The following is a 60,948-nucleotide window of genomic DNA, read 5'->3' as shown; positions in this document are numbered from 1 at the left end:
CAAAACTCCGTCTCAAAAATAAATAAATAAATAAATAGATAAATAAATAAATAAATAATAAAGACAAGGTCTCCGCCTGTAATCCCAGCAGTTTGGGAGGCTGAGGCAGGCAGATCACCTGAGGTCAGGAGCTCGAGGCCAGCCCGGACAACATGGTGAAACCTCATTTCTACTGAAAATACAAAAATAAGCCGAGCGTGGTGGCGCATGCCTGTAATCTCAGCTACTCAGGAGGCCGAGGCAGGAGAATAACTTGAACCTGGGAGGCAAATGTTGCGGTGAGCCCAGATTGCGCCACTGCACTCCAGCCTGGGCAACTGAGTAAGATCTGTTTCAAAAACAACAACAACAACAACAACAAACAGACAGACATGGCCTCACTCTGTTGCCGAGGCTGGTCTCAAACTCCTGCACTCACAAAAAGAAACGAAAAATAATAACAAACTAGTAGCCTCAAGCGATCCTCCCGCCTCAGCCTCCCAAAGCACTATGATTAAAGGAGTAAGCCGAGCCCTTGGCCTGGGGGTTGGAAATTGAAGCCTCTATTTTATGTATGTGTGTATGTATGTATTCATTTACTTGTTTATTTTCTGAGACAGAGTTTTGCTCTGTTGCCCAGGCTGGAGTGCAGTGGTGTGATCATGGCTCACTGCATCCTCGAACTTCCGGGCTCAGGAGATTCTGCCAACTTAGCCTCCCAAGTAGCTGGGACCACAGGCGCAAGCCACCACGCCCGGCTAGTTTTTTGTATTTTTTGTAGGGACAGGATTTATCCAAGTTGCCCAGGCTGATCTCGAACTCCAGAGCCCAAGCAACCCTCCTGCCTGGGCCTCCCAAAGTGCTGGGATTACAGGTGTGAGCCACCGTGCCTGGCCTAAGCCTCTCATAAGGCCGTGCGCCCTCCCAGAGGCCACCCTTGCAGAAGATTCCCTGAGACTTAAAGACCTGGGGCACCCCGGACTTTCCTAATCATAGCTCCACCCACTCGAGGCGGGTGCCTTTGCGTTTCCCGTTTTTAAATGAGATAGTGGCACACCCGGTGGCATCCTCCCGCCCGGGCTCTTATCGGCGGTCCCAGCCCTGCTTGAGCGCCTCCGGGTGTCACGGGCCTCTGCGAACACCAAAGCTCTCGAACCCCGATGTGGACCCCGGTGCGGCGCGGGGCGGCCTGGCTGGGAACCCTGCTCAGCCCCGGAGAGGGTCCCCACGAGCCGAGGGGCGGAGCGGCGCATGCCCACAAGCCAGCCGCGGGAAGTAGGAAATCGACCCCCCAGGCGGTGCGCTTCGGACCCCGCCAGGGCATGTGCTCCGAGGCCCTCCTGGCTCGCAGGTTGCGGGCGGCGCTGCGGGAGGAGGAGCCGTGGTGAGGGCGGGGCCGGGGGCGGGCCAGGAGTGGGGGTCTTTGACCCGAGTCCACTCTGACCCCGGTGTTTGCAGGGCGGTAGAGGAGCTGCTGCGCTGCGGCGCGGACCCTAATTTGGTGCTGGAGGATGGCGCAGCTGCTGTGCACTTGGCTGCCGGAGCCCGGCACCCGCGCGGCCTGCGTTGCCTCGGGGCCCTACTGCGCCAAGGCGGGGACCCCAACGCTCGGTAAGGTAGAGCCTGGGTCCGGGGCGGGGTCTCCCCAAGCCGAAGTCTGGGAATCCGGGAAGGGGCGCCCCACCATCCCGGGCCAGGGCCTCGGAGCCCGAGGGTGGGGTTTGGGGGAATCTTGGGGAGGGAACTTGGGGGTCCAAGGGCAGGGACTAGAGCTCGAGGGAGGCGCTGGGGCCCCAGACCGAGGGCGGGGAATGGGGCTGCGCTAGGACCAAGGGTTCGGATCTTGTGGTGGAGGCTCCAGGGTCAGACGGCAGAGGTTTGGGTCCTGGCCTGAGGTCATAGCATCTAGGTTCCAAGGGCAGTGTCCCAGGGTGGACAGTGGAGATCAGGGGGCCGAGAACGAAGGCTCCCGGTCCCCAGAGCGGAGATCGGGGTTCCTGCCGGGAGGCTGAGTCCGCAATGACCCCTCTTGCGCTGCCGCCCCAGATCTGTCGAGGCATTGACACCGCTGCATGTGGCCGCTGCCTGGGGCTGCCGCCGCGGCCTGGAGCTGCTGCTGAGCCAAGGAGCAAACCCGGCGCTGCGCGACCAGGTTGGGAGGCACTGCGCGGGCAAAGAAAGGCTGGGCGAGCCCAGAGGGAGGGAGGGAAGGAAGGAAGGTTAGAGGGCCTCGAGCGCCCCCTGCTGACCGCGCCCCTGTAGGACGGACTCCGGCCGCTGGACCTGGCCCTGCAGCAGGGGCACCTGGAGTGTGCGCGAGTCCTGCAGGATCTCGACACGCGGACCAGGACCCGGACCCGGATCGGGGCAGAGACCCAGGAGCCCGAGGCTGCACCTGGCAGTGAGTAGGGCCTGCAGGGCTGCTGGGGCTTGACTTCTGGACCAATCCCTGGCATCCACTGTCTCCCCCACCCCGCCTATTGGTTCTGTCTTATGTCCACTCTCTGTGGCCAGCTTTTTCGGCCTCAGACATTCCTATCTCCTTTTTATGTCTGATCCTATTCCCATCGCTGTCTCATCCTTCCTCCTCTCCTCTCTGACCCCCACTCTCACCTGCAGCTCCAGGCCTCTCTGGATCTCCTGATGAGATGCTGGACTCCATAGCACTCCAAACGCAGCCATGCAGAGGTGACAACAGGGACACGGGCTTGGAGGCTGACCCAGGAACCCCCAGCCTCCCTGTTCCCCTTGAAATTGTGGACAAAGATAGGAGCTCAGCGTCCCCTCCAGGGCACTGGGATTACAGCTCAGATGCCTCTTTCATCACAGCAGTTGAGGTCTCTGGAGCCAAGGACCCAGCCTCGGATACTCCCCCCTGGGCTGGGTCATTGCCACTGACCAGGCAGGGACTTCTGCATGTTGTCCATGCCACACAGAGGGTACCTAGGTCTCAGGGGACGGAGGCAGAACTGAATGCCCGTCTGCAGGCCCTGACTCTGACCCCACCAAATGCTGCTGGCTTCCAGTCCTGCCCTTCCTCCATGCCTCTCCTAGACAGGAGTCCAGCTCACAGCCCCCCACAGACACCACCCCCTGGAGCTTCTGACTGCCACGGCCTGTGGGAGCACCAGACATCCATTGATAGTGACATGGCCACGCTCTGGCTGACAGAGGATGAGGCAAGCTCTACAGGTGGCAGAGACCCTGTCGGCTGTTGCCAGCACCCGCCAGTCTCCATTGTGTCTGACTTGGAGTTGCTGCAGGGGCTGCGAGCGCTTGGTGAGAATCCTGGCCCTGTCACACCCTTCACCCGGCGATTCTACCTCCAGCGGCTGAAAGAAGCCCAGATTGCCCCTGGTTAGTCTCCCCAGGGCACGTGGAATCCAGGGAGCCTCCAGGAATCTCTCGGAGAACCCCAGCTCTCAGCCCCACTTCCCTCCCCATCTCAGAATCATCTCTTCCTCCATCTCCCTTGACTTCCAGGCCCAGAGTTTTCAGGGCACAGCCTAGAACTGGCTGCAGCCCTGCGGACAGGCTGTATTCCAGATGTCCAGGCAGATGAAGACGCGCTGGCCCAGCAGTTTGAGCAGCCAGATCCTGCCAGGAGGTGGCGGGAGGGGGTCGTGAAGTCTAGCTTCACATATCTGCTGCTGGACCCCAGGTACTTAGGGCAGGAAAGCCCCAGAAATGGAAGCTAGAAAATTTGGGGATTGGTTTTTATTCACTGTGTACCCTTAAGAAAGGGACTGGCCCTCTCTAATTATCAGCATCTTCTTTTTCTTTTTCTTTTTTAAGACGGAGTTTCACTCTTGTTGCCAAGGCTAGAGTACAATGGTGCCGTCTCGGCTCACTGCAACCTCCACCTCCTGGGTTCAAATAATCCTCTTGTCTCAGCCTCTCAAGTAGCTGGGATTACAGGCACCCGCCACCACACCTGGCTAATATTTGTATTTTTGGTAGAGATGAGGTTTAAACATGTTGGCCAGGCTGGTCTTGAACTCCTGACCTCAGGTGATCCGCCCACCCTGGCCTCCTAAAATGCTGGGATTACAGGTGTGAGCCACCCCACCAGCCACTTTTTTTTCCTCTTTTTTTTTTGAGGCCGAGTCTCACACTTTCACCCAGGCTGGAATGTAGTGGTGCAATCTTGGCTCACTGCAACCTCTGCCTCCTGGGTTCAAGCGATTCTTGTACCTTAGCCTCCCAAGTAGTTGGGATTACAGGCATGTGCCACCATCTCTAGCTAATTTTTTTTTGTAATTTTAGTAGATATGGGGTTTCACCATGTTGGCCAGGCTGTTCTCAAACTCCCGGCCTCAAGTGATCCTCCTGCCTTGGCCTCCCAAAGTGTTGGTATTACAGACGTGAGCCCCAGCCGGCCATGGTGGCTCATGCCTGTAATACCAGCACTTTGGGAGGCTGAGGTGGGCAGATCACGTGAGGTCAGGAGTTAGAGATGAGTGTGATCAACATGGAGAAACCCCATTTCTACTAAAAATACAAGATCAGCCAGGCGTGTTGGCGCATGCCTGTAATCCCAGCTATTCGGGAGGCTGAGGCAGGAGAATTGCTTGAACCTGGGAGGTGGAGGTTGCAGTGAACTGAGATCGTGCCATTGGACTCCAGCCGGGAGAACAAGAGTGAAACTCTGTCTAAAAAAAAAAAAAAGCAAGCTGCTGAATGTCTTTGGGGAGCCACTGCCTTTCTCTGATCCTGTAATCAGGAGTCACTAGACATGTGACTTTAAGGACTGCCTCTGGGGACCACTGTATCCACTTTTCCCTGTCTGAGCTGCCCCCTTCATCCAGGGAGACTCAGGACCTGCCAGCCCGAGCCTTCTCACTGACCCCAGCTGAGCGCCTTCAGACTTTCGTCCGTGCCATCTTCTACGTGGGCAAAGGGACGAGGGCCCGGCCATATGTCCACCTCTGGGAAGCCCTTGGTCACCATGGGCGGTCAAGAAAACAGGTGTGAGGATGGGGATCAGGGTTCATCGAGGGCAGTCAGGCCACGGGCAGGGGAGGGGATTGGGAGTGCTGACTCCGGACTCTGCCCTAGCCCCCCCAGGCCTGCCCCAAGGTGCGTCAGATCTTGGACATCTGGGCCAGTGGTTGCGGCGTTGTGTCCCTACATTGCTTCCAGCATGTGGTCGCTGTGGAGGCTTATACACGGGAGGCGTGTATTGTGGAAGCCCTAGGTGGGTGCCTGGTACATAGAATGGGGGTCATATGAAAGGCATTTGGCTTTCTAGTTCCCTCATTTTTTTTCCTTCTGAAGGGTGTTCATTTGTTGACTGAGCAATTATTGAGCACCAACTTTGAACCTGAACATGCATGTATTTTGCTCCACTGGTTTATCCCCACTCAAGGGCAATACACATTGGGTTTGCTGTCACATACTTTTTTGTGTGTGTGTGAGACTCTGTCACCCAGGCTGGAGTGTGGTGGCATGATCCCAACTCACTGCAGCCTCTGCCTCCCAGGTTCAAGCGATTCTTGTGCCTCAGCCTCCCAAGTAGCTGGGATTACAGGCATATATCACCATATCATGCCAAGCTAAGTTCTGTATTTTTAGTAGAGATGGAGTTTCACCATGTTGGCCAGGCTGTTCTCAAACTCCTGGCCTCATGTGATCTACCCAAAGTGTTGGGATTACAGGTGTGAGCCACCGTACCCAGCCACCTGCTGTCACACACTTCTGCTGGATGGGGCAGTGTCCCCATGGCTGCCCCTGTGACCTCACATCCAATTTCTCCAGGGATCCAGACGCTCACCAACCAGAAACAAGGGCACTGCTATGGAGTGGTGGCAGGCTGGCCACCTGCTCGTCGCCGGCGCTTGGGGGTGCACCTGCTGCACCGCGCCCTCCTCGTCTTCCTGGCTGAAGGCGAGCGACAGCTTCGTCCCCAGGACATTCAGGCCCGGGGCTGAGTGCTGGGGAGTTGGCCGTCCAGCCTGGGAAGAAATGTTTGAACGTTCCAGCTGCCCTGTGCTGACAGCAGCCCCCATCTCTGGTTTCAGAAGGGGTGTGTGTGTGTGTGTGTGTGTGTGTGTGTGTGTGTGTAGGGAACACCAGGGCAGATCTCCCCCAGTCTGAGAGAGGACTTTGTTACAGATGGTACTGCTGGAGGGGTAGTAAGTAGTGAGCTCCCTGTCATGGGAGGAGGACAAGTAGGGAAGCAGAAGGTGCTTAGGAACAGTCCGGTGCTTCTGTCAGAGGCGTTTGAACCTGGGCAACTCCACCTTGAATAGGAGCTGGGTAAAATGAGGCTGAAACCTACTGGGCTGCATTCCCAGACGGTTAAAGCATTCTAAGTCACAGGATGAGGTAGGAGGTCAGCACAAGATAATGGGTCATAAAGACCTTGCTGATAAAACAGGTTGCAGTAAAGAAGCCGGCCAAAACCCACCAATACCAAGATGGCGACAAGAGTGACCTCTGGTCGTCCTCATTTCTACACTCCCACCAGCGCCATGACAGTTTACAAATGCCATGCCTGGCCAGGCGCGGTGGCTTATGCCTGTAATCCTCGCACTTTGGGCGGCCAAGGCGGGCAGATCACCTGAGGTCAGGAGTTCAAGACCAGCCTGGCCAACATGGTGAAGCCCCGTCTCTACTAAAAATACAAAAATTAGCTGGGCATGGTGGCAAGTGCCTGTAATCCCAGCTACTAGGGGGGCTGAGGCAGGAGGATCACTTGAACCTGGGAGGCAGAGGTTGCAGTGAGCTGAGATTGTGCCACTTCACTCCAACCTGGGCAACAGAGCGAGAGTCCGTCTCAAAGAAGCAAACAAAAAAAACAAATGCCACGTCAACATCAAGATGTTACCCTTTAGACCCTATATGGTCTAAAAAGGGGAGGCATGAATAATCCACCCCTTGTTTAGCATATCATCAAGAAATAACCATAAAAATGGGCAACCAGCAGCCCTGCCCTGTCTATGGAGTAGCCATTCTTTTATTCCTTTCATTTCTTAATAAATTTGCTTTCACTATATGAACTCGCCCTGGATTCTTTCTAGTGTGAGATTGGAGAACCCTCTCTTGGGGTCTGGATCAGGACCCCTTTCTGGTAACACTTTGGCAGTTTGTTCCTGTCAGAATGGATAGAGCCTGCTCTTACCTCCCAGACATGGGACACCCACATGGCGAGATGGACTGGCAAATCTTCAGCTGCACTCAGGGTATCTACCCAGTTTAAGAGCCAAGGTCACTGCTACCCAGCCGTGAGACCTCGGACCAGTATTTTATCTCTCTGAGCCTGGGTTTCCTCGGTTGTACAGTGGGGGCAGTAAAGAGGTCCTACTCCAGGGGATCATTGTAAGGATGAAATGTGGTCATGTCAGGGCTGGGTGTCACGCCTGTAATCTGAGCACTTTGGGAGGCTGAGGCGGGAGGATAGCATGAGCCCAGGAGTTTGAGACCAGCCTGGGCAACATAGCAAGACTCTATCTCTACAAAAAGTAAAAACATTAGGCGGATGTGGTGGGTGGGCCTGTGGTCCCAGCTGCTTGGGAGCCTGAGGTGGGAAGATTGCTTGAGCTTGGGAGTTGGAGGCTGCGAGGAGCTACGATCACAGCACTGCACTCCAGCCTGGGCGATATCAAGATCCTGTCTTTTAAAAAAACGATAAAAATTTTAAAATAAGGTCATGTGAGCAAAGTGTGTGGCTCAGAGCCCAAAGTGTCTAGCAGTGCAGCCCAGGCGAAAACTTTCTGGAGGAAGGGGAGGTGTGGGGGCCCTCAAGAGGCTGCCTGTGCGATGAGGCGTGAGCAGGGCCAGGACCCTCTTCAGGATCACTGTGCAACCCCAGCCTCCCTTGTTGCTTCTGGGAACCTGTTTATTCCACTATAAAATGGGATTATTGGCCGGGCTCGGTGGCTCATGCCTGTAATCCCAGCACTTTGGGAGGCTGAGGCGGGCAGATCACCTGAGGTCAGGAGTTCGAGGCCAGCCTGACCAACATGGAGAAACCCCGTCTTTACTAAAAATACAAAAATTAACCAGGTGTGGTGGCACATGCCTGTAATCCCAGCTACTTGGGAGGCCAAGGCAGGAGAATCGCTTGAACCCCGGAGGCGGTGGTTGTGGTGAGCTGAGATCGGGCCATTGCACTCCAGCCTGGGCAACAAGAGCAAAACTGTGTCTCAAAAAAAAAAGGGGGGGGATTATTATTAATAATAACCCTGCAGGGCGTGGTGACTCATGCCTGTAATCCCAGCACTTTGGGAGGCTGAAGCAGGTAGATCACCTGAGGTCAGGAGTTCAAGACCAGCCTGATCAACATGGTGAAACCCTGTCTCTACTAAATACAAAACATGAGCCGGGTGTGGTGGTGAGCGCCTGTGATTCCAGTTACTTGGGAGGCTGAGGCAGGAGAATCACTTGAACCTGGGAGGCGAGGGTTGCAATAAACCGAGATCGCGCCACTGCACCACAGCCTGGCGAAAGAGTGAGACTCCTTGTCTCTACTGAAAATACAAAAATTAGCCAGGCATGGTGGCGGGTGTCTGTAATCTCAGCTACTCAGGAGGCTGAGGCAAGAGAATCGCTTGATCCCAGGAGGCTGAGGCTGCAGTGAACCAAGATTGTGCCACTGCACTCCAGCTTGGGCAACACAGCAAGACTCTGTCTCAAAAAAAAAGTGTGAAACGGGGATGCCTCCCAGGTGCCAAATCTAATAATAAAGCCACAGGAGTTATGACACTGTGCCATCGCCCCAGAATACACAAACAGGACATTGGTAAAGAATCTAGAGTCCCCAGAAGAGATGGGATTTGTCTAACACAGGGTTTTCCAATCTTGGCCCTAATGACATTTGGGGTTGGCTTATTCTTTGCTGTGGGGTCTGTCCCGTGCATTGCAGGGTGATGAACAGCGTCCCTGGCCTCCATCCACTAGAAGCCAGCAACACCCATGCACCCCCAAACATGGCGATTAAAAATGTCACCAGAAGTTGCCAATGGACACAATTGCCCCCCTGGTCTAAACTAAAGATGGAGCTCCCAAACCAGTGGGGAAAGGATAGAACGGAAGGAAAGATTTCCTCCCTCCTCCTGTAATGCACAGGAACCACAGATAGGCCTAGATATATATGGATCAGAATAAAATGTAGGCGAGGTGCAGGGGCTCACGCCTGTAATCCCAGCACTTTGGGAGGCCCAGGCGGGTGGATCACGAGATCAGGAGTTCAAGACCAGCCTGGCCAAGATGGTGAAACCCCGTCTCTACTAAAAATACAAAAAGTAGCTGGGAGCAGTGGCAAGCGCTTGTAATCCCAGCTAGTCCGGTGGCTGAGGCAGGAGAATCGCTTGAAGGGGGTGGGGGGCGGAGGTTGCAGGGAGCTGACATGGCGCCACTGTACTCCTGCCTGCGCGACAGAGTAAGACTCCATCTCAAAAAACAAACAAACAAACAACAACAATAACAAAAAAACCAAAAAACCACACCAAAAAACTAAAACACAGATTTGGTGGTTTCAAAAGAAAAATCTTCTTGACAAAGGTGACCCTAAACCAAGCTGAAAGATATAACATGGGGATAGTAAAAGATCCTAACTTGCTGGGTGGGGTTGGATGAGTCGAATTCAGTGAACCAGTGGGCGGCAGGCATTCAAAACACAGCCTGGAATACAGTGGGCACTCAATTATGGCAACTCTAACTCCATGCAGCACCTACCCCGATCTTTACCTAAACCTCGGTTGGATCTCTTCCAGCCGGAGAAGGGCTCATCTCGTTTTTTTTGAGACGGAATCTCGCCTTGTTGCCCAGGCTGGAGTGCAGTGGCACAATATCAGCTCCTGCAACCTCCACCTCCTAAGTTCAAGCGATTCTCCGGCCTCAGGGTCCCGGAGTAGCTGGGACTACAGGCGCATGCCACCATTCCTGGCTCGTCTTTGTATTTTTTATTTTTTGACGGAGTCTCGCTCTGTTGCCCAGGCTAGAGTGCAGTGGTGCAATCTCGGCTCACTGCAAGCTCTGCCTCTTGGGTTCACGCCATTCTCCTGCCTCAGCCTCCCGAGTAGCTGGGACTACAGGCGCCCGCCACCACGCCCGACTAATCTTCTGTATTTTTAGTAGAGACGGGGTTTCACCATGTTAGCCAGAATGGTCTCGAGCTCCTGACCTCGTGATCCCCCCGCCTCGGCCTCCTAAAGTGCTGGGGTTACAGGCGTCAGCCACCGCGCCACCACGTCCGGCCGGGCTCACCTCTTGTTAAGTTGCCTCCTGCCCTAGGGAATACTGTCCAAGGAGGCCCAGCCTTCTAAGGTGTGAGGGGAAATTCAGGAAGCTAACGTGGATCCCAGACATTGTCGAAGTCGATCCTGAGCTCGAGGCATCAGCCTGAGCCCAGTCTGCAGATGGGAAAACTGAGGCTCCGGGCGGTGAACACCCTGCCCTGTGGTCACCCAGCACAGGTCCGGAGACTCCGATTGTCACTTCTCTTTATTGAGTTACAGGTTGAGATGTGCAGGTTCTGTGGCGCTAGCCCCCCCATCCCTCCCACCTTGGACAAAAATAGCTCCCAGCGCCGAGGAATGGGGGTAGGGAGGGTCTCGGGCAACGGGATGGGGCCCCGAGGGTCCCCGTGGGGATCGTGGGTCCCAGGATCAAGCACGGCTGACACGGAAGACAGAGAGCGGGGTGGGGGGCCTGCCTCGACCGTGGCGTCGTGGGGAAAGTGAGGGAGAGCTTCTGTACAAGGTCATCTTCCGCGAGGGTCCCGGCTGCAGCCCCGAAACACCGATGGGCCCCGCGGGACCGAAGCAGAGAGCGGAGTGTCCGCTGGGCTCTCTCAGATGCCACGCCCCGCCCAGCCAGCCTGGGGGCGTCTCCCTGACCTGGCCCCGCCCACCGGAGCGAACGGCCTGCCCAGGTGGTCTGCGCTGCAGACCTGGCGCAGGCTCCGGCCTCCTCCTGCTGCGGCTGTGCTCACCAAGCGATGCCCCGCCGGCCCGGCGTTTACTTCTTGTCTTCTGGAGGCGCCGGCAGTGGCTCGGGCAGAGCCTTGGGCGAGGGCTCGGGCTCCCAGAGCAGGAATTCGTGGAGCAGCGTGTTGACTGTCTCGGGGCATTCCAGCATCACCATGTGGCTGCCCTCGTCGATGAGCTTCAGGAATGCCAGGAGCAGAATCTGCAGAAGACGCGGGGCTCAGGGTAGGCGGGGGCAGGAGGGTGGAGCGAGAGGCCAGGCTTCCCTGGGACTCCGCCATCCACACTTGGCCCGCAGCATCTAAAAGTCCCTCCTCCCATCTACCCTGCATCTCTCCACTTCCACTCAAGGGGGAGCTAGAGGATGGCCTGTCGCCCTGCTGGAGCCGAACTAGGCATCCAGCATTCATCCAGAATTCAGGCATTCATCCAGAATTCAGGCATCCAGCATTTGTTAAGTGTGTACAGCACGCCCGGAGAAGGATTTTCTTTTTTCTTTCTTTCTTTTTTTTTTTTTTCTGGAGACGGAGTCCTGCTCTGTCACCCAGGCTGGAGTGCAGTGGCGCAATCTCGGCTTACTCCAACATCTGCCTCCTGGGTTCAAGAGGTTCTCCTGCCTCAGCCTCCCGAGTAGCTGGGATTACAGGCACGCGCCACCACACCCGGCTTATTTTTGTATTTTTAGTAGAGACGGGGTTTCACCATGTTGGCCAGGCTGGTCTCCAACTCCTGACCTCAGGTGATCTGCCCGCCTCGGTCTCCCAAAGTGCTGGGACTACAGGTGCGAGCCACCGCGCCTGACCCGGAGGAGGATCCGACATTAGGAGCTGGATCATTCTTTGCTGGTGGGGGTGGGGGGTAGCTGGTGTGGGGCTGCTATCCTGCGCATTTGTAGGGTATTGAGCAGCATCCCTGGCCTCCATCCACCAGATGCCAGTAGTACCCCCTCCCCCTCAGTCGTGACACCCAAAAATGTCTCCATGCATTTCCACGTGTTCCTTGGGGGCAGAATCTTCCTTAGTTAAGAACCACCAGTACAGACCTATACTTTAATTTTTTTTTTTTTTTTTTTTTTTGAGAAATGGGGTCTTGTTCTGTCGCCCAGGCTGGAGTGCAGTGGTGCGAGTATAGCTCACTGCAGCCTTGAACTCCTGGGTTCAACCGATCCGCCCCACTCAGCCTCCCAAGTTGCAGCAATTATCTGCGTGAACCACCTCGCCAGGCTAGTATCCAAGGCTATTCTAAGTGCTAAGGATCCCCAGACCCTTTCTAATCTGAACTCGCTAATTAGAGTTTCTAATCTAAAGATCCCCTAGTGCCAGTCTCCTAGAATTATATAGTCACGGGTCTCTTATACAAATCCTCCGCTGTGAAGAGAGCCTTCTTACATGCTGTGGGGGACGGTGCATAATTGCTAACACCTGTCCAGGGCAGCCCTGCTTTCTAGATTATACCTTTGATGCTAGACCTAATGCTCCTGTTTGCCTGGGGTCAGAACAAGATGCAGCATCTAGACACCATGCCCACCCGGCGACCACGCCCCCTTGGGAAGAAAGCACGCCCACCAAACACTACCACGCCCCCCGCAGAGGCCACGCCCCTCCTGGGCTGCGCCCTGGGGATTTGTAGCTGTGGCGCCCCCGGTGCCCTCCTCTACCTCGGCCATCCGCTGGTCTTCCTCTACGGGCACAAACTTATCGTGCATGCCGTGGACAAGCAGGACCGGCACGGTGAGCTCGGCGTGGTAGACCTCGTCGCCCTCTGGCCAGTACTGACCGCTCATCATGGCCCGGAGCACGAAGGATGACACGTTGAAAGCGTTGCCCTCCTTTAACAGCTGCTTCTCCTTGGCTCCTTGGCGGGCAAAGCCGGCCCTGGTGGTGATAGAGGCACTGCTAGAGCCCCTCACGCCAGCCCGCCTGCCGCAGGGTGCCCCCGATGCCAGCCCTAGTCCCAGCAGTACAGCCCCCCTCCCATCCAACTCGAGCAGACGCCTGGGTTCGCCAGGGCCAGGATCATGGCCTTTGGGATGGGGGCACTCACTTGAGAAAGCTCCAGGCCAGGCAGGGTGACAAACAGTGCAGGACGCAGGTGGGCATGTTGAAGATTGAGCAGAAGCTGGGCTCCAGCGCCGTAGGGCCTCCGCCATTGATCATGATGACCTTGTGCACTAGGTCTGGGTACTCATGTGCCAGGAATGTGCAGAAAGAGACACTGCCCGGAACGGGTGGGGTGATGGGAGGATTGAAGGGAGGCGGTCAGCAGGATACAAGCAGTGACCATTTTGTTTTGTTTTGTTTTGTTTTTGTTTGAGACAGAGTTTTACTCTGTCGCCCAGGCTGGAGTGCAGTGGCTCGATGTTGGCTCACTTCAACCTCTGCCTCCTGGGTTCAAGCGATTCTCCTGCCTCAGTCTCCCGAGTAGCTGGGATTGCAGCTGCACACCACCACACCCAGATAATTTTTGTATTTTTAGTAGAGATGGGGTTTCACCATGTTGGTCCGGCTGGACTTGAATTCCTGACCTTAGGTGATCCATCCGCCTCAGCCTCCCAAAGTGCTGGGATTACAGACTTGAGCCACTGCACCTGGCCTGGTTTGTTTTTGTTTTTGTTTTTGAGACGGAGTCTCACTCTGTCGCCCAGGTTGGAGTACAATCTCAGCTCACTACAACCTCTGGCTCCCGGGTTCAACTGATTATCCTTCCTCAGCCTCCTGAGTAGCTGGGAGTACAGGTGTTCACCACCACACCTGGCTAATTTTTGTATTTTTTAGTAGACACAGGGTTTCAGCATGTTGCTCAGGCTGGTCGAGAACTCCTGACCTCAAGTGATCTGCCCACCTTGGCTTCCCAAAGTGCTGGGATTACAGACGTGAGCCACTGGGACTGGCCTGTTCTGTTTTTGAGACAAGGTTTTGCTGTCACCTAGGCTGGAGTGGTGCAGTGGCATAATCATAGCTCCCTGCAGCTTTGACTTCCTGGGCTCAAGTGATCCTCCCACCTCAGCCTTCTGAGTAGCTGGGACTACAGGCATGTGCCACCATGCTCAGCTAATTTTTAAAAATTTTTATGGCCGGGTGCGGTGGCTCACATCTGTAATCCCAGCACTTCGGGAGGCTGAGGCAGGCGGATCACGAGGTCAGGAGATCGAGACCATCCTGGCTAACACGGTGAAACCCCGTCCCTGGCCGGGCGTGGTGGCTCAAGCCTGTAATCCCAGCACTTTGGGAGGCTGAGATGGGTGGATCACGAGGTCAGGAGATCGAGACCATCCTGGCTAACACAGTGAAACCCCGTCTCTACTAAAAAAATACAAAACACTAGCCGGGAGAGGTGGCGGGTGCCTGTAGTCCCAGCTACTCGGGAGGCTGAGGCAGCAGAATAGCGTAAACCCGGGAGACGGAGAGTGCAGTGAGCTGAGATCCGGCCACTGCACTCCAGCCTGGGCAACAGAGCGAGACTCCGTCTCAAAAAAAAAAAAAAAAAAAAAAGAAACCCCATCCCTGCTAAAAATACAAAAAATTAGCCGGGCGTGGTGGCAGGCGCCTGTAGTCCCAGCTACTCGGGAGGCTGAGACAGGAGGATGGCGTGAACCTGGGAGGCAGAGCTTGCAGGCGGAGATCGTGCCACTGCACTCCAGCCTGGGCAACGAGCAAGACTCCATCTCAAAAAAAAAAATTTTTTTTATAAAGACAGAATCTCCTTATGTTGGTTAAGCTGGTCTTGAATTCCTGGGCTCAAGTGATCGATCCTCTGGCCTTAGCCTCCCAAAGTGCTGGGATTACAGGTGTGAGCCGTGACACCCATCCTGGTGAGGGGGTTCATGTCCTCTCCTTACCCAGAAGGTCCAAGAAGAACCTTGAAAGCCAAGATTCTTCCCCTGGGGTCCGTGGACACCTGAAGGGGTGAGGGATGGGTACGGCCTCTCAAATACCGTGAAAGTGTGAGATTGAGTGTTGAGGATGGAACTTATTTTGAAGAGAGAATCTGGATCCAGAAGCTTCACCAGACTTTTTATTTTAATTTTTAAAAATTTTTGTAGAGATGGGGGGTCTCACTATGTTGCCCAGGCTGGTCTTGAACTCCTGGGCTCAAGTGATCCTTCCACCTTGGCCTTCCAAAGTGTTGAGATTATAGAGCCACTGTGCCTGGCCCTTGTCAGATTCTGAAAGTCACCATGACCCGAAAGCAGTAAGAATTACTTATCAGCAAGTGTTAGGAAAGCAATCTGATTAAACAAATGCTTCTGGCTGCCCAGAGGAGGTCACGGTTTCCTACTATCCCTTCCCTTTTAGGATGTTCCGCCACCTGCCTCTGGGCAAGACATATCTGTCTTCCTTATACAAGATGGAAGGGCGTGGCCTGAGGAGCCCCCAAAGTTCAGTTCCTCATTCCTACTAAAGCAGGGGTCAGCAAACTACGTACGGTCTCTGGGCTAGTCATTTGCTTTTGTAAATACAGTTAACACTTTTGGAGATTTGAAAAATGTTTTTTAAATAAAGTTTTTGGTTTTTGTTTTTTTTCTTCTGAGACAGAGTCTCACTCTGTCACCCAGGCTGGAGCACAGTGGCATGATCTCAGCTCTCTGCAACCTCCACCTCCCAAGTTCAAATGATTCTCCTGCCTCAGCCTCCCGAGTAGCTGGGATTACAGGCGCCCACCACTATGCCCGGCTAATTTTTGTATTTTTAGTACAGACAGGATTTCACCATGTTAGTTAGGCTGGTCTTGAACTCCCGACCTCGGGCGATCTGCCCACCTTGGCCCCCCAAAGTGCTGGGATTAGAGGCGTGAGCCACCGTGCGTGGCCAAAAAATGTTTCCTAAATAAAGTTTTATCAGAAGTTCCAACAGTGACTGTATGACCTGCAAACCTGAAATATTCGCTATCTGACCCTTTAAGGAAATGTTTGCCAGCCCCTGCCGTAATGAAGAAAGGATACAGACAGGAGTAAGGCAGATGTGATTGTGTCAGGGACTTCCTGTATGTCTTTGGGCAGGTTGCTTCACCTCTGTGAGCTTCAGCCTCCACATTCCTGAAGTTGTAAATGTGCTGACCTCATAGCATTGTTATGGGGTCATGGGAACTATTATAGGTGGGTGTTTTTTGTTTTCTTTTTCTGGAGACAGAGTCTTGCCCTGTTGCCCAGGCTGGAGTGCAATGGTGCAATCTCGGCTCACTGCAGCGTCCGCCTCATGGGTTCAAATGATTATCCTGCCTCAGCCTCCTGAGTAGCTGGGATTACAGGTGCCTGTCAGCACACCCAGCTGATTTTTGTATTTTTAGTAGAGACAGGGTTTCACCATTTTGGCCAGGCTGGTCTTGAACTCTTGACCTCGTGATCCGCCTGCCTCAGCCTCTGAAAGTGCTGGGATTACAGGTGTGAGCCACTGTGCCTGGCAGGTGGATGCTCATTTCATTAGAGGAATACTTTATCATAAGCATCAACTTTTGAGTATGTTATCATATAAACAAATATAAACAAACAAGAGCTGTTACCTCTCAGTCTGGATTCCTTTCTTTTAGATACTTATGTAACTTCCTTGTTTTCTTTTTTTACTTTTTTTTTTTTTTACTTTTTAATTTTTTGTAGAGATAAGATCTTGCTTAGGTTGCCCAGGTTGGTCTTTGGCAACTCCTCAGCTACAGCAGTCCTCCCACCTCAGCCTCCCAAAGTGTTGGGATTACAGGTGTAAGCCACCACACCTGGCCACTTATTTCTTTTTCTTTTTTTCTCTTTTTTCTGTTTTTAATTTTTGAGACAGAGTCTCACTCTGTTGCCCAGGCTGGAGTTCAGTGGCACGTTCTTGGCTCACTGCAAGCTCCGCCTCCTGAGTTCATGCCATTCTCCTGCCTCAGCCTCCCGAGTAGCTGGGACTACAGGAGCCCGCCACCATGCCTGGCTAATTTTTTGTATTTTTAGTAGAGACGGGGTTTCACCATGTTAGCCAGGATGGTCTCGATCTCCTGACCTCGTGATCTGCCCTCCTCGGCCTCCCAAAGGGCTGGGATTACAGGTGTGAGCCACTGTGCCCGGCCTCTTTTTCTTGTCTAATTGCATAGGCTAGAATCTCTAAAACAGTGGTGCTCAACCCACCTGGCTGTTCCTATCTTGCCTTTCTTCTTGGATAAGGGAAAGAATGAGGCCACTTGGTAGTGGTCAAGCCCTGGGGACCAAGCCTTCCATGGAAGGGTTATTGGTAAGTTTTAGGTTGTATTATCTGCCCTTTAAGCAGGAGTGAATTTCAGTAACCCATGCCTTTGTAAATGCCTAGAATTTACAGGATTCCAATGAGCCCTTCCTGAATGCACAGGGATCTCCAGGGCAGCTGACTTTTGAACTTAGTCTAAGGCAGTGGTTCTCAGCCAGGGGTAATTCTGCCCACCAGGGCACATTTGGCAACTTCTGAAGACATTTTTGACTGTCATGATCAACACTAGATTGTGTAGTTGCATCAACTGGGCAGAAGCCAGGGATACTACTAAACATCTAAACATCCTACAGCCCCCCACAGAAAAAAAATAATAACCTGGCCAAAAATGTTAGCGCTGGGATTAAACAACACTACTTTTTTTTTTTTTTTTTTTTTGCGGAGTCTCACCTTGTTGCTCAGGCTGGAGTGCAGTGGTGTGATCTCCGCTCACTGCAACCTCTGCCTCCCAGGTTCAAGTGATTCTCCTGCCTCAGACTCCCGAGTTGCTGGGATTTCAGGCACGCATCATCATGCCTCGCTAATTTTTTGGACCTTTAGTAGAGATGGGGTTTCACCATGTTGGCCAAGCTGGTGTTGAACTCCCGACCTCAAGTTATCTGTCTGCTTTGGCTTCCTAAAGTGCTACGATTACAGGCATGAGCCACTGCACCTGGCCTGAGCAACACTGCTTTAGAACAATGTGAAATAATATCAGTGATGATGGAAATCCCTGTCTGATTACATATGTTAATGGGAGCTTTCAGCCTGGTATAGTGGCTCATGCCTGTTATCCCACCATGTCTGGAGGCCAAGGAGGGAGGATGGCTTAAGCCCAGGAGTTCAAGACCAGCTTGGCCAACATAATGAGACCCCCGCCATCTCTATATTATTTTTTTTAAACTTGAAAATTGGCTGGGCACGGTGGCTCATGCCTGTAATCCCAGCACTTTGGGAGGCTGAGGAGGGAGGATCACGAGGTTGGGAGATTGAGACCATCCTGGCTAACATGATGAAACCCTGTCTCTACTAAAAACACAAAAAATTAGCCAGGTGTGGTGGCGGTGCCTGTAGTCCCAGCTACTCAGGAGGCTGAGGCAGGACAATGTCATGAATCTGGGAGGTGGAGCTTGCAGTGAGCCGAGATCTCGTCACTGCATTCCAGCCTGGGGGACCCAGCGAGACTCCATCTAAGAAAAAAGAAAAAATTAAGGCTGAGCACAATGACTCACACCTGTAATCCCAGCACTTTGGGAGGCTGAGGTGCGAGGACCACTTGAATCCAGGAGTTAAAGAACATCTTGGGTAATATAGTGAGACACCATCTCTATTTAAAAGAAAAAGTAAAACTTAAATAATAAAAAAATGGGATTTTTTTTTTCAAGGGGAAAAATTAGGATTTTTGTTTGTTTTGTTTTGTTTTAAGAGAGAGGGTTTTGCCATGTTGTCCAGGCTCATCTCCAGTGATCCATCTACAAGTGTGCACCACTGTGTCTAGCCTTTTTTTTTTTTTTTTTTTAAAGAGAGACAGGGTCTTGCCATGTTGCCCAGGCTGGAGTGCAGTGGTGTGATCACAGTTCACTGCAGCCTCAACCTCTGGGGCTCAAGTGATCTCCTGCCTCAGCCCCTTAAGTAGCTGGAACTATATGTGTGCACCTCCTCACCTAGCTAATTTTTGTACTTTTAGTAGAGCTAGGGTCTCCCTATGTTGCCCAGGCTGGTCTTGAACTCCTTGCCTCAAGATATCCTCCTGCCTTGGCCCCACAAAGCACTGGGATTACAGGCATCAGCGGCATCTGGGCTGAAGATTCAGTTTTTTGTTTTTTTTTTTTTTTTTGAGACCGAGTCTCACTCTGTCACCCAGGCTGGAGTGCAATGGTGCAATCTTGGCTCACTGCAACCTCTACCTCCCTCGTTCAAGCGATTATCCTGCCTCAGCCTCCCCAGTAACTGGGACTACAGGTGCGTGCCACCATGTCTGGCTAATTTCTGTATTTTTGGTAGAGACGGGGTTTCACCACCTTGGCCAGGCTGTTCTCCAACACCAGACCTCAGGTGATCCGTCCGCCTCGGCTTCCCAAAGTGCTGGGATTACAGGCGTGAGCCACAGGGCCCAGCCAAAAGCTCAGTATTTTGTGACTGTCAGTCCCTGCTGACCCCCATCCCTCACCCCCACCCCACGTGCCAGGGTTCACTTACCCGTAGGAATGGCCGATGAGCACGTTTCGCTTCTTGGCATAGCGCTTGAAGATCGCTCGCATGTCCTCAGCCAGCGCATAGAAGGTGTAGGCTGCGGCCACCTGGGGCGCAGAGCTGGCCCCGTGGCCGGCCAGGTCAGGAGCCACCACCTCATAGCCTAGGCGCACAAAGAAGTCCAGTTGCTCCTTCCAGATGGCCAGGGAACCGCCGACACCATGGATGAAAAACAGCACCACATCGGCCTGGGCGCCTTTGCAGCTAGTGATGCGCTTCTCACAGTCAATATGGATGGTCCTCTTGGGGCGCCGGGCTCGCCGCCGCCGCCCGCCACTGCCACTGCCGCTGCCGCTGCTGCTGCCGGGGGCCGAGCGGCCATCGCTGCCTGCTGGATCTGCCAGCTCCACCTCCAGGGCGGCCGGCGGCTCCCCAGAGCCATTCTGCCCGTGCAGGAGGTCGGCTCGAGGGGCTCGGCCCAGGTTTTCCACCAGCAACCGCCCATTGCGGTACACGGTGATCCGGCGCTGACAGCGGACCAAGCCAGAAAGGTCCCCCTGGGCTGCATCCGAGGATGCGGATAATAGCGGAGGTGGGGCAGCGGCCGGGGCGGGTCCTGCATGCTTCACTCGCAGCACGCGGCCGGGCTTGACCTCTACAAAGGTGTAGCCATCGCTGGACTCGACGCTCTCCAGTGGCCCCACGGCGTTGGGGGGCGTGCCCAGCAGGCAACAGAAGATACCATCGGTCACCCCGGTCAGCATGGTGTGTCCTGTGAGTGGGGACAGCAGCCAGTTCAGGTGCTGTCTCAACGAGAACCCTCTACCCTGCAGCATGCACTCCCTGAGCCTTAGGAGAACCCTTGCAGACTCCAGTCTGGGGAGTGCCAGAGCAAGTGAGCCATGGCACTGAGGGGTGTGTGTGTGTGTGTGTGTGTGTGTGTGTGTGTGTGTGTGTGTTTGAGACAGTCTCACTTTGTCGTCCAGGCTGGAGTGCAGTGGCAGTATCTCGGCTTACTGCAACCTCCCCCGCCTGGGTTCAAGCGATTCTCCTGCCTCAGCTTCCTCAGTAGCTGGGATTACAGGCAGGCGCCACCATGTCTAGCTAATTTTTGTATTTTCTGTAGAGATGGGGTTTCACCATGTTGGCCAGGCTGGTCTTGAATTCCTGACCTCAAATGTTCCGCCTGCCTCGGCCTCCCAAAGTGCTGGGATTACAGGTGTGAGCCATCCTGCCCTGAGATGTTTTGTCTGGGCAGTGCCTTTGTGGTAGTCAGACACCCTCCTGGGCCACCCTAGTCTATCCTCAGAGAGAAAGATGTGGCTTACCCCATAGGGTGTCCACAGGGAAGGTGGTGGGGTCTGGTGGGGGATGTTCCTGGAGAAGGGGACATTGTGGCAAACATGGACCAGCCTGAAGACACCCCCTCCCCACAAGCTGGAGTTTATACCATTTATGGCCTCCTAAGTCATTCATTCAGGTATACACTAACTCATTCATTCAGGTATACACTAATTCATTCAGGTATACACTAACTTATTCATTCAGGTATGCACTAACTCACTAACTCATTCAGGTATACACTCACTAACTCACATATCCCCATGGCCTCCTAAGGCATTTAAAATGTGCAAATCTTTGGTGAGCCCCCAGTGAGACTCCTGGCTCTGAATCTGACTCCTGAAAGATGAGGCCCTGGGAGAGGGGGTTGGGAACTGAGCCACAGAAAGCCTTGCTTAGCTCCCCTAGACCGGGGTGAGCCAGGGCCTGTTTCATAGAGGGCCAAGCTGAGACCCAGATACTCTGAGAGGAAGCTAGACTCTGAACTTCCTCCTTGGCACTCTGGATTCTGGGGGATCTGCTACACAAGTCCCCGGAGGTGGAGAAGAGGATGGGAAAGGCAAGGCCCTGGCTGGGGGCCTCCAAGCCTCCATCCCACTCCTTGGGCCACCCCCGCCCCCGTGTCCATGGCAACCACAGGCGGTTACATAACCTAAGGGGGGATACCCGAGCAGTGCACCCCCATTGTCTAGGTGTCTGGGGCCTGGAGATGGGGCCAACTGCCTGCCTGCCCCCCACCCCAGGTTGGGCGCCGCTAAGGTAACGCACGCCCGAGACTGAGCCCGCAGTGGCCCCAGACATACTGGAGGGGAAGCAGACTGTGCCCCGCACCTCGAGTGGGGCCCTAATCCCGGATTGCAGAGGGCAACGCACAGGCGCCACCCCAGTCCCGCTTCCCCGCCCCTGGCCCCCGCCTTCCAGGTGTTCGTCATTCCTGCAGCGGGGTCGAGCCCACTGGGGCTCCGTGGCTTCCTAGGAGCCCAAACGCGGGGTTGGTGGACACCACTCCTCCGAAGTGGAGGCCCCGGGGCTTCGATCTCTCCTTTTGGGGCCCGCTCCCCGCTCACCTCATCGAGGGCCGCGGGGCCCGGGTCGGGGCGGAGGGGTCCCAGGCGGAGAAGCCAGCGTCCGCCTGCTGGCGCCGTTTACATGGTGGCGCGGAGTCAGGCCGGGAGCGTCTACGCGGGCGGGCACCGGCCCCTGGCGGTCAGCACAGGGGCATCCCGCGGCCGCGGAAAGAGCCGGCCCTTTAAGTTCCTCCCCCGAGTAGGCGAAGCCATGTGCCGACGGGCGGGCACTTCGGCCTATCACAGCTGCGGATTGACCTGGCCTAGTTACAAGCCCAATCAGAGGCGGCAGTTCCGGAGTGGAGGCGGGCTCTGGGAGCAACAACCCCGCCCCTTTGGTGGTGCCCCGAGGTTGCGGGAGGATGGGGCCTGGCTCAAGGCGGAGAAGGGGGTTGCAGTCTAAGGTCTGAGGGACGCCTGGGAGTGCGCGGCCGGGGCCCTCTCTCCGCAAATGGGTCTCCCAAGCCCCTGCCTCCCAGCCCCTGCCTCCGAATTGTCCTGTTCCTCTCCAAACGAGGCTCCCACTCTCTTCTCTCCGTATCGACCTTTCCATTCTAGAAGCAGAGACTCCAAGATCTTTTTCCAGTCTCCAGTGGGGAAACTGAGGCTCATAAAGGGCACAAGAACATAAATCAAGCAAGGGGCAAAGCTGGGACTTGAACCCAAGGCTGTGTAATTCCAAGCCCTGGAAACCATTATTTGCTAACCTCCCTCACCCCACCTCCATCCCCTGCCCCCCCTTTTTTTTTTCGGTAGGGACGAGGTCTCGCTATGTTGCCCAGACTAGTCTCGAACTCCGGGCATTAAGCAATCCGCTCGCCTACGGCTTCACCAAAGGGCTGAGATTACAGGCGTGAGCCATCGTGACGGGCTTCTCTAAAGCTTTCAAGGAAAGTCTTAGAGCTGTGGGTAATTAGAGAGTTTGAATTTCATAATCAGCCGATTTAACCTATGGCTGCCATGGTTCTGAGGAGGGCTGATAGCAAGAGGCAGGCATCCCAGCTCTGTGGTGCCGGCGGGGCTACGGTAGGCCCTCAGGAGAGCTCAGGTCTCAAATCCAGCCTCTGCCCTTTGCTGAGGTGTGACCTTGGGCAAGTTACTTCACGTTCCTGAGCCTCTGTTTATTTCTTTATGAAATTAATCCTCTCATAAGTTTACTATGTAGGTAAAGCACTCATCAGTGTCATGCATATAACAAGTGCTCCATATATTATGGGCGTTATTGTAGTGGTGATGTTTTGCTAAATGATGCTACAGGTAGGATGGGCTTCGGGGGAGGAGGGGTTAAATGCTCCTTGCTGCTTGGCCACTCCCATCCCCTGGAATTTGCTGCCAGAGCTGGATTCCGTCCAGACACCTACTCTTGCTCACTAAGGGCACTTCTGGGAGACTATACAGTTTATTCATTTAGCAAGCACCTCTCTGTATCAACCCCAAGTTGGCACTTGTAGGGATACAGCCCCAGGCCCCTGGCCCTTGAGGAGCCCCTGAACTTGGGAGAGAGTCAAGGGAAGGCAGTTGGGCCAGAAGAATGGACAGCGGTTGAGAGAAGAGGGCTCCTTTTTTTTTTTTTTTTTTTTTTTTGAGAAAGCATCTCACTCCGTTGCCCAGGCTGGAGTGCATTGGCGCTGTCATTGCTCACTATAGCCTGGAACTCCTGGGTTCAGGGAATCCTCCCACCTCACCTTCAGAGTACTTGAGGCTATATGTGGTTGCTACCATGTCCCCAGGCTGGTCTCAAACTCCTGGCCCCAAGGGATCCTCCCTCCTCAGCCTCCCAAAATGCTGGAATGACAGGCATGGGCCACACTTCACTCAGCCCTTGGAGGAGAGGAGAGGATTTTTAAAGGGCGGTTGGGGAACACCAGGCAGAGAGGAGGGCGTGGCTGAAATGTAAGACGGTGTGTGTACAGGGTTTTGCATGCCTGATGGAAGGGCTGAGCAGGTTTTACTTGGGGAAATGGAGAGCCAAGGATAGTGTGTGAGTAGGGGAGGGGTTCAGATCTGAGTATCAGAAAATTTTTCTTCCTTTTTTTTTTTTGGTTCTAACAACAGAGGAAAATTCTTCTAGGGTCCGAAATGGAGGCAAGATTGTCAAAGACAAGCTTGCAATCCATGAGTTTTACAGATCGAGAAAGCCCAGAGAGGCGCAGGGACCATCCCAAGGACACCCGGCGAGCTTGAACTCAGGCCTCCTCGGCTTCCTGCCAAGAGGCGGAGACTTGGCTGCAGCCAGGACAAGCTGCCAGCCAGCTGTGTGCCATCTGCCCAGCTGGAGGTGGTAAGACCAACCAGCCGCTTCTTGCGGCTGCCACCAGCTGCGCCCGGCCACCGCGGGGCACCCTCTGCCGGTCAACAGGAGAGACAACTGCAGCACAGCTCCCAGCTGACCGCGGGAGATAATGCCTTGTACGCATGCGCATGCTGAAAAGGCGCCGTTCGCCGGCTACCTTTTCGTTTGTATGAAGAGCCCTGCTCCGTGGACAGACTGGCGCGCCTCTGTTGCGCAGGCGCAGAACTACAACTTAAGGGTTTTCCCCAACGGCCTGTTTTTGCACGTTAGGAGAAACTACACTTCCCATAATCCTTTGTTCCAGGGTTGGGCGCTTCTGGGCTCCGGAATCGCCGGCGGCCGGGCCTGCCGGACCCACTGAGGACATGGCTCTCTTGGCTGGATCCCTGTTGGGCCCCACGAGTAGGTCGGCAGCGTTACTGGGTGGCAGGTAAGTCCTCAAAGGGGAACCCTTCCCCAAATCTGGGAATAAGGGCGTCGGAGGCTGGCGCTACTGTTCACTGCCCGCATGACCTGCCAGTGACTTGCGCATTTATGGAGCGCATTTTGCAGTCAGGCTCTGTCCCCGGGAGCAGAGGCTTAGAGAGGTTGAGCGCCGAGGTCACCCAGCACCCCGTCTGACCTTTCTCGCCGTCCCTCTACCCACGCAGGTGGCTCCAGCCCCGGGCCTGGCTGGGGTTCCCGGACGCCTGGGGCCTCCCCATCCCACAGCCGGCCCGGGGCAAGACTCGCGGAAACGAGTATCAGCCGAGCAACATCAAACGGAAGAACAAGCACGGCTGGGTCCGGCGCCTGAGCACGCCGGCCGGCGTCCAGGTCATCCTTCGCCGAATGCTCAAGGGCCGCAAGTCGCTGAGCCATTGAGGATCGCGATGCTGTCGGCGGGACCCCCATAGAAGCATCGCCCTCACCTCGCGACCTTGCCTGGCGCTGTTTTTGCAGGGAGCTGGGGAGCAGGAACGCCTCGGACCTGAGTACTCTCCGTATTGTGGGGTTGAAGGCTGCATGGGAGCTTGCCAAGTCCCTTTTTAGACTTTTTAATTAGGAAGCATTTCGAACCTGCGCAACAGACGGAAGAACAGTACAACGAACCTCCTTGTACCCAGTACACAGCCGTGACTACCGACCACCTACAACCCGTCCCTGCCCCATCCTTGGTTCTTTTGAAGCTGATCTCAGGCATCGGATGATTTCTTCTATAAATATTTCTTGTATCTCGGAGAGAATGTATCTCTCCAAGATGAGAGCTCATTAAAATATAATTACAAAGCGTATCACATCCAAAGGAATTATCAATAATTTTGAAATATTGTTAAACGTGTAATAAATGTTAAAAGTTCCAGTTGCCTTACATGTCATAACTCTTTTTTTTTTTTTTTTTTTTTTTTTTTTTTTTGAGACAGAATTTCCCTCTTGTTGCTTAGGCTGGAGTGCAATGGGGCGATCTTGTCTCACCGAAACCTCTGCCTTCCGGGTGCAAGCGGTTCTCCTGCCTCAGCCTCCTGAGTAGCTGGGATTACAGGCATGTGCCACCATGCCCGGCAAATTTTGTATTTTTAGTAGAGAGGGGTTTCTCCATGTTGGTCAGGCTGGTCTGGTACTCCCGACCTCAGGTGATCCACCTGCCTCGGCCTCTCAAAAAGTGCTGGGATTACAGGCGTGAGCCACTACGCCCAGCCTAATTTTTGTGTTTTTAGTAGAGATGGGGTTTCAGCGTGTGGACCAGGCTGGTCTCAAACTCCTGACCTCAGGTGATCCACCTCAGCCTCCCAAAGTGCTGGGATTACAGGTGTGAGCCACTGGGTCCGCTTTTTTTTTTTTTTTTTTTTTTTTTTTTTTTTGATACAGAGTCTCGCTCTGTCCCCCAGGCTGGAGTGCAGTGGCACGATCTTGGCTCACTGCAAACTCTGTCTCCCGGGTTCAAGCAATTCTCCTGCCTCAGCCTCCTGAGTAGCTGGGATTATAGGCGCCCACCACCACACCCGGCTAATTTTTGTATTTTTAGTAGAGACGGGGTTTCAACCATGTTGGCCAGGCTGGTCTCAAACTCCTGACCTCAGGTGATCTGCCTGCCTTGGCCTCCCAAAGTGCTGGGATTACAGGTGTGAGCCATCATGCCCAGCCTGTGTCATAAATTTTATAGGTCTAGGAAGGCTGGTGGAAAACTGTGTGTGTGGCGCGGGGGGGGGTGTTTGTTTTTGAAACAGGGTCTCTATTGCCCAGGCTGGCGTGGCTGGAGTGCAGTTGTCGGATCCCTGCTCACTGCAACCTCTGCCTTCGGGTTGAAGCAGTTCTGGTGCCTCAACCTCCCCAGTAGCTGGGATTACAGGCGCTACTAATCCATACCCAGCTAACTTATGTATTTTTAGTAGAGGGGGGTTTCACCATGTTGGCCAGGCTGATCTCGAACTCCAGCCCATTAGGAGTTGGAATCTTCCACCTGCCCCTTGGGGATGTTTGATTTTGAGCAAAGACTTAGCTCTGTGGGGTGCGTTTGTTGCCTATAAAATGCAGTGCTGGTTTCTCCTGCTCTGTTGCTATTGGAGTAATAATAGTAGCTTCCACTTAGCAACTTCACTGTGCAGTTGCTATGTGCTGGGTGCCCAGTCTTTGCCCTGGAAGTCAGGAAGGCAGTTTGGACACAGCGGTGTCAGGGCTGGGAGGGGGATTGTGAGGGCTGTAGGACCTCAGTGAAGATACCTGACTTGCCTTTTTGAAGAATGCAGTGTTGGAGGAAATGGCAAGGTCTGGGAGAGCCCAGATGTAGGAGGAATTGGTTAGAGGTGAGGACACAGGTGGGCAATGAAGGCTGCAGGTACCCATAAATGGGGTCAAGGAGGTGGGATTGAATACTAGGGAGTTATGGGAGGTGTTTGAGCAAGATGGTCTCGAGGAGGGGATAGGGAGTGTTATGGTTTTCCTCTTCTAGGGCTGCTTTAAAAATGTAATAAACACAAGAAGATGCTGGCACGATGGCTCCCAGAACTTTGAGAAGTCAAGTCTGGAGGATTGCTTTAGGCCAGAAGTTTGAGACCAGCTTGGGAAACATAGGGGGACCCCCCATCTTCTTTTTTTTTTCTTGGAGAGGGAGTTTCGCTCTTGTTGCCCGGGCGGGTCTCAAACTCCTGCCCTCATGATCCGCCAAAGTGCTGGGATTATAGGTGTGAGCCACCGTGCCCGGAATTGTTTTTTTTTTTTTTTTTTTTTTTTTTTAGACAGTCTCGTTCTGTTGCCCAGGCTGGAGTGCAGTGGCGTGATCTCGGCTCACTACAAGCTCTGCTTCCTGGGTTCACCCTATTCTCCTGCCTCAGCCTCCCGAGTAGCTGGGACTACAGGCGCCCGCCACCTCGCTCGGCTAATTTTTTGTATTTTTAGTAAAGACGGGGTTTCACCGTGTTAGCCAGGACGGTCTCGATCTCCTGACCTCGTGATCCGCCCGCCTCGGCCTCCCAAAGTGCTGGGATTACAGGCGTGAGCCACTGCGCCCAGCCGATCTTTCATTTTTTTTCTTTTTCTTTTTTTTGAGACTGATTTTCACTTTTGTTGCCCAGGCTGGAGTGCAATGGCGCGATGTCGGCTCACTACAACCTCCGCCTACCGGGTTCAAGTGATTCTCCTGCCTCGGCCTCCCGAGTAGCTGGGATTACAGGCGCAGAGATGGGGGATTCACCATGTTAGCCAGGCTGGTCTTGAACTCCTGACCTCAGGCGATCCACCTGCCTCGACCTCCCAAAGTGCTAGGATTATAGGCGTGAGCCACCGCACCCGGCCGACCCCCTCATCTTAAAAACAGACACAGAAAAGCTCTAGAGAGACTCGCGGAGTTGTAAACTACAACTCCCAAGAGACTTCGCGACCGAGGCCTCCGCCCACTTCCGGATCTCACTTTCCATTGCTTCCAAGTACCGGGCGGGGCTTTGCTTCTTCAACCGAACTTGACCACAATGGGAGGAGGCGTGGCAACCAATGGGCGCATGAGTTAGCTGGATGCTGCCAATGGGAGCGTGCAAAGTGCTCATATGTGGGGGCGGGGCTAGAGTGCGCACCAATGACGGGGGGGTGGTGGCGCCATCAGTGTGGGCTGTGCCGTGGCTGGAAGTTACTGTGAGGCGGCGGCTTAGAAGGCGGCTGTGGTGGCGGCGGTGGAGGCTGAGGCGGCGGCCGAGGCGGCGACGGAGGAAACAGAAGATGGTGAGTATGGCCTCCAGGCCTCTACTCCCCCTGTGCTCGACAAAATGGCGCCGTGGTCCCACCCATCTCTAGTATCCCCCTAGGCCCCTCTCCGCCCTGCCCGGCCCCCTCAGGCTTGGCCCACCCCTCCCACTCACCTGTGACCTTCGACTCCCGGACCCTACCGAGAGCTTTCTGATGATCCCACTGCCACTCCTTCTCCGACCCCTGACCCCATCCAGGATGCCAGGCCCTGACAACTCATTCATTTCCGGGTTGCGGCTCCCCCCGGAAACTGTCTAGGGTGGGGATGGGGTCCCGTAAGACCCCCTGGTCTAGCCTCGTCCTCAGCGCGCTGGTCCTGGATCTCTTCAGTTCAGGAGAATTTGGGAGGCCGGCCTGGGTCCCGGGGAGGGGGAGGGGGCTTGGCACCGTGATATGCAGGGCTTTGTCGCCAAAGGAAGTGCGACATCACCTACTGTCCCGGTCCCCCTGGGCCCTGACCCCACCTCCGCCATTCTGGGCCCTTATCCGCCCCTAAGAATGAACAACTTTTATCTCCAATCCACATGGGTTGTCCCTGTCAAATGAGGGTAGCAGTAGTCTGAACCTCTTAGGGTGGTGACAATTTAGGTAACTGACGTCGTAAAGGACTTAGGATAGCGAATGCTGAACAGATGAGCTGGGTGACTCGAGGCCAGTGACGTTCATGAAGTGTGGATCGTCCCCACTTGGCTGTTGGAACGTTGAAATTCCTTCCGGGTTTCTCAGTCATCCTGGAATTTGGGTCTGGTGGTTCTTCGGGGTTCAGTCTCCCCACCTGAAAAGTGGGATGGTGACCCACCCTCAGAGTGGAGCTAAAGCCTCTCCCCAACCCCCACTAGTTGGCATCCTCAGGGCGGGGAAGAGTGATGGGAAGCTTGGTCAAGATACCTCGAGGCTCCTTTGTCCCCTGACCGAGACTCCCAGCCCACAATCCACAGTCCTTGGGATGTGGTGGGGATGAAAGGAAGACTCCCTTTCAGGAAGGAAATGGCAAGGTGGGTTCCTAGTGTGGGGGTCCCCAAGCCTGGGTGTTGTCCTTGACACTTTGGTACAGTCTCATCCCTACGGCCAATCATGAGTGGATTAGATTGGCTCTACCTTCAGAAAACACCTGAATTCATCCATGGCTTCACACCCTGTTGCAGGTACTGCCACCTCCCACCTGTGTACGTGTCCCAGCTTCTTCCCTGGTCTCCTAGCCTTGCTCTCACCCCTTTGGCAGTTCATAATTCACCTGAACTAGAAGGAACTTTTTTTTAAATTGGAGGCAGGGTCTCATTCTGACGCCCAGGCTGGAGTGCAGTGTGTGATCGCAGCCCATTGCAGTCTCCACTTCCCAGGCTCAAGAGATCCTCCCACCTAGCTCATTTTTGTACTTTTTGGAGAGATGGGGACTCCCTGTGTTGCCCAGGCTGGCCTCGAACTCTTGGACTCAAGTGATCCTGCCTCAGCCTCCCAAAGTACTGGCATTACAGGCATGAGGCACTGCATGGGGACCGAGAAGGAGCTTTTTTTTTTTTTTTTTGAGATTGAGATGGAGTCTCGCTCTGTTGCCCATCCTGGAATGCAGTGGCATAATCTTGGCTCATTGCAACCTCTGCCTCCCGTGTTCAAGCCATTCTCCTGCCTCAGCCTCCCTAGTAGCTGAGACTACAGGCACACACCGCCATGCCCGGCTAATTTTTGTATTTGTAGTAGAGACAGGGTTTCACCGTATTGGCCAGGCTGGTCTTGAACTCCTGATCTTGTGATCCACCCGCTTCGGCCTCCCAAAGTGCTGGGATTACAGGTGTGAGCCGCTGCGCCTGGCCAGAAGCAGCTTTTAAAGATGTGCATCAAATGATACCACTTTCTAGCCGATAAAATGCTCCAGGAACCCTGGCGGCTCCCCTGCTCACCCTGAGTCCCCTGGCCACCTCTATGACCTTATCTCCAGTCTCTTCTCCACTCTGAGCTTCAGCCACCTTGGCCTTGTTTTCACTTCCTCACACTCCAGGTTCCTGCCACCTCAGGACCTTTACACCTGCTGCCCTTTCTGCTCAGAACACTCTTCTTCCTGTGATGGAGGCCCTTCCTGACTTTGGGGGTTCCCCAATTCTTTGCTGTCAGCACACCGCTTCTCTTCCTCATCTCTTTGTTGGGTCTCTGGCAGGCTACCTGCAGTGGGATGGGCACACAGGTGTCCAGTGCGTGTCTGCTGAGGTAATGGATGGCTCCAGGGCCCAGCCATGGCTGGCATTTGTCTGGCTGAGATGAAGTTTCCCCCACCCCCTGCCCGCCATGTCTCGAGGTTTTGTTTTCCAGCTTAGCATGACAGGAAGGCTGCACATAGCCTGCCTTCATTCATTTGTCCAACGCAGACATGTTGATCGTAAAGGCTGCCCCCAAGGGAGCTCCGTGCAAAGCATTCCCCTTGTTGTCTTATGACTCAGAGTAATCCTGGGAGGTGGCCCTGTTGGAATGCCTCTCTTCACAGGGAGGCCCAGAGGCTGGGAGGTCCCTCGTCCCAGGTCACACAACCAGGGACGGGCTGAGCCAGGATTGAGAGCAGAAAACCCGGGGTACCTGCAGCTCTCGCCACTCAGCCACCGGGCCCCATGCGAGTCTGGCTAGGGTTGAGTCAGCCCTGTCGTGTCCTCTGCCCTCGGGGAGGTACCAGTCCAGCCAGGGAGGTGAATGTGTAAACAGATGACCTCGCTAGGGTGTGAGGGAGGCTCTGGGAGAGGCTCCTGAAGTGTCAGGGGAGCAAAGGGGCCAGGGAGGGGGTCGGAGCTGGCGGGGAGGTTAGCAGGTATTTGCCACATGGAGGCATGAGGGGCATTCCTAGAGGGTGTGTGTGGCAGAGGGTGTGTGTGATGGGAGTCCAGCAGAGGCAAGCTGGGCCAGGGCTTCGAAGGTGGACAGGGACCCCTCCTCACCCTTCAGGTCTTAGTGCCTCCATCCCTGCGTCTGGGCAGCCCTCCCTTATCCCCCAAATGGGCCAGAGCTCTGCCTTGCACCTCACACTGTGCCCTCGAGGCACCCTTTCCTGCAGCCACTTCCCGTCCACTGTGCAGCTCTTTGCCCCACACCATCCCAAGGCCAGGTGCGCGTCCATGGTGACTCAGTCTAGTGCCCTGGTGCCTGCTGGGGCCCCAGAACTTGCTGAATGAATAAAGCTGGCCCCATAGCCAGGGGCTGAGCTGAGGCTGGCATCCTAGGGTGGAGGGGAGGCAGGTTTGAGGGACTTTGAACTAGTCCTGGGGCAGTAGGTCATCCAGATGTGAGGGCTGCGTCCCAGGTGGGAGGGGGAGGCCCACCCAGCCACATTCCAGCTTCCCGAGAGGAACCAGCAGACGAGGGGCCAGATGTCATAGAATTGGGGACACTGCTGCTCCTGCCTGTCCCAGAGGGTGGTGGGAAATTGAACAGCAGCTTCTCCCAGGGCAGCTCTCTTGGGCCTCAGGAATCAGGGGATGGCCCTCCCTCCCAGCTCTGTAGCCTGCCGGGGCTCCAGCCCTTGCTTTTCAGGTGTGTGATGAAGAGAAGGGGCTTGGAATCCGAGGTGGGGTACATGTGGGTTCAAATCAGCCTCTGGTTTTCTGACTGAGACTGGGTTACCTCTCTGCCTCCGTGTCCTTGCCTTTGATAGGGAGACACTACCTCCTGCCTCGTTGGGTCAGGAGATCGTACATAATGAGCTCAGGAGAGCCCTGTTTAGGGCAAGCCTTGTGGGGAGACTCGAAGCAGACAGTCCTGCCACTGGCCCACTCCAGATGTCACTCACAGCGTTGGATTGAAAATGACTTTTTTGACCGGGCGCGGTGGCTCAAGCCTGTAATCCCAGCACTTTGGGAGGCTGAGACGGGTGGATCATGAGGTCAGGATATCGAGACCATCCTGGCTAACACGGTGAAAACCCCGTCTCTACTAAAAATACAAAAAAAAATTAGCTGGGCGCGGTGGCAGGCGCCTGTAGTCCCAGCTACACGGGCGGCTGAGGCAGAAGAATGGCGTGAACCCAGGAAGCGGAGCTTGCAGTGAGTGGAGATCGGGCCACTGCACTCCAGCCTGGGGCACAGAGCAAGACTCTGTCTCAAAAAAAAAAAAAAAAAAAGGCCGGGCGCGGTGGCTCAAGCCTGTAATCCCAGCACTTTGGGAGGCCGAGACGGGCGGATCACGAGGTCAGGAGATCGAGACCATCCTGGCTAACACGGTGAAACCCCGTCTCTACTAAAAATACAAAAAACTAGCCGGGCGAGGTGGCGGGCACCTGTAGTCCCAGCTACTCTGGAGGCTGAGGCAGGAGAATGGCCTGAACCCGGGAGGCGGAGCTTGCAGTGAGCTGAGATCCAGCCACTGCACTCCAGCCTGGGTGACAGAGCCAGACTCCATCTCAAAAAAAAAAAAAAAAAAAGAAAGAAATGACTTTTTTTTTTTTCTTTTTTTTTTCTGAGACAGTCTGGTTCTGTCGCCCATATTGGAGTGCAGTGGCATGATCTCGGCTCACTGCAACCTCTGCCTCCCGAGTTCCAGTGATTCCCCAGCCTCAGCCTCCCGACTAGCTGAGATCATAGGTGCGCACCACCACGCCCGGCTAATTTTTATATATATATATATATTTTTTTTTTTTTTTTTTTTTTTTTGAGAGGGAGTCTCACTCTGTCGCCCAGGCTGGAGTGCAGTGGCCGGATCTCAGCTCACTGCAAGCTCCGCCTCCCGGGTTCAGGCCATTCTCCTGCCTCAGCCTCCGGAGTAGCTGGGACTACAGGGCCCGCCACCTCGCCCGGCTAGTTTTTTGTATTTTTTAGTAGAGACGGGGTTTCACCGTGTTAGCCAGGATAGTCTCGATCTCCTGACCTCGTGATCCGCCCGTCTCGGCCTCCTAAAGTGCTGGGATTACAGGCTTGAGCCACCGTGCCCGGCCTAATTTTTATATTTTTAGTAGAGATGAGGTTTCGCCATGTTGACCAGGCTAGTCTCAAACTCCTGGCTGCAGATGATCCACCCGTCTCGGCCTCCCAAAGTGCTGGGATTACAGATGTGAGCCTGCTGTGGTATGACTTTTAACCAGTGGCCTGTTCTCTTGCAGCCTCAATTTCCCCACCTCTTACCTAGTTAGGGGCTGTCATGAGGATCCCCCGGAGGACGTGCACATAGCCTGGCTTGGTTACTTTTCTCTGGGCCCGGCAGTGTATCCAGCAGCCAGCTCAAGGGTGTGTTCTGGAAAACTTGAACTACAAAGAACAGCGGGAAGAAGGGATGCACCGTGCAGGTGCTTCAGGGATGAGCCGGCCCGTTGCCTATTTTCTCATGTACCATCTTCCATGTCTTCTAGGCAGATTTTTTGAAAGGACTGCCTGTCTACAACAAAAGCAATTTTAGTCGATTTCACGCGGACTCCGTGTGCAAAGCCTCGGTGAGTGCGTGTTCCTGGGGCTGGGAGGGATTGGGCACTTCCAGGGGGCCTGGGGGTAGCTTGTGTCCCCCGGTTGGGGTCTTGGCTGGAACAGAGGCTGATCTTCAAGCCCAGCCCCATCCACATTCTTGAGTGTCTTCCAATCTGCACTGAAGGGTGGGTGCCCGTGGAGGGATGAGGAGACCCCAGGCCCATGCACTCTCCTAACCTACCCCTTCCCAACCCTCCTGCAGAACCGACGGCCCTCAGTCTACCTGCCCACCCGAGAGTACCCATCTGAACAGAGTAAGTGGCCGCTGTCGGTCTGTCCCATTCTGGCTGCTGAGGGGTGGGGTTTGGTGACCGCAGCGTGGCATGAGGAGGTTATCTTCAACCCTGGCCCAGGCCATAGACTTGGCTCGGGTTCACATGCTGGCTACTGAATCCAGTTAGGTCAGGGAGGGCCTCCAGGGAGGTGCAGGAGGGGGACCGTGGGGGCTTCAGCCTGGGGATGCACATGTGGATGCCTGTCCACTCCTAGCACCTGGGGACAGCCAGAAACCTGGCTTTCCCCAGACATCTCCTGATTGGGACACACTGGGATCCACAGCCAGCCCAAAGGGGCCTCCAAGTTGTCCCTCATCTGCCACTCACTGGCCCCTTCCCCTCCTTGTCAGATGAGGGCAGGTGAGGACTCTGGTTCTAAGACAAGTACTATTGGGCAGGGAGGCAGCAGAGGGCTACAGGAGCCTGGGCTGGGGATGCAGCCAGGCCTGGGTGAAAGGGACAGGAAGGGGGTCCAGCTGGAGGGACCCACAGCACAGGAGGACTTGGTCCTGCTGTCTTAGTTTAACTGTTCAAAAAGACTCCACACCAGGTAGGGTGGCTCCCGCCTGTAATCCCAGCACTTTGAGAAGCTGAGGCCGGAGGATTGCTTGAGGCCAGGAGTTCGAGACCAGCCTGAGCAACATAGTGGGACCCTGTTTCACCAAAAACCATATATATATACACATATATATATATGTGTGTGTGTGTGTGTGTATATATGTATATATATATGTATATATATATGTGTGTGTGTGTATATATATGTATATATATTAGCCAGGCGTTGTGGCGTGTGTCTATAGTCTCAGGTGGGAAAATCATTTGAGCCCAGAAGCTCCAGGCTGCAGTGAGCTATGATTATTCCAGCCTGGGTGACACAGTGAGACCCTGCTCTTAAAGCATTTATCCATCTGGAGCCTGTGGAGTGGGGCTGTGTGGTCACTGGGCACAGATATGCGGTGTGTACTCCTAGTCAGCCCGGGAGAAACAGGCACGAGAGTCTCAGTGGCTGAGCTTGGTTCCCCATCCAAGGATGGAATCCCTTGCAGGGAGCAGGGACCCTGAAAGCAGCTGACTCAGGCCGCTGGGAGTGGCTGCGTGTGTGCTCAGAAGCAAAAACACGGGACTTTTGGAGATCTCCGGAGTTGGGGATACTGAGTTCAAGCCCCAAAAAGACCTCCCAGGGCAGTGTCAGGGGAGGAGCCCGGGGAGGGGACGCGTCTGCGACTTTCTCTGTCTTTCCTCCTTAGTCATCGTGACAGAAAAGACAAACATCCTTCTGCGCTACCTGCATCAGCAATGGGACAAAAAGGTGAGGCCCGCAGGGCTCCCGTGCGGGGATTGTGGGTGTACAGAGATGGGATGCCTGGCAGGGGCTTCTGAGCACAGGAAGGACTCTAGTGACTGGAGTAGGGTCTTGAGGGCTGGGTAGGAGTGCCCTGGGCGATCCAGGAGTGGGAAGAGTGTTCCAATGGAGGGAACTGCTGTGCAGAGGCCACAGGACACTAGTGCTCAGGAGGCTGGAGGCCAGGCCCAAGCACCCACCAGGCCCAGCTTTCCATGGCCCTGGCATTAGGTAGACTGTATTCGTATGAACTAGATAGAATCTTTTCTGAGGCTGGGCATGGTGACTCACACCTGTAATCCCAGCACTTTGGAAGGCTGAGGCGGGCGGATCACGAGATCAGGAGATCAAGACCATCCTGGCTAACATGGGGAAATCCGTCTCTACCAAAAATACAACAATTAGCTGGGCGTGGTGGCTTGTGTCTGTAATCCCAGCTACTTGGGAGGCTGAGGCAGGAGAATCGCTTGAACCAGGGAGGCAGAGGTTGCAGTGAGCTGAGATCGCGCCACTGCATTCCAGCCTGGTGACAGAGCAAGACTGTCTCAAAAAAAAAAAAAAGGCTGGGCACAGTGGCTCACGCCTGTAATCCTAGCACTTTGGGAGGTCAAAGTGGGCAGATCACAAGGTCAGGAGATCAAGACCATCCTGGCTAACACGGTGAAACCGTGTCTCTACTAAAAAATACAGAAAAAGATTAGCTGGGAGGTGTGGTGGGCGCCTGTAGTTCCAGCTACTCGGGAAGCTGAGGCAGGAGAATGGCTTGCGCCTGGGAGGCGGAGCTTGCAGTGAGCCGAGATCGGACCCCTGCATTCCAGCGTGGGTGACAGAACCAGACTCCATCTCAAAAAAAAAAAAAAGAATCTTTTCTGAATGGTGAAGTGTGTACATATGATTAAAAATCCAGACCAGGCGTGGTGGCTCATGCCTGTAATTCCAGCGCTTTGGGAGGCCTAGGCAGGTGGATCATGAAGTCAGAAGTTCGAGACCAGCCTGGCCAACATGGTGAAACCCAGTCTCAAACCCCGTCTCTACTAATAATACAAAAATTAGCCGGGCATGGTGGCGCGTGCCTGTAATCCCAGCTACTCTGGAGGCCGAGGCAGAAGAATCGCTTGAACCTGGGAGGCAGAGATTGCAGTGAGCCGAGATCATGCCACTGCACTGCAGCCTGGGTGGGCTCAAAAAAAAAAAAAAAATCTAGGCAACATGAGAGGGTGTGGCTGGGTGTGGTGATTCACACCCCAAACTGCTTGAGAGGCTGAGGCAAGCAGATGGCTTGAGGCCAGGAGTTTGAGACCAGCCCTAGGCAACATAGCAAAACCCTGTCACTAAAAAAAAAAAAAAAAAAAATTTAGCTGGCTGTGGCATGTTCCTGTTATCCCAGCTATAAAGGAGGCTGAGGTGGGAGGATCGCTTGAGCCCAGGAGGTTGAGACTGCAGTGAACCATGATTGTGCCTTTGCACTCCAGCCTGGGCAACAAAGCCAGACCCCATCTCTAAAAAGTGAAAATGAGAGGGTGTAGTTGCAGTGAAGAGTCATCTCCCCGCTGCTTCTGGTACCCCAGCTCCCTTCCCAGTGGCTGCCTCTGCACATGGGACATTTTTTCTTCTTTTTCTTTTGTTTTTGTTTTTGTTTGTTTGTTTGTTTTTGAGATGAGGTCTTGCTCTGTCACCCAGGCTGGAGTGCAGTAGCATGTTCTCGGCTCAGTGCAACCTCCTCCTCCCAGGCTCCACCTCCTGGGTTCAAGCAATTCTGCCTCAGACTCCCGAGTAGCTGGGATTACAGGCACACACCACCATGCCCGGCTAATTAATTTTATCATTATTTGTTTTTTGAGATGGAATTTTGCTCTTGTTGCCCAGGCTGGTGTGCAATGGTGCCATCTTGGTTCACTGTAATCTCCGCCTCCTGGGTTCAAGCGATTCTGCCTCAGCCTCCCGAGTAGCTGGGATTACAAGCATGCACCACCATGCCTGACTAATTTTGTATTTTTAATAGAGGCGAGGTTTCTCCATGTTGGTCAGGCTGGTCTTGAACTCCTGACTTCAGGTGATCCGCCTGCCTTGGCTTCCCAAAGTAGGCTGGGATTACAGGCGTGAGCCACCATGCCTGGCCTAATTTTTGTATTTTTAGTAGATTTAGTAGATTTTGTATTTTTAGTCTTGAACTCCTGACTTCAAGTGATCTACCTGCCTCAGCCTCCCAAAGTGCTGGGATTACAGGTGTGAGCCACTGCACCCGGCCCTCTTATTTTTTCTTTTTTTTTTTTCTTTTTGGAGACGGAGTCTCTCTGTTGTCCAGGCTGGAGTGCAGTGCTGCAATCTCAGCTCACTGCGACCTCCGCCTCCCAGGTTCAAGCAGTTCTCCTGCCTCAGCCTCCAGAGTAGCTGGGATTACAGGCATGAGCCACCGCGCCCGGCAAGTTTGCTTTTTTTACTTAACGTTGAACACTGGGTGGCTACCTACCCTGGGCAAAGTTGGAAGGTGGGGGGACTCTGTGGCAAAGTGACTGCTTCCGAAAATTCAAGCTGCTGGGCCCACCCCAACCCTTCTCCTGCTTCCAGGCCTTGGTTTCCACAGTGGGGAAGGAGACATGTGCTTCTCTCTTGCGTTGATGTGTAGCATCCCCAGTGGCTTCCCAAGGCCCTTTATTCCCAGGCTGGGTGGATCGCTCCTCTGAGTGCTTGAGAAACCAGCCCTGTGTGTCATTGCACGTGCTGGGGGTGACTCCTCCAGGTGCCCAGGAAACACCTGTCTATCACCGGCCGTAGGTCCAGGAAGTGCTCTGGGCAGGGCTTAGCAGGGCAGGTCCTGGTGGTAGGAGGGACTGCCCAGCCAGGGACCCCAAGACCCCCCACTGTACTCCAGGCTTACCTCTGTGATGCTGTTGTGGGGGCCTGGGCTGGCATTAGGACTCTGGGAGCTTCACCCATGTGAAGACTCACAGCCTCTGGCTGGGCAACCTAGTGAGACCCCCATGTCTACCAAAAGTAAAAATACTAAGCGTGGTGCTGCGTGCCTGTAGTCCTAGCTACTCCAGAGGCTGAGCTGGGAGGATTGCTTAAACCCAGAAGGTTGAGGCTACAGTGAGCAATGATCATACCACTGCACTCCAGCGAGAGCCTGTCCAAAAAAAATGACTCACAGCCCCTCTCTTTCCCCTGTCCCCCAGAACGCTGCCAAGAAGAGAGACCAGGAGCAAGTGGAGCTGGAAGGCGAGAGCTCCGCACCTCCCCGCAAGGTGGCGCGAACCGACAGCCCAGACATGCACGAGGACACTTAAGACTCTCAACCCCACAGGCGCCTCCTGCCAGGTCTGCTCCTCGGTCGCCCACCCGCCTGCCCGCCATGTGTAAGCACCCCGCCCGCCCGCCTCCCTGCCGGCCCATCCACACCCTGCGTCCACACCACTTCCAACCTCATAGGAGCCGATGTATTTATTTTCCTTGAGTTTTTATTTATGCTGTAACCTGTATCAAGCGTTGGTTAAAGGGGACATCAGACCCAGTAGTGTGATGTTGGTAGATGCTTTTTAAAAAAACACAACATTGTCCCCCCGACCCCCGCCTTCCACCGGGCCAGTTCCCCGACTCCTGCCCCCAGTTCTCTAGAGAACCAGAGCGTGTCTGTGAGGGTCTCTAGCGGGGGCTTCACTGTGGCTGGGCAACAAGGGCAGGCCTGGGGTGGCCGACCCACCAGGACAGCCGAGTGGCCTTCTCCCCCTGACACCGGTCCAGGCCCTTGAGACTCGGTCTTGTCCCACGCTCTGCCTGGAACTCTCCCATGCCCAGACCTCACTCAGCGTGTGCGCACGTCGGGGAGAAGTCGGCCCTTGGGATCTTTCTCTTGAGTCATTTTATTTTTATCATGGACTAGTGCGTGCTCCGTGTCCACCCCAATAAAAGGGTCTTTCCTACTCGACCTCGCGTCTTTGCTCCACACACCTTGGCTGCAGAGGACGGAGCCCCTGGGAGTCATCCCTGTTGTCACCAAGAGGAGTGAGAAGGGCCCCCCACGCCAGGGGCTCCGGGACCAGCTGGATTCTCTCGTGGGCTTGCTGAGGCCACCATGTTCAAGGCCAAGACCTGCCGGGACCATCCCCTCTGCCTCTCCTGTCAAGGTGACCCCAAGGACAGGTCATTCCTGAGAGACAGTCCATGGTGCCAAGGATGGAGCAGGGTCAGCCCCCTGCCTGGGATACCGCCGAGCAGGGCAGTGCACCTGTCAGCCACCGCAGAGACGGCCAGCCTCACCTGGGGGCCTGGGGTCTCCGGCCTCTGCCACTCCCGTGAGGCATGGTGACAGCACAGATGGCATCTGGCCGGTCTTGCTGTCCCAGGTAGTGACCTCACCCTTGCTGAGTCATAGAGGAGCTGTACAGAAAGTTGGCACCTGGCAATTGGCATGTGCCATGGCCGCTCATGGGGACCCCTCCTCTGCCAGCTGGGCTGGGTTTGGGGCTGAACTTGGGTATGTAGGGGGTGTTCAGGCTCTTGGCAGAAGGTTTGTGGCCCTGACCATTAAGCCTGGGGCTGGGGGAACACCGCTTCTTCCCTTATCACCCCCACTGGCGGCGGGGGGCGGGGGGTCTTAGTTTTCTTTTGTTTTGTTTTGTTTGTTTTTTTGAGTTGGGGTCTTGCACTGTTGCCCAGGCTGGAGTGCAGTGGTGTAATCACAGCTCACTGCAGCCTCAACCTCAAGCATTCCTCCCACCTCAGCCTTCCAAGTAGCTGGGACCACAGGCACACACCACCATGCCTGGCTAATTTTTTTTTTTTTTAAGGTGGAGTCTCGCTGTGTCTCCCAGGCTGGAGTGCAGTGGCGAGATCTCAGCTCACTACAACCTCCGCCTCCCAGGAGCAAGCGATTCTCATACCTCAGCCTCCCGAGTAGCTGGGATTACACACGTGCACCACTACACCCAGCTAAATTTTCTATTTTTAGTAGAGATAGCATTTCACCATGTTGGCCAGGCTAGTTTCGAACTCCTGACCTCAGGTGCTTCGCCTGCCTCGGCCTCCCAAAGTGCTGGGACCGTGCCCCATTGCCTGGCTAATTTTTAAAAAATTTTTCATAGAGACAGGGTTTCGCCATGTTGCCCAGGCTGGTCTCAAACTCCTGGGCTCAAGTCATCTGCCTTCCTCAGCCTCCCAAAGTGCTGAGGTTACAGACGTGAGCCACCGTGCCTGGCAGAGGTCTTGGTTTTGAAAGCTGAGTCTGAGGGCGTTGGGATGATGTGGGGTTGGGCCACAGAGCTAGCAGAGACTCTGGGCTATGGAGGGTCCGCCTGCCCCAGATAGACCCTCGGGCCTGGGCAGCCCATCTCTCCCAAGGACGGACAGTGTCAGGGTGGGCTCCCATCCTACACAAGGAGTGGCTGACCCGGCCCAGGCACAGCATGGCCACCCAGCTGTGTCTCCCAGCTCTCGGAAGTGTCTGCACCACAGGGATGGTGCTGTAGGGTCCGTGTGGTCACAGGGCAGGTGGTCAGGAAATACACAGTTGACCACGGTCAGTAGTGCTGGGTCAGTAGTGCCGGGTTGGGCTGAATGCCCTGGAGGCTCCCAGCCCAGCTGGGGAGTCCCAGTCCCCAGGGTTGGTGTGACCTGGGCAGGCCTGCGGTGTCCGTCTGTGAATGAGATGGTGGGACTTCAGCTTCCAAGGCCAGGGGCCAGAGTGGGAGCAGGGGGCACCCCCGCCCTTCCCCTAGGCCTGTCTAGACCTCTCCGGCCCCCAGTTTCTGCTTTGAGAGGCTGGGGGCTCTCTTGCCTGTGCTGTCTGCCCATGGGTCTGCAGGGCTGCTGGGCAGGCACCTCCTTCCCCTCCCCTGCCTCAGTTCCCTCCGATGGGGTCTCAGGGCTGTGTCCCAGCTCGCCTCCCTGTGGCCTCCCCCTAGAACCCCTGGGTCTGTCAGGACATGCCCCACCTGGCACACACACCGTGTGACTCCCACTGCCTGTGGGAGGACGCCGGGCCCCTGAGCCAGCCTCTGCTTTCCCCTCCTGCCTTTGGAGTGCCCCGTACCGCACTGTTCCCCCAGACTGCCTTCCACTTTCTCCGCCTTTGCACAGGCTGTTCTCCTGCCTCCAGTGAACTCTGACTTCTCCACAGCCTCCTGAAGGGCCCCTTGCTCACACTGGCTCCAGCCAGGCCCTCTGACCCAGCCCTCCTGCATGGCCACGTTGGTCTCTGAGCCTTAAGCCTTTGGATGTGTACACATTTGTCCTCTTCTTCCTGACAAACCTGAGGGTCTGAGAGGCCACATTCCTGTTCCTGAGTCATACGACAGAGTCCCAGTGACTTGGGTCTGATGTCCGTCCCACAGTGGGACATCCCTGCTGCATCCCAATGCCACCCCGTGTCCTCGGGATACCCAAATGTGCCATTCGCTCAGCATCGCCACTCGGGGACTGCAGGAGGCTCAGGTGCCAGGTGCCTTCCGATGTTCATGCCACAAGCTCTTTCCACTGTCTCTGGCTCCCCAGACAATGTTCCAGGAGGTGGGTGTGCCAGAAGGGGGCGCGTCTTGCAAACCACCACTCTGTCCTCATTGAGAAGGAGTCTTACTCAGGACTGGGGCCTGTGCACACATTGCCGCCTCTTTTCAGCACTTAAGAGATTCCTTCCTTTGTCTAGTGGCTGAAGCCAGTGCTGAAGTTGGCCTCCAAATCTGGGCCGTCTCAGAGGCGGCACAGCCTGGAGTTTTCCATCTGTGGCCGAGACCCAGTTTTTGGGAGGAGGCCCCCAAGGGTCAAGCCAGCCTGTACCAGGATGGGGGGAGGGGGTGCCCAATCCAGGCCCCAGCCACCCAGACTCCCCCACCCCCACTCCCTTTTCCACTGCTCTGACCTCGGGCACTGTTGAAATATAGTTTTTATTGCATTTCTGCCGTTTTACAAAAATATGACAAAATAAATTAAAAACAAATAAATAATCGCCTATTCTGTGTGTGTGTGTGTGTGTTTTCTGTTGGTTTTATGGGTTTCCTTTCATTTGGAAAGGAAAACGGCAGATGGGGGGCGCCGGCCAATACTGGGGTCCGTTGGGGGCTGAAGGCGTCTTGCATTTTGGGGACCGGCCGCCCCTGTGAATGACTGATATTGCATATGAGACGAGAAGGCAGGGCGGGCAGAGCTAATGCCAGCCGCTGGGCCAGCACACGGCCTGGGGGCTGGGGCTGGGGCTAGGGGAGGGCGCCGGGGTCTCGAGGGGCTCCGAGGTGGGCGGCAGCGGTGGTGGCGGGAGGCTGTAAAAGCTGGCATCCCCTGGCAGAGGCTGGGGGGCGGGTGGGGGCCCGGCCATGGCACAGGGCGGGCACTCGGCAGCAGCCAGGGCCTGGCGGGGGACGGCACCCTCACCCCCGCAGCCCCAGGGCCCGTCCCACTGCCAGCAGCCGGCGGGCGGTGTCGGGGGCCGGGGCAGCGGCATTGGCGGCGGCGGTGCGGGGCTCCGGCTGCGGCGGGTGCGGAGGGCAGGGGCGCCCACGGGGGCCAGCGCTGTCCCTGCGGAGGCGAGAGGGGCCGTTCCGGGGGGATGCCGCCCCCGCCGGACCCCGCCGGGCTGGCAACCCTGCCCACACTCCCTCCCGGCCTTCCAGGCACATAAAGGCCTTATTGCTTCTGATCAGAGGCTGAGGTGGGGCGGCCCCCTGGGCGGCTTCCGATGCATACCCTGCCTCTGGGCACGGCCCCTCCAGGTCACAGGGGGAGGAAAGTTTGAGGAAGTCCCTCTGGCTTCTGACCTATGGCCCTTGTGCTGCAGCTGCCACTTGTTGGGCTCCCTGGGGAGGGGGTTGCTAGAGCCCAGGCTGGGATTGGGGCAGGGGAGGTGGCGGGGGTGGGAGGGTAGGGGTGAGGCCTGCACCTCTGCTCAGCACATGTGGGGGCTCCCTGGGTGGGCAGCCAGCCCCAGCCCCACCTCCGAGGAAGTCCTTCCTGAACAGCTGGGCTGCAGGGTGTGGATTTGCATAGAGGCCTGGGGGGTCAAGTCCCCCCCAGAGTGAGCTGGAGCAGAAGGGTGGGCTGGATGGGAAGTGGGCCTCCCTCATCTCTCCTGGCAGGGGAGCATGGTGGGGGGTCCCTGGGTGCAGTCGGCTTTGGCATCCCTCCCTGGGGAGGGTCAGGCACGGGGCTCTAGGCTAACAAAGGCCCTGGAGATACGAAGCAGGCTTTAACTGAGAGGCTGCATGTACCACTGACCCAGGTCCCTGCCAGGACCCAAGACCAGGCCTCCTCTGTCCCCTTCAGCCCCTCTCCCCAGGCCTGGCCACCCTACCCTACCCCCAAAGCCGGCCCGGCGTCCCCACCCCCGAGTTAAAGCTTGTGACCTGAGCCTTCCTCTTCGGGCCGGGAGGCTTCCAGCTCCTCAGCCATGGCCTCGTCCACCGGCCCACTCCTCTGAACCCGGCTGCCGCCACTGCTGGGGGTCCCATCTGGTCGGGCCTGCCCGCCCGCCCCGTTGGACCCAGGCTCAGCCCGGGTGCCACCAAAGGGGAAGAGCTTGCCGGCGTGGAAGGCTTTGGGCGGCGAGTGGCTGCGCTCAGAGTCCCGCCGGGTCTCGGGTGACTTGAGGAACTTGAAGCTGAGAAAGGCGGGCAGGCGGGTGTCGCTGCCCGTGGGTGACTGGGCAGGGGGAGGCCGGGCGGTGGCTCCGGCCCCTGCAGTGGCCAGTGAGGATGTGGCCCCCGATGAGAGGAATTTGCCCTGCAGTGGGATGATCTGCTTCAACTTCATGACGTTGTTGGGTGCCAGCAGGGACCCTGGGCGCTTGGGCCGCTCAGGCCCATGGCCACCCGCAGTGCTGCCCTTGGCCTTGGCAGAGGCCTTCTCGGAGGAGGTGGCGGGGTCCAGCCCAGAACCCTCAGCCCTCGCCTCCTCCCGGCCACCAGAATCATGCTCCCGCCGGGCATGGTGCTCTGCGTGGCGCTGTCGCTCCTCCTCCTCCCGTCGCCTGCGCTGCTGCTGCTGGTAGCGATGCTGGGCCTGGCGCTCGTGTCTCTGCAGGTAGAGCCAAGCCGTTACACGACTAAGAAGAAAGGGTGTTAGCAGGTGCCAGCCAAGGCTGGTGCATGCCAGGGCTCTCTGCAAAAGTGGGGGAGACTTAAATGCTTATTAGGTTCCAACTGTATCCCTGCACCCACAATGGGGGCTTCCTGCAGAAGTGGGAGAGATCCGATCACTTACTGGGTGCCAGTTGCATTCCCAGGTACATGATGGGCCTCTCTGTGGAAGTCAGGGAAGCTTAAATGCTTATTGGGGCCAGGCGCAGTGGCTCACACCTGTAATCCCAGCACTTTGGGAGGCTGAGGTGGGCAGATCACTTGAGGCCAGGAGTTCGAGACCAGCCTGGTCAACATGGCAAAACCCCGTCTCTACCAAAAATATAAAAATTAACAGCGTGGTTGTGCATGCCTGTAATCCCAGCTACTCGGAATGCTGAGGCAGGGGAATCGCTTGAACCCAGGAGACAGAGGTTGCAGTGAACTGAGATCGTGCCATTGCACTCCAGCCTGGGGACAAAGCGAGACTCTGTCTCAAAAAAAGAAAAAAAACAAAGCTTGTTGGGTGCCAACTGCATCTCTGGGCCCACACTGAGATTCTCTGGGGAACTGGAGATTCCGAGGCTTATTGGGTGCAACTGAATGACTCCCTGGACCCATGCCGGTACTTTCTGGGAATTGAAAAGAAAACAAACATTCACTGGCCATCAACTCTGTCCCCGGCTGTGTGCCAGACAGCGTCTTAGGAATTGGTAAAGTGGAAACCAATCTTGAGCCTCAACTGATCCCCTGCTTCCCAGAGAACAGGCAAGAGACAGAACTGTGGCTGCAGGCTGGGCGCAGTGGCTCAAGCCTATAATCCCAGCACTTTGGGAGGTGGGCAGATTGCGTGAGGTCAGGAATTGGAGACCAGCCTGACCAACATGGTGAAACCCCATCTCTATTAAAAATACAAAAATTAGCCGGGCATGGTGGCACGTGTCTGTAATCCCAGCTATTTGGGAGGCACGAGAATTGCACGAGAATTGCTTAAACCTGGGAGGTGGAGGTTGTGGTGAGCCGAGATTGTGCCACTATACTCCAGCCTGGATGACAGAGTGAAAGAGATTCTGTCTCAAAAAAAAAAAAAAAAAAAAAGGACCGTGGCTGCAACAGATTATACCCAGGTAGCCACATGAGGCTCTGTCAATGTAAACTTAAAGGCATTCATGTTCAATAAAATAAAAATTCAGTTTCTTGGTCACAGTAGTCCCACTTCAGCGTGCTCATTCATCACCTGTAGCTAAAGGCTGCAGGGACAGTGCAGACACAGGACATTGTCATCCTCGAGGAATGTTCCCTGTGCAGGCACTGGGGAGCTCCTTGGCCTGTGCTATAGCTTTCTGAGGAATGCCGAAGAAGCTGGGCTTCTAGGAAGCCTCCGCTGTGTCCCTGGCCCCCTAACAGGATGCAATGGGGCAAGCTGGTGGATGACTGAAGGTTCTGAAGGGCCAGCCTGGTGCTGGATGCCACCAGGATTCCAGAAGCGACTGAAGCCGTTGTGAGCACTAGTTATTATTGCTTATTATTACTCTTTTTAGAGACAGGGTCTTGCTCTATCACCCAGGCTGGAGTGCAGTGGCATGATCATGGCTCCCTGCGCCTCAAACTCCTGCGCTCAAGCAATCCTCCCACCTTGGTCTCCCAAAGCGCTGGGATTATAGGAGTGAGCCACTGCACCCAGCCAGGGAGCACCAATTATTACACCCAGCTCTGTGCAGTCTCTGCATTTGCCCTCACGCTAAGGAATTGGTCACCAAGATCAGAGATCCACCAGCAGCCCCACAAGTGAGAAAACCCAGCCCAGCCTGGCCCCCCTACCTTAAAGGCCTCGCGGCGCTGGTACTCCAGCTTGGCCATTTCCTCGGCCACCCAGCCCGGGATATCAGGGATGGCCACGTGGATGAGGTACTTGAGGAGCAGAGCGAAGTGCTGCAGGGATGGCAGAGAGAAGGCTGCAGGCTGTAGACGCTGGGGCCGCCCTCCCACCTCCCAGCTGCCCCTGCCCCTGTCGCCAGCCCCACCTCGAGCACCACCACGGACACGATGGCTGCCTCCGGGCTCAGCCAGGGGAAGAGGCGCTGCAGCTGCCCGCATTGGCCGATCAAGTAGCAGTTGACCACAATCGCTAGGACACCCATGGCCTCCATCACCTTCTGCAGGGTGGCAGGAGGGCTCAGGCGGGGTCCAGTCGGCCTCCCCAGACCCCAGGCTCCTCCCAGCTGCACCTGGGCTCCATCTGGGCCTCAGCTCGGAGCTCTTGGCTTCCCCCCACCTGCCACTGGCCGATGCTCTCCACGCGCTGGCCGAAGGGCCGCTGCAGCCCGGTGCACAGCTTGAAGGCGTCGCTGCGGATCTCAATGAGGTTGTTGACCAGGGCGCACAGCGCCGCCAGGGGGAAGGCGGATGAGAAGAGCACTACGTAGCCGAACTGCACGAACATCTCCTGGTAGTCCTGGAACGTGTCCTGCAAGTGGGCGGGCCTCAGACCTGGAAGCCTCTTCCCTCGGACAATCTTCCTCCCATTGAGCCCGCCTCCCTCAGATTATCCCACATGGACCCAGGGCCTGTCCCCATCCTCGGCCAGTCCAGAGGCTTCCTTTATCTGGCTAGGCCTTCCTCTCCTGTAGCATCTCAGCATCAAGGGCCCTGTTATCACCACTCCCTCCCACCCCAACTGCCTTCACCCTCGGACGGTGTGTCCTGCCCCCTGCGAGGCCCCGCCCCCTCCTCACCTCGTACTTCTTCATACAGCTCTCCAGCTCCGCCTGGGTGAGCTGGGGCGAGTGTTCTTCCTCGGGCGGGTCAATCCAAGACGACCGGTTCTGCCGTCTCTGCCTACGGGTCGAATCGCTGTTGGAGCCGGGCTCCGGGTCCGGGCCCCCGTCGGGCCCCTGGTCTCGGCCCTCGCCCCCGGCCCGGCGGAGCAGGATGGCCGGGGGCTCCCGTTCAGGGCTGCCGGGAGCCCCCTCCGCCTCGTCGTCCTCCTCAGCCAGAGTGAACACTCCCGGCTCTAGCCCCTTCTCCACCATGGTGGGGCTCCCCTCCTCCAGGAGGGCCTCCGGGCTTGGGCCGGGCCGACGCCGCCCCGCGCCGCGCTCAGCGAAGCTGACCTTCTTCAGCCGGAGCCCGCAGTCCAGGAGGCCCCCTTCCTCGCCTTCCTCCTCGTCCTCCTCTTCCTCCTCGTCCTCCTCGTCGTCGTCGTCCTCCTCGTCCTCCTCCTTGCCCCCTGGAGGCCCGTCCCCCTCCTCCCCACCTTCCCCCGCCCGCCGCCGCTCCACCGGCGCCGCCTCCTCCTCCTCCTCCGGCGCCCCACAGCCCCCGCTGAGGCACCTGCGGCCCCCGCCCCCGCTGCCACCGCCCCCGCCCTCATCTGCCTGGGGTTCTAGGCGGCGGGGCGTAGGGCGCCGGAGGCTCAGGAGGCCAAGCAGGGCTCGGGCCAGTTCCCAAACGGCCCGCAGGCCGAGCTCGCCGTGGCCCAGGCGCCGGTACAGGTGCGGCTGCAGGACCTCGCGCACGTTCTGGAGGAACTGGCGGGTGATCAGCAGCGTGGCCAGCATCTGGGGGCAGGAAGGGGAAGGAGAGAGGCGCGTGGGGGGCAAGCGGGGCGCCGGGATCGGGGGACTCACCCTCCCTGGGCGCCCCGCCGGAGCACCGTGCCCAGACACAGGCCGAATCCGGTTCCTAACTCCGTTGCTTTGGACGCGCCTGGACGCGAGGCCCCCAGCGCTCAGCCACAAACTACAGCTTGGCAGGCGCAGCACTCCTTACCGACCTCCCGGGCAGGCCCAGCGCGTCTCCACCCCACCGCAGGCTCGGCCGGTGCACTCGGCCGTGTGCGTCCCCAGCCGCCTGCACCTGCTTGCTGGCCTCCCTGCCACCCCAGATTCCCTCCGCGCATGCGCCCTCAGCTCGGCGCGCCAGACCCCCAGCACAGCCACGCTGCCCACCCCGGCGAGGCCCCATGGGCTCGCCACCTGCCCGTACTTTGGCCCGGGCCGCGAGCAGGAGGCCCCGGAGGGAGAGGAGGAGCAGGCGGAACCGCAGGGCCGCGAGCGGGACCAGCACCGCCCGCAGCTGCCGCTCGAGGCTCTGGGACAGGGACAGGACGAGCAGGAGCTGTGAAGGGACCGACGGACAGATGGACGGACAGATGGGGGGACGACAGGCAGAGAGAGGACGCACAGACGACGGACAACGGACGCACAGACAGGAGAGAAGGATGGAGGAGGGGAGGGAGGGGCTGGAGAGCCCTTGGACCCCTTGTGCCAGGTCTGGCCCCTCGCTGGCCGCCATGGGGGCAGGGGGGACTGCCGCTGGGGCGGGGGGTCTCACCTCTTTCAAGCGTTCCATGTCCTTGAGGTAGAAACCGATGTAGAAGAGGCTCAGGTATGAGTTGACAAACTGGAACTGCAGGAAGGAGGTAGGCGGTGGTCACCCTGCACCCCACCCCACTCCTTGGAGCCTTCCTTATGCCCCCATACAGACCCCACAGCTTCCCTGCTGTCCCCCTGCCCGATGATGGTGACTCACCAGGACAACTTTGATGATGAGGTGCTTCTCATAGGCGCTCTCCAGCCGGTAATTTTCTAGGGGCCGAGGGGAAGAGTGAGCGGGCAGCCGCGGTACCCGCAAGGGTGGCAAGGATCCCAAGGGGCAATGGAGACCTTCCTCCCCGAGACCCCCTGGCAGGGCGTACCCATGTCATTGAGCCAGATGGCTAGCTTCTTGTAGCCCTCGGCACTCACACTGACAATTAGGGCCAGCATGACCTTAGGCAGGAATCGGGCGAGACGGGGCAACCCCTTCACGCTCAGCACCAGCTCCTGCGGGAGAAGGGGATTCTGGGTTCATCCTGGCTGCAGGGTCAGCCCAAGGTGGAGCTGGGCACCAAGGACAGGGCGGGTGGGGGGAGGGGGGAGGGTCACCTGCAGCTGGAAGCAGCCAAGCATGAGCAAGAAGACACAGAGGAGGCACGCCAGGCACAGGGGGAGGCTCACGAGCAGCTGGAAGAGCAGCCGCTTCCATGGTGGGTAGTAGAACTCCTCGGCCCTCGTGATGGGGCTGATGCGTCGCACGCCCTGATGGTGGGCAAGGGCCGGGCCCAGCCTGAGATTAGAGGGGCCACCTCTGCCTCACGCACCCCTCCCTATCCTTGGAACTCAATTTCCCTCCATCAAGTGGAGGTGACCCTCTCAGTCACCCACCTAGGGCACTGTTCCCAGTCCCTCAAATCCAACTTCCACCCCTCCCCCTGGGGAGCACACAGAGCCCACCTGGGTTTGACATACGCTCTTTGATGGAAAAACGCTATTCACAGCTCTCTGCCTTTGCTCCTCCAGTGCTCCCCACCACTTGCCTTTGCCCTGTCTCCAAGACCCTGGACTCAGCCCCCAACTGACCCTGAACTGGGGGCGTGGCTCCTCCACAGCTTCCCCAGGTGAGTCCAGCGTCCCCCACTTGTATGCCAGCTCAGCCCCTCTCCGCTTCCATTCCTCTAGGAACAGCGTCGACCAGATCACATTGAAGAGGGCAAAGACCACGCAGGAAACATCCCGGCTTGTCTGTGAGTGGCAGAGAAGAGTTGAGTCTTTGTTCGTGCCAGTCCAGAAAGGAGGGTGCCTCTGAATCCCCCAGACCTTGCCGGGTCCCTGCCCAGTACCTGATCAGTCTCTGTGAATGTATACAGGACAGACCCGAAGACGGCTGGGTATACCATAGCCGACGTGTAGAAGCCCAGCCAGGCGAAGTACATGGCAATTTTCACACCAAAGTAATCACAGATGTCATCTGCCAGGGGACAAGTGGGTCTCAGTCACCCCCTGCCTGTCTGCTGGGACTCCCCTCCCACCCCCCAGCCCAGGCAGCACCTAGAGGCTGGTTTTCACACACGGCCTGCACCCATGACTTCATGAGGCGGTTCAGAATACGCTGCTCATGGACAGGGAACACTTGCTGGATGATCCCACGTGCTGCCAGCTCGGGGACTGTGGAAGGAGGAGCACAGGTGATCCCTGCACCTCCACCTGTGCCTAGCCTGGCTAGCCCCCTTTTGTCTGAAACCCAAGTCACAGTTTTTTTGCCTGCTCTTAAACCTCTAGAGCTCTTTCCAGGGGAAGAGTTCTAGATGGATAGAAGATCTGATTCTCCTTCAGAAATTGTAGGTGTAGGGGCAGGCAGGGAGGATGCAAAGGAACCCGGAGAGTGAGGAACCACGTTTTTTTGTTTTGTTTTGTTTTGAGACAGAGTCGCACTCTGTCACCGAGGCTGGAGTGCAGTGGCGCGATCTCAGCTCACTGCAGCCTCTGCCTCCCGCGTTCAAGTGATTCTCGTGCCTCAGCCTCACTGCGATCTCTGCCTCCCGCATTCAAGTGATTCTCGTGCCTCAACCTCCCGAGTAGCTGGGATTACAGGCACCCACTACCACGCCCGGCTAATTTTTGTATTTTAGTAGAGACGGGGTTTCACCACGTTGGTCAGGCTGGTCTCAAATTCCTGACCTCAAGTGATCCACCCGCCTCGGCCTCTCAAAGTGCTGGGATTACAGGTGTGAGCCACCGCACCCGGCTTTTTTTTTTTTTTTTTTTTTTTTTTGAGACCAGGTCTCGCTGTGTCACCAGGCTGGAGTGCAGTGGTTTCATCTCGGCTCACTGCAACCTCTGCCTCTCGGGTTTAAGCGATTCTCCTGCGTCAGTCTCCCAAGTAGCTGGGGCTACAGGAGCACGCCACAAACCTCGGCTAATTTTTGTATTTTTAATACAGACGGGGGTTTCACCATATTGGCCAGGATGGTCTGGATTTCCTGACCTCGTGATACGCCCGCCTCAGCCTCCCAACGTGTTGGGATTACAGGCGTCAGCCACCGCGCTCGGTCTTATCTTTTTCTTTATTTATGTATTTATTTGCTTATTTTGAGACAGGGTCTCGCTCTGTCACCCAGGCTGGACAGAGTGCAGTGGCGCTACCATGGCTCACTGTTAACTCGAACTCCTGGGCTCAAGTGAGGCTACCGCCTCGACCTCCCAAAGTACTGGGAGCCACTGCGCCTGTTCCCATGTTTTAAATAAAACTCAGTTTGTGAACCCGAACGTCTGAGGAATGGTAAAAAGTTGCTGTTGGAAGGTGAATTTGGGTGGCTAGTTTCCTGGAGGGGAGTCCAACGCCCAGAGTCATACCACTCTATAGGTGGAGTGCTGTCCATGGTCCCCGCCTCCACCTTATCCCAGACCCAGAAAGGGCCTCCCTGGACCCCAGTCCCAGAAATAAGCCCCATACTTTGACTAAAGCCACGCCCCCTCAGCTCCTTGGTTTCCCAACTCTTTGCCAACCCCTAACTGGTTGGACATAAGCCCCGCCCTCCTGCCATGATAAGCTGTCCTCTCGGAGCTCCACCCAACTCAGGAGATAAGCACCACCCTTTTGCTAAGGCCACGCCCCTTTAACTTATTGGGTACCTCATTCTTTGCCAACCCCTGACTGGTTGGACTAGTCCCCGCCCTCCTGCTCCGATAAGCTGTCTTTGAAGAGCTCCACCCAACTCTCTGCCTGTGATTGGTGTTGGCCCCGCCCTGCTCACTGATTGGCTGGTCCTCCAGGAAGCGCACGTTGTGGAGCGCCTCTCCCTGCTTGGCACGCAAATTCTGCAGCCAGAAGCGGATGATGCTCTGGCGTTCCTGCGAGGAAGAGGGCGTGAGCTCAGGGAACTCATAGGCACAGGATGCATGCGGGGGCCCAGAGCCGGCCTCACCTGGGAAGTGAAGAAGCGCAGCTCGCTCTCCACATTCTCATAGATAAAGTCCTCCTCGCAGGAGAAGCCGCGGGTGCCCCCGCCAAACTCGGCCTTCACTGCCTTGCGCAGACCCAGCTCGTCGGCCCCTCGGAGTAGGCTGTGAACAAGGCGGAGGAGGTGGGCTCACAGGGAGGCCCAGGCCCACCATCCTGGAGCTGAGGATGGTGCACCTGGAAGCCTTTGGGACAAACGCAGGGCAGCTGGATAGCATGGTTGGCACTTGGTAGAGCGGGGAGCCAGGTGGCAGGCTCAGCGAGAGGCCAGGGACAGGGGACTCGCCTCTCATACGTGGCGGTGACAAAGAAGGCGTAGGCACGCGTGTGGCGGTGGTGGCGGACTTGCACGATGAGCTCGGGGATGCCCACGCGGATGTGGTTCAGCAGCCATAGCAGCGTGTGGTCATCGGTTGTGTCTGCCAAGGGGCACAGGGACCGATGGCTCTTGCCACGAGGGGGCCCAAGGCCTCCTACATATTCCCGCTCTGGGAAGCCGAGCTCAGGAGAGCCGCATCTGGGCACTGGGCGGGCGGGCAGGCGTGGGTACCTGGGAAGGTCATCAGCACGTCGCAGTTCTCTGTAGGCACTGTCTTCATCCACGCCTTGTGGGATACCAGGTAGCGACCCGCTTGCAGGAGCCGCTTCCCGAAAAGCTTATCTGGGGGGCAGCGTAGCAGGCCCAGGTCAGGCCACTCTAGGTTCCGAACCCAGCCTCCAGTCTTGGCCCCTCCGGCCCCCGCCAGGGCTCCTCACCACTCCACCTGGCATTCAAGGCCCCAGGAGCTCTGGGCTTGGCTTATTTTCCTCCCTCCACGTCCTTGCACCAGCCAGCCTTCTTCCAGAAATGCCCATCCCCCCAGATCCTCCCTTACAAATCTTACTCATTCTTGAGGCCCAGCTCCGCCTCCAAAACCACAATCTATGGGGCGCTCACTAGCCGCCCTGAGCGCTTCACCACATTATGACAGCGCCGTCCTTGCAGCAGCCCCAGGAACTGGGTGCGGTTCTTACCCCCATTTCACAGGTGAGGAAACTGAGGCCCAGAGCGTTTAAGTCACGCGCCCAAGGTCACACAGTCGAGCTGGGATTTGAACCCAGGACCGTATGATTCTGTATTCTTCGCGGAGAGGCTCTCTCAAGCGCATCCCTGGCCCGCCGAGATCCAGCAGCCCGGGGGTGGCAGGGCTCAGCCCAAGCCTGGGGCTCTCGGAGGGGCGTGTCCTGGTCTCCGCGCTGAGACCCCAGCCCGAAGCACCGTCCCAGCCCCGCCCGCCGGGCCGCAACCGCAGTGCCGGGAGGAGCCGGCCCCTAGTCCAGACACCACGCCAGGTTACGTTTGACCCCGATCCTCCTCCCCGTGCAGTTGACGCGGGCTCCCCAGGCACCTGCAACCCAGTCTGGTCCAGCCGCCGCACACATACCCAGAACTCCGGACGCCGGGGCTGCAGGCTCGCCCTCCGGCGGGGGCCTCTTGCCACGCTCGCCCTCCAGGGACGTGCCCCCGGCGCCGGAGGCGGCCTCGGCCATGGCGAGGACAGGTCAGGTCAGGGGCTACGGAAGGCCCGGGCGCCGGGGGGCCGCGGGCTCATGGGGCCGGTGCCGCCGCCGTGCGCGCGGGAGGAGGAGACAAAGGCCGCGCCCGCCCGCGCCGGCCGCCGTCCTCGCTCGCCCGAGCGCTGCTTCTCGTCCCCGCCCGAGCCGAACCTCGATTCTCCTTCCCGGCCTGGTGCACGTCACTCTCGGGTTCTCAGCTGAGTTCGCCCGCCTAGTTCTTTGGTTCGCGTCTCCGCCCGTGTTGTTTTCTGGGTTTCCTTCTCGCCCGCCCACCTCGCTCTCTGCTGCTGGTCCCCGCCCGCACTGATGGTGCATTCTCCAACTTGTCCCCACCCACGCTTTCTTCTGGTCCCCGCCTCGGAGCCTCAGTTTCCCCATTTGCAAACTCCAGACCCTGGAGACCCGGTTTGGAATGTGAGATGGGCGTAATTTGACTAAGGGAGGACGTGGGAGGGGCGGGCCTGGTTGGGGAAGATTCCTGATGACAATAATTTCAACCACCCTAGTAGGGCTGTGATAGATAATTACAGCAAGACCTGCTTAGGAACTTTAGCACCATTTAGCTGCCTAGAACACTCCTCATACACTCTTCATCCGGTTAACACCGACTCCCTTCAGGATGTAACCTCGGAGAGGATCCCATAGAGTTGTCAAGTTTAGCGAATAAAAATACAGTCCGCCTAGTTAAATGTAAATTTCAGAGAAAAGAATAAAGGTGCCGGACGCGATGGCTGATGCCTGTACTCTCAGCACTTTGGGAGGCCGAGGCGGGTGGATCACGAGGTCAGGAGATCGAGACCATCCTGGCTAACACGGTGAAACCCTGTCTCTACTAAAAACACAAAAAATTAGCCGGGTGTGGTGGCGGGTGCCTGTAGTCCCAGCTACTCGGGAGGCTGAGGCAGGAGAACGGCGTGAACCCGGGAGGCGGAGCTTGCAGTGAGTCGAGAACTCACCACTGCCCTCCAACCTGGGCGATAGAGCGAGACTCCGTCCCCCACCCCCCAAAAAAAATGTTAGCGGGGCGGGGTGCACCTGTAATCCCAGCTACTCGGGAGGCTGAGGCAGGAGAATCGCTTCAACCTGGGAGACGGAGGTTGCAGTGAGTCGAGATCGTGCCGCTATACTCCAGCCTGGGCGACAGAGCGAGACTCCATCTCAAAACAAAAAACAAAAAACAAAAACAAACAAACAAACAAAAACAAAAAACAAAGCCAGGGCAACATAGTGAGATCCCCGTGTCTGCAAAAAAAAAAAAAAAAAAAACAAACACACACACACACACTTAAAAAATTAGCCGGGCGTGGTGGCTTGTGCCTGTCGTCCCAGCTACTCAGGAGGCTGAGGCGGGCGGATTCCTCGAGCCCAAAATTTGGAGGTTGCAAGAGCAGCGATCGCGCCACTGCACTCCAGCCTGGGCGACAGAGTGAGACCTTGTCTCAAAAATAAAATAAAATAATAAAGTAAATAAAAATATTGAGCAGGGTGAGGTAAGGGGGTATTAGAACTCTATTCTGTCCGACAGATTTTTCTTAACACGCAAGTGCGCCGCCCGCCCGCTCTGATCCAGAACCAGAGAATCGGCCGTGGGAAGGCGCTCCCGGAGACCCCGCCCAGCCAGTGCCTGGAATTCCACCATCAGCGCTTTATTCTGAGGTTCAGTGCTGTCCTGGGTTAACCTGAAAGCAATCTCCGATGCTCCCCTTTCTGGCTTTCGGGGAGGCAGAGACTGACCGGACACTTGTCTCTGCAGGTGCAGACCTGGGCCAAAGAGAGAGAGAGAGAGAGCCAAGGAAGTCCACAGTGGAGAGAGGGCTGTGCTGGGGGTTCCAGCAAGACTTCCCGGAGAAGGGGATCTTGGAGCTAGGCCTTGAGAATGAGTTTGTCAAATGAGGAAGGGCATCCGAAGCCAAGGGAACGGCAGGAGGGAACGCTAGGGAGGGGAGAGAATCTGGAGAGTTCCGGTAAAAGCAAGTAGGACTCTTTCCAGAAGTTTGGGCAAGATTTTCCCTGGGCCAGGGCGTGGGTTCTCCAGTACTAATCCCTCCCGCTCACTGAGATGCTCTGCGTTTCCAGTCTGAACCTGAACGTAAAGAGGTGTAGTCCCTCCTTTCTTGAACTGAAAAACTGAGCGCACATCGGTCCTTGCCACGCCTAAGGCTGCGGAGTGATCAGATGGAAAATGCGGCACTCAAAACCTCCCCTCGCTGTAATTTGCACTGCCCTGTGCCAAGCTCGCTCTGTCCTTTCTTCCATTCCTTATTCCTATTGTCAGTCTCGCTGCGCTAGGACCCTAAAAATTCGGTCTCATGTTGCCCGGGGAACAACATTTCGCTACACCCACCTCCATAGAGCCCCCGCCTCCCTCTCTACCTTGCACCAGCCAATGGAAGCGAAGATCTTCAGACGGTGGGCGGGACGTATCCTAAGGTACCCAATGATGGTCGAGAATAGTTGAGCACTTTACTAGCCACGCCACGGAGTGGGCGGGGCCTCCTGCCCAGACTTGAAGCCACACAGGCAGGCCTGGCAGTGGGGTCGCAGGTTGTAAATCCATGTGGCGGGGGCTTTGGACGCTGGCGGCCCAAGCGGCACGTGGGCCTCGCAGGTGGGGCTACAAGGGAAGGGGTGTGACAGCTTGGGGTGCTACTTGGACCTCAGACCCACTCCCAGGGTTTTAGTGGCCCAATTCCCTGCGGCAGAGCAATCATTCGCGTTCTTCCGTGCCTAAATCGTCCATTCCCCTTCCGCAGAGCCCACATCTGGGTCTCCTTCTGGCCTCACAGTCCCTAATCCGGTCACCCTTCGGCCTTCAGAACACCCAATTTGTACATCCCCCAGCCGCAGACCCCACCGCACCTGGGGCATCTCGTGATCATCCAGCCCTTGGTTTACTTGACACTGAGAGTGAGCCTCCCAGATGCGCTGATTGGCCTCCCCTCCGGTTCCAGACTGTGCACGCGCCGGAGCAGCGGCGCACCAGCCCCCGGCTCCGGCACCACCATCTTCGCGCTAAGCTCTGGCCAAGGCCGCTGCGGCATCGCGGTGATCCGGACCAGCGGCCCCTCCAGTGGCGACGCCCTCCGGATTCTCACGGCAGCCAGAGACCTGCCCCCTGCTCGCCACGCCAGCCTGCGCCTCCTCAGCGACCCCCGCTCCGGGGAGCCTCTGGACCGCGCACTGGTCCTCTGGTTCCCAGGTGAGGGTCCCCAGGTCCCGAGCCTCCTGTAGGCCCCATGACTCAGTTTCCCCCTTCTAAGAGTTTGCACTGGCTGTGCTGTCCTCCTGACTGTCAGCTCGCTGCCACATTAGGTCCCCGGAGTTTCACCGGTGAGGACTGCGTGGAATTCCACGTGCACGGAGGCCCGGCAGTGGTGAGCGGCGTCCTGCAGGCCTTGGGTGAGTTGCAGCCTTGGGTGAGATGCTTGGTCCTCCCGATAGGCCTGGGTGGGGACCAGGGGACGTCAGACTGGAACCTTCCTGCAGGCAGCGTGCCAGGGCTTCGACCTGCGGAGGCAGGCGAGTTCACCAGGCGGGCGTTTGCCAATGGGAAGCTGAACCTGACCGAAGTGGAGGGGCTGGCGGACCTTATCCACGCAGAAACCGAGGCGCAGCGGCGGCAGGCCCTCAGGCAGCTGGACGGGGAGCTGGGCCACCTCTGCCGTGGCTGGGCCGAGACCCTCACCAAAGCAAGTTCCCCATTTGTCCATTCTCTGTCTCAGAGACCCCATCTGTGCAACCCTTGCATGAGACCCCCCCTCAATCCCTCATCCATTCCCTGCGTGAAATCTTCCGGCCTATGAGCCGCCAATCTGGCCCCTGAAGTCGGGCTGGATAAATTGGGTGTGGGAAGGTGGGTTTCTGGGTGCACACACCACCTCTGGTCTCCCTGTCCCGTCAGGCTTTGGCCCACGTGGAGGCCTATATCGATTTTGGCGAGGATGACAACCTGGAGGAGGGGGTCCTGGAGCAAGGTGGGTCTACCTAGTGGTGGGGGAGGAAGACACCTCTATCAGCCCTCAAAGGCTCCCCTCACTGTCTCTCTTTGCCTGCCTTCTCTCACCCACAGCGGACATCGAAGTACGGGCACTGGAGGTGGCCCTGGGTGCACATCTACGAGATGCCAGGCGCGGGCAGAGACTCCGCTCAGGGGCACACGTAGTGGTCACTGGACCCCCCAATGCCGGCAAGAGCAGCCTAGTGAACCTACTCAGTGAGTGGGAGGGGGGAGGGGCGGGGCCTAGTGCCAGGGGCGGGGTCAGGAGCTGGGTAATTGAATTGTTCTGGTCTAAAGCGCCCTCCAGACACGGGGTAGAACGTGGGGAAGGAGCTCCCTTGTCTCCACCCTCTCCTCTTCTTTTGACCCTCCCCCAGGTCGGAAACCTGTGTCCATCGTGTCCCCCGAGCCAGGGACCACCCGTGACGTCCTGGAGACCCCCGTCGACCTGGCCGGATTTCCTGTGCTGCTGAGCGACACGGCTGGGTTGCGGGAGGGCGTGGGGCCGGTGGAGCAGGAGGGCGTTCGGCGCGCCCGGGAGAGGTGGGCGGACAGGGTGGTGATGGGAGGGGAACGCGGGGCCCTTTCTCTGCCTTTTCTCCCTGTTGCGTTTATTTTTCATTCTTCCTGAATCTCAGAGAACCTGCTATGCCCTTTCAAACAGGGATCTCAGTGATTTGGTTCTTTTTTTTTTTTTTTTTTTCCCGAGACCGAGTCTTGCTCTGTTGCCCAGGCTGGAGTGCAGTGGCGCGATCTCAGCTCACTGCAAGCTCTGTCTTCCGGGTTCAAGCAATTCTCCAGCCTGTCAAGTAGCTGGGATTACAGGCGGGAGCGACCACGCCCAGCTGTTTTTTTGTATTTTTAGTAGAGATGGGGTTTCACTATGTTGGCCAAGTTGGTCTCTAACTCCTGAGCTTCAGGTGACCCACCTGCCTTGGCCTCCCAAAGTGTTGGGATTACAGGCATAAGCCACCGCACCTGGCCTGTTTTTTTTGTTGTTGTTGTTGTTGTTTTTTGAGACGGAGTTTCGCTCTTGTTGCCCAGGCTGGAGTGTGCAGTGGTACGATCTCGGCTCACTGCAACCTCCGCCTCCCGGATTCAAGCGATTCTTCTGCCTCGGCCTCCCGAGTAGCTGGGATTAGAGGCTCCCACCACAATGCCAGGCTAATTTTTTGTATATTTAGCAGAGACGGGGTTTCACCATGTTAGCCAGGCTGGTCTCGAACTCCTGACCTCAGGTGACCCACCTGCCTTGGCCTCCCAAAGTGCTGGGATTACAGGCGTTAGCCACTGTGCCCGGCCAGTAATTTGGTTCTGATTAAATCCTGCCCCCGGCCCTGCGGACATGTTTCTCATCCCTAAGCGCTCCACCCAGCCCTCACGTTCTGCCCCGCCCCCTCGTGCTCTGTCCCGCCCTGGCGCTCTGCTCTGCCCCTGGTGGTCTACCCCATACCCTGTGCTCTGCCCACCCCCTACATTCTGCCCCGCCCCTCGTGCTCTACCTCGTCCCCTGTGGTGTGTTTGGCCCTTCTTGCTCTGCCCCGCCACTCATGGTCGCCCCACTCCAGTGCTATACCCGGCCCCTTTTGCTCAGCCCCAACCCCTGTGCTGTGCCCTGCACCTCTTGCTCTGCTCTTCCCTCTGCACTGTGCTCCGCCTCTCTTGCTCTGCCCCGCCCCCTGTGCTGTGCCCCGCCCCTCTTGCTCTGCTCCACCCCCTGCAGTGTACCCAGCCCCTCCTGCTCTGCCCTGCCCCCTGCACTGTGTCCCACCCTTCTTGCTCTGCCCTTACCCCCTGTGCTGTGCCCCGCCCCTCCTGCACCGTGCCCCGCTCCTCTTGCTCTGCCCTGCCCCCTGCACTGTGTCCCACCCCTCCTGCTCTGTCCCAGCCCTTGCTCTACCCCGCCCCCTGCACCGTGTCCCGCTCCTCTTGCTCTGCCCTGCCCCTTGCACTGTGCCCCGCCCCTCTTGCTCTGTCCCACCCTCTGTGCTCGGCTTGGACCCCCAACATTCTGCCAGTCCCCTGGTACTCTACTACCCTCCCCACCTCAAGCTTTACAGCTCCCTCCGTGCTCTGCCTGGCCCTTCTCACTGTCCCTCTACCCAGTGCCTTCTTCAGTTGCTCAACTGGACTCCCGCTCAGTTGACCTTGCTCCCCCAGGCTGGAGCAGGCGGACCTCATTCTGGCCATGCTGGACGCCTCTGACCTGGCCTCTCCCTCCAGTTGCAACTTCCTGGCCACCGTCGTAGCCTCTGTGGGAGCCCAGAGCCCCAGTGACAGCAGCCAGCGCCTCCTCCTGGTGCTGAACAAGTCGGACCTGCTGTCCCCAGAGGGCCCAGGTCCGCGTCCTGACCTGCCCCCGCACCTGTTGCTGTCCTGTCTGACGGGAGAGGGTCTGGACGGCCTCCTGGAGGCGCTGAGGAAGGAGCTAGCTGCAGTGTGAGCCCCCCTCCCACTCCCAGCCTCCCCTGATCCACAGTTCAAGTGTGGGCTGGCCCACTGGCTTTGGGCGCGTGCCTGTCCCTCAACTTCAATTTCTGTACCTACAAAATGGGTACAACCATTTCCCCTTCAAGGGATGGTGGTAAAAGGTTAGGAGGGACCATGTCTCTTGTCTCTTCCAGGTGTGGGGACCCGTCCACCGGTTCCCCGCTCCTGACCCGCGCAAGGCACCAGCACCACCTCCAGGGTTGCCTGGATGCCCTCAGTCACTACAAGCCGTCAAAAGACCTGGCCCTGGCGGCAGAGGCGCTGCGGGTGGCCCGGGGTCACCTGACCCGGCTCACAGGTGGAGGGGGTACCGAGGAGATCCTGGACATCATCTTCCGGGACTTCTGCGTGGGCAAGTGACGGGATCCAGGGAAGTCGCACCCAAGTTGCGTGGAGACCCAGGAGACCCAGGGGATCTGGAAACAGTTTAGGCCAATCGGGATTCTCTTTCACCTGGGAAAGAACTTGATTCTCAAACAATGAAGCAACACAGCTGAGAGGTAGTGAGTGCCCTGCAGGGACTCCCTGGAGATTCAGGCCCTGAAATGGGGCTGAATGGAGGTCCGTTGGACCCTGGATGCTGGGGCATCCGTGTTGGGATGGAGACAGGAGGATCTCCGGATATTTGTTTCATGGTTTTTAATTTATTTTGCAAATACCAAAGGAATGTAAAAAAAAAACTCAGGTGCTGAAGTGTTTCCCTCCCTCCCTCCCTCCCTCCCTCCCTCCCTCCCTTCCTTCCTTCCTTCCTTCCTTCCTTCCTTCCTTCCTTCCTTCCTTCCTTCCTTCCTTCCTTCCTTCCTTCCTTCCTGGCGCGCAGTG

At 56.7% G+C, this 60,948-nt stretch overlaps 6 protein-coding genes across 8 annotated transcripts in view; 4 read left to right on the top strand and 2 right to left on the bottom strand.

Moving 5' to 3' along the window:
- The first annotated feature begins 661 nt into the window (after positions 1 to 661).
- ANKLE1 (ankyrin repeat and LEM domain containing 1) lies at positions 662 to 7,747 on the top strand. Of its 3 annotated transcripts, none has more exons than XM_007995703.3 (9): positions 663 to 1,363; positions 1,438 to 1,590; positions 2,026 to 2,131; positions 2,242 to 2,380; positions 2,599 to 3,336; positions 3,463 to 3,640; positions 4,788 to 4,947; positions 5,038 to 5,176; positions 5,737 to 6,009. In XM_007995703.3, exons 1-9 carry the CDS (start codon positions 1,140 to 1,142, stop codon positions 5,907 to 5,909), a joined length of 2,010 nt encoding a protein of 669 aa, XP_007993894.1. In that variant the 5' UTR covers positions 663 to 1,139; the 3' UTR covers positions 5,910 to 6,009. The 3 variants fall into 3 exon arrangements, with proteins under 3 accessions (XP_007993896.3, XP_007993894.1, XP_007993897.1); XM_007995706.3 differs by having other exon boundaries at positions 664 to 1,363; positions 2,599 to 3,258; XM_007995705.3 differs by lacking the exon at positions 5,038 to 5,176 and having other exon boundaries at positions 662 to 1,363; positions 2,599 to 3,258; positions 5,737 to 7,747.
- A 2,660-nt stretch (positions 7,748 to 10,407) lies between these two features.
- ABHD8 (abhydrolase domain containing 8) lies at positions 10,408 to 21,886 on the bottom strand. The gene is made up of 5 exons (XM_007995711.3): positions 21,703 to 21,886; positions 19,301 to 20,066; positions 12,954 to 13,124; positions 12,568 to 12,784; positions 10,408 to 11,112 (listed from the first exon to the last, which is right to left on the bottom strand). Exons 2-5 carry the CDS (start codon positions 20,056 to 20,058, stop codon positions 10,942 to 10,944), a joined length of 1,317 nt encoding a protein of 438 aa, XP_007993902.1. The 5' UTR covers positions 20,059 to 20,066; positions 21,703 to 21,886; the 3' UTR covers positions 10,408 to 10,941.
- Positions 21,887 to 24,284: 2,398 nt separating this feature from the next.
- On the top strand, positions 24,285 to 25,342 carry MRPL34 (mitochondrial ribosomal protein L34). The gene is made up of 2 exons (XM_007995712.3): positions 24,285 to 24,425; positions 24,646 to 25,342. The coding sequence occupies exons 1-2, from the start codon at positions 24,361 to 24,363 to the stop codon at positions 24,857 to 24,859; spliced, it is 279 nt and encodes a 92-aa protein (XP_007993903.1). The 5' UTR covers positions 24,285 to 24,360; the 3' UTR covers positions 24,860 to 25,342.
- A 2,634-nt stretch (positions 25,343 to 27,976) lies between these two features.
- DDA1 (DET1 and DDB1 associated 1) lies at positions 27,977 to 39,184 on the top strand. Its single transcript, XM_007995714.3, has 5 exons — positions 27,977 to 28,186; positions 33,528 to 33,608; positions 33,842 to 33,893; positions 35,165 to 35,226; positions 38,436 to 39,184. Exons 1-5 carry the CDS (start codon positions 27,983 to 27,985, stop codon positions 38,544 to 38,546), a joined length of 510 nt encoding a protein of 169 aa, XP_007993905.3. The 5' UTR covers positions 27,977 to 27,982; the 3' UTR covers positions 38,547 to 39,184.
- A 2,934-nt stretch (positions 39,185 to 42,118) lies between these two features.
- On the bottom strand, positions 42,119 to 53,820 carry ANO8 (anoctamin 8). The gene is made up of 18 exons (XM_007995718.3): positions 53,507 to 53,820; positions 52,633 to 52,743; positions 52,369 to 52,501; positions 52,048 to 52,186; positions 51,877 to 51,973; positions 50,171 to 50,287; positions 49,963 to 50,090; positions 49,703 to 49,864; positions 49,229 to 49,381; positions 49,000 to 49,126; positions 48,834 to 48,889; positions 48,636 to 48,710; positions 47,036 to 47,860; positions 46,576 to 46,767; positions 46,325 to 46,456; positions 46,122 to 46,232; positions 43,590 to 44,259; positions 42,119 to 42,765 (listed from the first exon to the last, which is right to left on the bottom strand). Exons 1-18 carry the CDS (start codon positions 53,610 to 53,612, stop codon positions 42,398 to 42,400), a joined length of 3,702 nt encoding a protein of 1,233 aa, XP_007993909.3. The 5' UTR covers positions 53,613 to 53,820; the 3' UTR covers positions 42,119 to 42,397.
- Positions 53,821 to 56,118: 2,298 nt separating this feature from the next.
- The window catches only part of GTPBP3 (GTP binding protein 3, mitochondrial), a 5,439-nt gene continuing 609 nt past the window's right edge, over positions 56,119 to 60,948 (top strand). Inside the window, exons 1-9 of the mRNA XM_007995716.3 lie at positions 56,119 to 56,247; positions 56,591 to 56,838; positions 56,952 to 57,038; positions 57,126 to 57,328; positions 57,541 to 57,613; positions 57,709 to 57,852; positions 58,014 to 58,179; positions 59,797 to 60,075; positions 60,261 to 60,948. The exon at positions 60,261 to 60,948 is cut by the window's right edge and continues 609 nt beyond it. Of these exons, the coding sequence (XP_007993907.3) occupies positions 56,195 to 56,247; positions 56,591 to 56,838; positions 56,952 to 57,038; positions 57,126 to 57,328; positions 57,541 to 57,613; positions 57,709 to 57,852; positions 58,014 to 58,179; positions 59,797 to 60,075; positions 60,261 to 60,486 (1,479 nt within the window). The 5' untranslated portion in view covers positions 56,119 to 56,194 and the 3' untranslated portion in view covers positions 60,487 to 60,948. The remainder of the gene's footprint in view (positions 56,248 to 56,590; positions 56,839 to 56,951; positions 57,039 to 57,125; positions 57,329 to 57,540; positions 57,614 to 57,708; positions 57,853 to 58,013; positions 58,180 to 59,796; positions 60,076 to 60,260) is intronic.

This window comes from Chlorocebus sabaeus, chromosome 6, assembly GCF_047675955.1.
Source record: "Chlorocebus sabaeus isolate Y175 chromosome 6, mChlSab1.0.hap1, whole genome shotgun sequence".
In the NCBI taxonomy this organism is placed as follows: domain Eukaryota; kingdom Metazoa; phylum Chordata; class Mammalia; order Primates; family Cercopithecidae; genus Chlorocebus; species Chlorocebus sabaeus.
This window is presented reverse-complemented; position numbering and strand designations above follow the sequence as displayed.

Bases quoted from the DNA above. Each gene is read 5' to 3' on its own strand.
- ANKLE1 (XM_007995703.3), top strand. From the start codon at position 1,140: ATGTGGACCCCGGTGCGGCGCGGGGCGGCCTGGCTGGGAACCCTGCTC. The intron at 1,364-1,437 runs GTGAGGGCGGGG...CGGTGTTTGCAG, and splicing joins CTGCGGGAGGAGGAGCCGTG to GGCGGTAGAGGAGCTGCTGC. The intron at 2,132-2,241 runs GTTGGGAGGCAC...GCGCCCCTGTAG, and splicing joins ACCCGGCGCTGCGCGACCAG to GACGGACTCCGGCCGCTGGA.
- ABHD8 (XM_007995711.3), bottom strand. From the start codon at position 20,058: ATGCTGACCGGGGTGACCGATGGTATCTTCTGTTGCCTGCTGGGCACG. The intron at 12,785-12,953 runs GTGAGTGCCCCC...TATCACCACCAG, and splicing joins CTGGCCTGGAGCTTTCTCAA to GGCCGGCTTTGCCCGCCAAG. The intron at 11,113-12,567 runs GTAGAGGAGGGC...CGTCTTCTGCAG, and splicing joins AAGACCAGCGGATGGCCGAG to ATTCTGCTCCTGGCATTCCT.
- MRPL34 (XM_007995712.3), top strand. From the start codon at position 24,361: ATGGCTCTCTTGGCTGGATCCCTGTTGGGCCCCACGAGTAGGTCGGCA. The intron at 24,426-24,645 runs GTAAGTCCTCAA...CTACCCACGCAG, and splicing joins GCAGCGTTACTGGGTGGCAG to GTGGCTCCAGCCCCGGGCCT.
- DDA1 (XM_007995714.3), top strand. From the start codon at position 27,983: ATGCTGCCAATGGGAGCGTGCAAAGTGCTCATATGTGGGGGCGGGGCT. The intron at 33,609-33,841 runs GTGAGTGCGTGT...ACCCTCCTGCAG, and splicing joins ACTCCGTGTGCAAAGCCTCG to AACCGACGGCCCTCAGTCTA. The intron at 35,227-38,435 runs GTGAGGCCCGCA...CCTGTCCCCCAG, and splicing joins ATCAGCAATGGGACAAAAAG to AACGCTGCCAAGAAGAGAGA.
- ANO8 (XM_007995718.3), bottom strand. From the start codon at position 53,612: ATGGCCGAGGCCGCCTCCGGCGCCGGGGGCACGTCCCTGGAGGGCGAG. The intron at 50,288-51,876 runs GTGAGCAGGGCG...CTCCTTCCACAG, and splicing joins CCTGGAGGACCAGCCAATCA to TCCCCGAGCTGGCAGCACGT. The intron at 47,861-48,635 runs GTGAGACCCCCC...TCCTGCCCCCAG, and splicing joins ACATGGAACGCTTGAAAGAG to ATGCTGGCCACGCTGCTGAT.